Here is a 72,089-nt window from a genome sequence, read left to right on the forward strand (position 1 = left end):
TTTGCATTAAATTGTATATTTAATAAATCTGGTCAATGGAAAATAGGATCAATGGATGTCATTGCCCATGAGTGATTGATCAAACATACTATCCAATTTCGAAGATTATATAAGTTTTTATATTTTTTCATCAATAATTACGCATACGAAAGGATAAAATCCAATGGCATGAATAATTGGGAATCCAATATTATAAAACCCTATATATGATGTTATTTCATACCATTGATTTTAATCAACAATCTTTCTCCTTCCCCAAGGCTTCATCGAAACCCTAAGTAAATAGGATTTAGTTACTCATCGAAAAGGTGAAAGAAACAAATATAAATGAAAATAATGCCATCTAAAAACTTAGAAAGGGAAAAGAAACAAAAATAATTCTTCTTTAATTGGAATTATAACAAGAGTACATTGAATCCTTCTCCTTCAAGCTTGATGTCGTCTTGAGATGAATCTTGAATGGTTGGATCAAGCCTTTTGATGGAAGATGAGAGAGAGTATGATGAGATGAGATGTAAGAGTGAATGAAATATAGTGTAAGAAAGGATGTAATTGTAAATAGAATAAGGGAGAAAATTTAGGATGAAAAATTAAGAGAAGAGAAAGTGTTGGACGAAAATTAGGGGAGAAAAAGAGAGAGAGAAAAAAAAACTTAACCCTGAAGACGCAAAGAGACGAGGCGAACACAATCTCAAAAAATCAAGAATAGACGAAAATTCATGAGAGATAGATGGATGAAAATTTGGAAATATATATATATATATATATATATATATATATATATAGGATTTGGGTGAGAAAGATTGCTAAATTAGGTGATGGAAAAAGATGAAGGGATGAGATTAAAAGCTATTCTTAGGAAACAAATGAAAGAACAAGATTAAGGCTTGAATGGGCCTTGTGTGTATCTCTAAAAAAACGTGGGTTACTTTCCTATTTTTCCTCTTTCCAAAGTTGTGTCTTGTACGAAACCTTCCAATTATATCCTTAAGCAACTTTCTAAATGTTAGAAAAATAATAACAGAAAGTTTCAAGTTAAGGGATATGTGGATGCGATTGCATCTCAACCATTCAAAATAAGGGATCAATTCCAACAAACAGGGAAGAGAGAAAAATGAATTAGGAAATGTGAGGTAAAAGGGAAAATGCTAAATTGTTGGTTTATGGGAGATGAAAATATAAAGGGATGAGATAGAGATACGGTCGGTTGGGAGAATTACTATTTTGGTGGAGAATGGGGAGACGAAATAGGAAGTGTTCGTCTCCTCTCGTCGCGTCTTCAAGGAGAGAGAGTTATATCGTTTGTATCTTTCCTATTTTTTTCTCTTGCTCATTTTGTGAAACAACCAAGTTGTCCCTACTCTTTGTTTGAATTGCAACCATGCCACAATTATTTGCAAATGGCTAATCTACCCCTCCATGTAATTCACATAAACATTATATTTGCCTCCCCTCTTTATATCATCTCCAAGGAACGATCCAAGCCATCCATTTGACGGTCCACTATGTAAATTAATTGCACCACTAAACCATTCCAATGAAATGATCCGAACCATTGAAATTAATGGGCTGATGTGAGAAATTCGGCTTTAGCAATGGTTGCACCTCTTGAATCATTTTTGTGGGCTGATCTAAACCATTCAATCGATGGGCAACAATACAAAGTAGTTGCACTCTAAAAATTATTTCCCAAAGCTTATCCGAGCCAACCAATTGGTGGGCCATAAGATGATCTTATCCCTCCAAATGATGGAAAATTCTTTAATCTTCAACCTTCTTAACTCCATTTTCCATGAAAATTCAAGAATAAGCCTGAAACACCAAAAACAAACAAAATACCTTAGTAGTACCACTCTAAACATGAAATATGCATGCTTTTCCTACCTACAATTCACACATAAATGTGCTCATCAGATTTCCACATACTTAAGCTTTGCTTGTCCTCGAGCAAATATAAAGAAAATAAAAACTAAACAAAAAACTAACTCACTTTTGTAGGAATCACGATTGCACTTAGCACGTGCAACAAGCCTTTAAACCCCTAGGTTACCTTAATGGACGAGTTGTGTCTCGTGAGTGTTTGAAGTGAATATACACAAAAAATTCTAAAAATTAAAAACTTTCATTACAAATCCTTAATAGAGAATAAAGCCAAATATAACACTTCCCTTTGCCTTAATATTTTACTCAAGATAGAAACTTCTAGAATACCCCCGTACTTGATCTTTGTTATCTCATTCCAAGTTGTGAAATTTGACATATAACTTAATTAAGGAATCATCCTTTATATTTTTCATACTTTTGTCTCTATAGATAAGATTCTAGTGTCAACTACGCTACAAAAGAATTTGAATAAGAAATTTGATAGAAACTTGGACACTTATATGGTTCCACCTTTCTTTTCACTTTTTCATTATTTCTAAGAATTGACTCAAGTTTTCCTCTACTATCGTTTGCGTGAATGACTTGCAGGGCTTGCACCAGACACCCAAGTTACTAAGCAGTGTTTGAATTATTTTTGTAATTTTGCATATATCTTTAAGAAATTGATGGAATATGAGTTCAACCTTCACTTTGATCCATGCATTGTCTTGACCTCTTAAGCTTTCTAGATGACCCTTGTAACGAGCTTTTGGTCAATTACCCTCAAACTAGATAGCTTTAAGGAACTAGGTGTAAAACACCCCTCGGACTTACTTGCTCGAGTAAAAAAGGCTACAAGTCAAGATTAGATCGAAAAGTAATTTATTCTTTTTTTTTTCTTTTTTTTCTTTTTTCTTTTCTTTTCAACCTTTCTTTTCACTGTACCATATAAAATCCAGCATTCTAATCTTGTTTCCTAATCAAATCTTTTATCAACAAGATTCCAAAAGAAATCAAAACTATAAGTACAAAGTGTTCTTTTTATTTTCTCAGAATATAGAATAATTTCCTTTCTTAAAATGGGATAAAATTTTCTTTCCAAAAATATCTAGTTATTTCTTTATTTCGTAAAAATATCAAAAACAAAAGAGGAAATATTCTACTTTAAAACATAAAAAGAGCTCACAATTAAGCTTTCCAAAAAGACTAGCCCCCATACTTAAATCATGCAGTGTCCTCAATGCATACAAAAATAGAAACAAGGACTATAAAAAGAGAGGAGAGAGGCGTACCTTAGACTTTTAAGAAAGATTCAAATAGAGAGGCTCATGGAGATCCAAGACCTCTTCCAACTTAGACATTTGTAATTTCACAAAAGGTTTAATATTTGTCCATTCACTTTAAATGTCTCACCATTTTTTAGATTTAAAACTTCAATCGCACCTTGGGAGAAAACTTTGTTCACCAAATATGGACCATCCCAATGGGATCTTAACTTACCTGGAAAGATGTTCAATCTTGAAATGTATAGAAGAACCTTTTCGCCTTCTTGAAACGTTTTCCTCAAAATATGCTTGTCATGAAAGGCTTTTGTTTTCTCTTTGTAGATTTTTGCATTCTCATAAGCATCGTTATGTAACACTTCCAATTCGGTAAGTTGAAGTCTTCTTTGATTACCTGCATCAGACAAATTAAAATTTAATTTCTTAATAGCCCAAAAATCTTTATGTTCTAATTCAACTTGGAGATGACAAGCTTTTTCATACACAAGGCAGTAAGGAGACTGACCAAGATCAGTTTTGAATGCCGTCCTATGAGCTCACAAGATATCCACTAATCTAATAAACCAATCATTGTGATTAGGATTAACTGTCTTCTCCAAAATTTGCTTAATTTGTCTATTTGAAACCTCCACTTGACCACTCATTTGGGGATGATAAGGGGTAGCTAACTTATGAGTGATCACATATTTCTTCATAAGAGCGTCAAAAGGTCTATTACAAAAGTGCTTTCCCCTATCACTAATGATGGCACGAGGTGTACCAAAGCGAGAAAAGATGTTTTCTTTTAAAAACTTGACCACCACCTTGTGCTCGTTGGATTTGCAAGCAATTGTTTCAATCTACTTGGACACATAATCTACTCCTAACAAAATATACAAATTTCTAAAAGAGTTAGGAAATGGACCCATAAAATCGATACCCCACACATCAAAGATTTCTACCACTAAGATTGGGTTGAGGGGCATCATATTCCTCTTTGTAACTCTACCTAATGACTGACAAGATCTACAAGCTTTACAAAATTCAAAAGAATCTTTAAAGAGATTCGGCCAATAGAAGCCACATTGCAACACTTTGTGGGCGGATTTCTTTGCACTAAAATGGCCACCACATGCTTGATCATGGCAAAAGGATAGGATCGATTGTTGCTCATAATCAGGCACACACCGTCGGATAATTTGATCCTAACAAGTCTTGAACAAATAAGGGTAATCCCAAAAGAAATACTTTACCTGTAAGTGAAGCTGGTATTTGTCTTGGGTGGACCAATGATCCGTTGTCGCACCTGTAACTAAATAATTCACAATATCCGCATACCAAGGCTCACTAAAAATAGCCAACAACTGCTCATAAGGAAAATTCTCATTAATTGGACCTTCGTCATCCTTTGCGTTAGGTAATCTAGACAAGTGATGAGCAACCAAGTTCTTCGTACCTTTCTTATCTAGAATTTCCAAATCAAACTCTTGAAGAAGTAAAACCTACCTAATGAGGCGAGCTGTAGCATCTTTCTTTCCTACCAGGTACTTGATTGCCGAATGGTCTGTTTAAATTATCACATGCGATCCAATCAAGTAGGACCGAAACTTCTCAAGTTCAAACACAACCGCTAAAAATTCTTTTTCCGTAGTGGTGTAGTTGAGTTGTGCATCATTAAGAGTCCTACTTGCATAATAAATCACATGTGGTAATTTATTAACTCTTTGACCAAAAACAGCCCCAACTGCAAAGTCAGAAGCATCATACATAATTTCAAATGGTTCGGTTCAAATTGGTGTTTGAATGATAGGAGCCGTGGTTAGTTCCTTTTTCAAAACTCAAACAAATCCTAACATTCTTTGAAAAATTCAAATTTTTTATCCTTTGCTAATAAATTGGTTAGAGGCCTAGAAATTTTAGAAAAATCTTTTATGAATCTTTAGTAAAAGTCTGCATGACAAAAAAATGATCGGATATCCTTCACACTTTTGGGCGGTGGAAGATGAACGATGAGATCCACCTTGGCTTTATCAACCTTAATTCCTTCTTTTGAAATCACATGACCTAGAACTATGCCTTCTTTTACCATGAAATGATACTTTTCCCAATTAAGGACCAAGTTCTTTTCTCTACTCCTTTCTAAGACCAACTTCAAGTGATGAAGACATTCGGCATAGGTGGAGCCATGACTAGAAAAATCATCCATAAAGACCTCAAGGAAGGTCTCCACCATATCAGAAAAGATACTCATCATGTATCTTTGGAAAGTTGCCGGTGCGTTGCATAACCCAAAAGGCATGCGTCTATAAGCAAACGTTCCAAAGGGGCATGTGAATGTCATTTTTTCTTGATCTTCAGGAGCTATTGGAATTTGATTATAACTGGAGTATCCATCCAGAAAACAATAATACTCATGGCTCGCTAACCTTTCTAACATTTGATTAATAAAAGGCAAAGGAAGATGGTCCTTCCAAGTAGCCGCATTAAGCTCTCGGTAGTCAATACAAACCCTCCAACCCGTTTGAATATGAGTAGGTATAAGTTCATTGGTGGCGGATTGTATAACGGTGACTCCCAACTTCTTAGGCACTACTTGAACGGACTCACCCATTGGCTATCCGAGATGGGATAGATGATCCCATTATCAAGGCATTTTAAGATCTCTTTTTTGGATAGCTTCCATCATCACAGGATTAGCCCTTCTTTGAGGATCCCTTGAAGGTTTGGAACCCTCAATGATGTTGATATGGTGTTGCACAATCGAAGGGCTAATTTTTTTTATGTCGGCCATTGTCCAACCTTTGGATTCCTTATTATCTTTTAGATATTTAATGAGTTCCTCCTCTTGAGTAGAGGTTAGGTCCGCAGCAATTATTACATGCAAAGTATAATTATCACCCAAAAAGCATAACGTAAATTAGAAGGCAAAGGCTTCAACTCCAGCTGTGGGGCCTCTTCAATTGAAGGCTTTGGAAGGGATGTTGCTAGGGGTCCCACGGGCTCCACATTTTGGGTGGCCAAGACATTGGAAAAGAAATCACCACCTCCATTATCTCCTAATTCGCTCAAGCATTCTTGAAAACCTGCATAAAAATCGATTTTAAAATTAGTAATGATATCTTCAGAAATGGAGTGCAACATATTGATTTCTTCATGAAAATTGGGTTGCTTACCTAATCGAAAAATATTGAAATCTACTGATGTATTACCAAACGACAATTTCATTAGACCATTCTTACAATTAATTAAAGCGTTGCTAGTAGCAAGGAAATGCCTACTAAGAATGATAGGGATTTGATCCTTGATATTAGTAACGTACTATGTATCTTGCACAATAAAATCTACTGGAAATAAAAAGTCTCCTACTTTAACTAACACAGCCTCAACCATCTCTTTGGGTGTCTAAATTGATCTATCCGCCAATTGGAGAGTGACGGTGGTTAGTTTGAGGTCTCCTAATAATTGCTTAAAAACATAAAAAGGCAAGAGATTTACACTTGCACCCAAATCCAAAAGAGCATGATCAATCTTTGTATTACCAATAGTGCAAGAAATAGTAGGACATCCTGGGTCCTTATATGAAATTCCAAGGGTGGGCCCAAGTGTCAACCTAAAAGGAGATTAGGTTGATACAAATAAAATTTACCTTTAGAAATTTTAACCTAAAATATTCAAACTCTCCAATGAAGGATTAAGAGATCAAAAGATAAAATAATTTAAGCAAGTGAGTTAAATCTAAAGTGCAATACAAATATCAAGCATGAGACAAGAAAGAGTGCACCCGAGATTTAAAGTGGTTCGGTCGTCAAACACACAAGGCCTACTCCACTCCACCAACCAAACCCGTTGATGGCTTCACTATGTTGATCTTCTTAACCACGGCGAAGATCGGTGCCGATTACAATTGCTTTAACCTCGGTGGCAATCCTCACCACGGAGAGAGGGCTCCGCTTCTCCGAACACTTGCCCAAATACAATCAATGAAAATAGGAAATTACAACTCCCTCTTGAAGGGTAGATAGCTCTCAAGCTCACACAAATTCCACTCTTTGAAATGATGTACAAATTCAAGCCTAGGTCTTATCCCTCTAGATATCCCAAATTGAGGCACAAGGGTGATTACCACTCTCTAATATGTTTAGAACATGTTTAGTAATGAGAGAGATCTGTTCTAAGGCATACAGAACACATATATATAGAGAAAACCCAAATATGACCGTTACAGAGGCATAGTCATAATTCTGGCAAAGTTCCCAACGGTCATAATTTTGTTCCCGACATAGTGGTCTCAGAGTTCCGAGAAATTCCTCGGAGTTCCAAGAATTTCTCTCGGAGTTCCGGGAATACAAACAGAATTTGGAAAAAAGTTACTGGACCAAATCTCGGAGCCCCGAGAACTTTTTCGGAGTTCCGAGAAGCCTAAATCAGCAGATTTTCCAGATTTTTATGCTGATACTTTTTGGGCTTCAAGGGATTCCAAATTACACATAAATGGGATTGCTATTCCAATTAGGGTCAGTTGTTTGGTGACTCCATTATGCCTCAAGGTGGGGTACCTAATAAGGATTAGATGTACAATCTAATACAAGACTTAAGCCTTCAAATCTTCTACTTTTGATGTACATCATCAAGTCTTGAACTCTTGCATGGATCACCTCTATTTCTTTGGCTCTTCAAGATCTCTCCTTGAATGCTCCAAGCCTTCATCATCCTTTGGCTTCAAATGGTGTTCAAGGATGTACAAGCCTCGATCCATGCCGTTTTCCTTGATCTAAGTGTTTGAAATGTTTGAATCTTCAATACATGCATTTAAACATCAAACACATTAGAAATACAACCAACTTGTGTTTGGAATCATCAAAACATAGAAGATTGCCAATGTGAGAACCATTGGACTTACATTATACTTAGCCACCATTTGTTGAGACAAGATGAAACTTATGTTTGCGGCCAAGAAAGCTTTCTTGGGCACATTAGTTGTGCGCTTTCGAGTGCACAAATCTTTAAGCACTTTAGCATAAGTAGGAGCCTGTGAAATCGCATCTAGTAAGGGAATATTAATTTGCACTTGTTTAAACATATTTAAAATCTTTTCTGGGGCAACCACCTTCTTATTATTGTCGAGTCTCCTTGGAAAATGAGCTTTGGGCACATATTCCTTTTCAGGTGGGGAAACTGCATGCTCTTCACTTACCTTTTCCGGTTCCGTAGTTGAACCTCTGTGAGGAGAACCTTTACTTACCTCAACCGAGGCTCTTCATAATCATTAGAGGGTTTGGATCTGACCTCTTCCTTGTGGTAATCTTGGCCACTCCTTAAAGCATACACCGCATTGCATTAGTTGGAGGGCTCTTATGGCGGCGGAATTGGTTGAATGTCATTCAACTGATCTGGCAATACCTGTGGATTCACATTCACATTCATGTTCCTTGGATTAGGAACATGTTGACTTGGCATCTTCTCCTTTTCCCTCTCATGCAAAGCCGTGGCGAGTTAAGAAATTTGTTTCTCCATATTATGTTGGCTTGTAATGAAGGTACTCATGAGAAGTTCCATATTCTTTTCTAAGGAAGCTATGCGGGCCGATTTCTCTTGTTTTTGAAAACCTGGATGTTGCTGATTTGAAACATTATTTAAAATTGGGTTTTTAAAAGAGGGAGGTGTGGCTAGGGGTGGCCGAACATAAGTGGGAGGGAAGGTGGGCCTAGGTTGGCCGAATTGGCCTTGACCTTGGAAATTGGATGGCCCACCTTGGCAGCTCCCTTGGCTCCACAATAAATTGGGATGATTTCTCCATCCCAGATTGTAAGTGCTACTATAAGGATTATTTGAAAATATAGCACTTACATTTTCAGTAGAATTACCAAACTTTGACAAATTGGGGCACTCTTCCATGACATGGTCAGGAGCTTAGCACCAATTGCACATTGGGACACTTTGTGTGATTTGATTTACCTGTGCGGGTTCCTTTATAACTCTAGCCTCTAGTCTTTTGATAAGACTATGAAAATCCGATATAGGGGGTCCCAGGTTGAATTAGAAATGGCAACTATGAGGAGGGAGAATACGGTTGTTTAAGAAAACTAGATTTTACCAATTTGAAAAACTTAAACCGATTAAGAGATCAAAAACAATATTTTAAGCATACAAGTTAAATCTAATGGTGCAATGCAAATGAAAGAGCAAAGAGATAGAAAGAGTGCACCCGAGATTTAAAGTGGTTCGGTCCTCAAACCCGAGGCCTACTCCACTCCACCAACCAAACCCGTTGATGGCTTCACTATTTGATCTTCTTAACCTTGGCGAAGATCGGTGCCAATTACAATTGCTTTAACCTTGGTGGCAATCCTCACCACGGAGAAAAAGGGCTCCGCTTCTCCGAATACTCGCCCGAATACAAATCTTGAAAGATGAAATAAAGAACTAAAAGATCCCTTCACAAGGGTTACAAAAGATGTACAATTGAGAGCCTATCATCCAAATCCTAGAGTTGGTGATGAGAGGCACAATTGAAGCTTGATTCACTCTTGGGTATTCAAATGAAGTTTAAGAGTGTTAGGATTGATAGTTTGTATGTTTAGAACACCCATATTTATAGGAAAAACAAAATATGACCGTTCAGTGGCATTACGGTAATTTCAGCAAAATTCCAAACGGCTCTTTTTCAGACCGTTGGAGTGTTCTCGGAGTTCCGAGAATAATTCTCGGAGTTCCGAGAATAATTCTCAGAGTTCCGAGAATAATTCTCGGAGTTCCGAGAATTCTCGGAGTTCCGAGAAGCCACACAGAAATTGGAAAAAGTCTACTGGACCATTTCTCGGAGTTCCGAGAATAATTCTCGGAGTTCCGAGAAAAACTCTCGGAGTTCCGAGAAGCCTATGCAGAGCAGATTTTCAATTCTGTTTTTGGGCTTCCAGTTCTCAACCAAGATGGGATTGCTATGAGGGTTCCAAGGTGTTGGAACTCCACAAATACAATCACTTGTTTATTTAGGGTGTGTGAGATTACTTTAATTATGCCTCTAAAAACCTAATCTAGGTTTGGATCAATTACATTAAAAAATGGTCTTCAATATTAATTTCTTCATGTCTTCAAGTCTTCATGACTTCTTGCTTGATGACTTTGGCCTTCCAATTAGTGGTCCAATGTGGGCATCTTGGCCTTCAATCCAAGCATCCTTGATCTTACTTTATCAAGATCTACAACTTAGACAAACAAGCACATTAGTGATAAATGATCACTTGTGTATTGGAATCATCAAAACAAGATGGGAATGCCAAGGTAAAAACCATTGGGCTTACAGACTATCTAATTGGGCCTCCTTGGCCAAAGTACCCTCAATAAAGAATCCCTTGCTTGATGTGCCCCTTTCGCTTTCTTGAGTGAATTTCCACTCACAAGTCTTTTCCGCCAAATGAAGTAAGAACTTCCAAGCTTCGTCTTCATCCGTATAGGATGTGAATCCTGTAGGGCACATGGACTCTACAAGTTGTTTGGTTTGAAAATCAATGCCCTCATATATGATTTGGCACAAGTGCCACGTATCTAAACCGTGGTGAGGACATTCTTGGAGTAGATCTTTGAATCTCTCCACAAAATTTGAAAACAACTCATGAGATTTTTGCCTAAATTGAAGAATATCGTTTCTTAATTTGTTAGTTTTATGTGAAGGAAAGAACTTTTTAAGAAACGCTACTGTAAACTCCTCCCAAGTGGTGATGGAGTTCGTTGGCAAACCATAAAGCCATTTTTTGGCTCCCTCCTTGAGTGAGAAGGTAATGAACCTCAACTTTACCGCATCATCATCCGTGAGTTGTTATAATTTAATTAAAGCACATACCTCTTCAAACTCTCGTAAAAATAAATAGGCATCCTCAGAAGGGAGCCCGTGAGAGTGAGGGAACATCATTATAAACTGCAATTTGAGTTCGAAATTATTGCCCTGAGCAGCTGGCAATCTAATACAAGATGGTTGTGCCGCTCGGGCAGGGTAGAAACGATCGCGAAGGGTTTTAGGAACTTCCTCTTCCACCATGTCAATTGGAATTGGTTGAATGTCCATATCTGTTTCTGATCGAATTACTCTCTCGAAGCGGTTGACAGAGTGGCGCACTCAACCTGCACTCATACACAGAAAATCGCCAAATTAGAACAAGAAGTAACCAAAACCAAAGTAAACAAACAAATAATTGAAACTAATTAACTAACTAAAAGAAAACTAAAAAAATCACTTCGAATAACATAAGAATTAAAGTAATCCAACTCGTCCCCGGCAACGGCGCCAAAAACTTGATTGCGATATTATAAATAACCTCAAGTACACGGATCGCGTGTAGATACTGGTCGAATTGAGGGAAGAGTTTATTGTGATTTCTACCCTGATACTATTTGAAAAATAAACTTATGATATATTGTTGCCTGAAATGTACTCAGAATTTTCGTGGACTACAACCTTGGATCCAATAATATATTTAAGTTTGTAAACTAAATAGATACGGGTCAAAAACAATGAAGAAACGATTACAAATTCAATCTTTATATTTAGGCAAAGTGAACCAATATTCTAAGGATTTCTATTAATTATTTATCTATTCTAATTAGAAAACCAAAATCTAAAAGCCAAAATTCATTAGAGAATTTGATTGAAAAACTACTCGAAAGTGAATTGAAAATTAATTGCAAAAGTAATTGAAAATTAAATTGAAACCTTAATTCGATTAAAAGATTACTTAGGGATAGAATCCACCATGGTTTTGGATTGGATAATTAATTAAACCAATTTTTGCATTGAATTGTATATTTAATAAATCTGGTCAATAGGAAATAAGATCAATGGATGGCATTGCCCATGAGTGATTGATCAAACATACTATCCAATTTCAAAGATTATATAAGTTTTTTTATTTTTTCATCAACAATTGCGCATACGAAAGGATAAAATCCAATGGCATGAATAATTGGGAATCCAATATTATAAAACCCTATATATGATATTATTTCATACATTTGATTTTAATCAACAATCTTTCTCCTTCCCCATGGCTTCATCTAAACCCTAAGTAAATAGGATTTAATTACTCATGGAAAAGATGAAAGAAACCAAAGAAAAATAATGCCATCTAAAAGCTTATAAAGGAAAAAGAAACAAAAATAATTCTTCTTTAATTGGAATTATAACAAGAGTACATTGAATTGAAATTGAAAATAAATAGCAAAATAAGAAAAACTTATTCTTTTTCTCCTCCTAACAATGGTTGAATCCTTCTCCTTCAAGCCTTGCTGTCGCCTTGGGATGAATCTTGAATGGTTGGATCAAGCCTCTTGATAGAAGATGAGAGAGAGTATGATGAGATGAGATATAAGAGTGAATGAAAAATAGTGTAAGAAATGATGTAATTGTAAAGAGAACAAGGGAGAAATTTTTGGACGAAAATTTATGAGAGGAGAAAGTTTTGGACGAATGTTATGGGAGAGAAAGAAAGAAAGAAAAACTTAACCCTGAAGACGCGACGGGACGAGACGAACACAATCCCTATAATTCAAGAATAGAAGAAAATTCAAGAGAGATAGATGGGCGAAATTTTGGAGAGAGAGATATATAGGATTTGGGTTGCAAAATTAGGAGATGGAAACAGATGTAAGGATGAGATTAAAAGCTAATCTTAGGAAACAAATGAAAGAAGAAGATTAAGGCTTGAATGGGCTTGTGTGTATCTCTAAAAAAAATGTGGGTTACTTTCCTATTTTTTCTCTTTCCAAAGTTGTGTCTTGCACAAAACCTTCCAATTATATCCTCAAGCAACTTTCTAAATGTTAGAAAAATAATAACAGAAAGTTTCCAAGTTGAGGGATATGTGCGTGTGATTGCATCTCAACCATTCAAAATAAGGGATCAATTCCAACGAAATAGGGAAGAGAGAAAAACGAATTAGGAAATGTGAGATAAAAAGGAAATTGCTAAATTGTTGGTTTATGGGAGATGAAAATATAAAGGGATGAGAGAGAGATACGATCGGTTGGGAGAATTGCTATTTTGGTGGAGAATGGGGAACGAAATAGGAAGTGTTCGTCTCGTCTCGTCTCGTCACGTCTTCAAGGAGAGAGAGTTATATCGTTGGTATCTTTCCTGTTTTTTTCTCTTGCTCATTTTGTGAAACGACCAAGTTGTCCCTACTCTTCGTTTGAATTGCAACCATGCTACAATTATTTGCAAATGGCTAATCTACCCCTCCATGTAATACACATAAACAATTATATTTGCCTCCCTCTTTATTTCATCTCCAAGGAACGATTCAAGCTATCCATTTGACGGTCCACTATGTAAATTAATTACACCACTAAACCATTCAAATGAAATGATCCGAACCATTGAAATTAATGGGCTGATGTGGGAAATTCGGCTTTACTAATGGTTGCACCTCTTGAATCATTTTTTTGGGCTGATCTTAACCATTCAATCAATGGGCAACAATACAAAGTAGTTGCACTCCAAAAATTATTTCCCAAACCTTATCTGAGCCAACCAATTGGTGGGCCATAAGATGATCTTATCCCACTAAATGATAGAAAATTCTTTAATCTTCAACCTTCTTAACTCCATTTTCCATTGAAATTCAAGAATAAGCCTGAAACACCAAAAACAAACAAAATACCTTTGCAGTACCGCTCTAAACATGAAATATGCATGATTTTCCTACCTACAATTCACACATAAATGTGATCATCATTATGGTTACATTCGGAGAAGGTGTTAGGCACCCCTCATGCCCAGGATAAACCTGGTCTCTTAACTTGATTCCGCAGATTTGGAGATATTTATCAGAAATCTTTACTTTTTATCCTTTTGTTATGGTTAGGCTTAATTCCCATGCATAAAATAAAGTGGAATTTACAAAGAAAAGAAGAAAAGTCAGTTTGGCTTTATCCGGATTGAAGTCATGCACTGCATGTTTTGAGTCCATGTAGGATCTCTCAGTTGACTTCAATCAGGATAACTAAATCAAACGAAAAATGACAAGACATAAGGGAAATGAAACACTGGGTTTATAATTCCCTCTGTTTGTCAAACACCGTGGAGCACCAGGGCTCTCGTCTCTTTCTCTTTTGTCTATGGTACGACCAGAGACAGAATGGCAGGATTAGGAGAGGGAACGTAGCCCTATTTACAAAGAGAGGAGAGGGATTTGCGTTACAGGATCTAGCGAAAAAGGAGCCCTAAATCCCATAACTACCCTGCACTGGGGTTTGTAACAGAAGTGCAGAAAGTAGGGAAACAAATGTAATTTTACCAAAACTGTGAAGATGCCTTCTGAGAAATCGGCAGCGTGACGACGCTAGTTGGATGTAGTTTCGTGTTCTCCAAAAATTCAGTAGAACAACGGTGTTATTTGGACGAAGGGGGTTCGGGTTTGGCGGGATTTCGGTAGAACAAAGGTGCTATTCGAGCGAGGGGGCTTCAGGTTTGCTGAGATTTCGGCAGAACAACGGCACTATTCGGACTAAGGGGCTTCGGATTTGTCGAGATTTCGGCAAAACAACTGCGCTATTCGGACAAAGTGGCTTTGGGTTTGTCGGGATTTCGGCAGATCAACGGCACTAATAAGAAGGAGAGGCTTCGGCAGAACAATGGCGCTATTTGAAAGGTGTTGCTCAGAGCCTTCAGAAATTGAACAGAGTGCCGACACCCAGTGTGAGCTACCTATGAATTTCTCAACTTTCTTTCTTCTAAAGCAAAGAAACTAGGATTTTTTAGGCAGAACCTTCTTTTAAAAGGAGTTTGAAAAGCAGAAAACTAGGATTTCTAGAATTGAAAACCTAAATCTAAACTAGAAAGACCAGAAAACTCTAAGAGGAAAATTCTTTCTGAATTCAGTAACTTCTGAATTATCTGAATTCTAATTTTACTTCTACCCCCTCATATATAGGGGTCGAATCCCAATTTCGCAGTCTGCGAAATTGGACCAGACACTGACATGTCAGTGTCAGGTCGGCAAGGTTTTAGGAAATGTGATTTTTTTTTCTTTTCTAGGGAATTTTTTGGGCCGCCGAAACTCCTTCGTTTGGACTCCGAATCGCTCGCGGTCAGATCCGTTGGATTTCTCTTTCTGAGGAGATTCCGATGAGTCTAATATTGCTAGCTTTCAGAACACGATGTGTTTTTGGGTAAAAACGGATGTTTTCGACTCAAAGCTAACTTCTTATTTGAAATGTCGTATGAAAACGGGCTTTTTGGCTGTGCCGTAAAAGGCGGATGCTGTGAAAAGACGGGCTTTTGTTGTAGCTCTGGGACAAATTCATTTTTTGAGAAGCATTCCCTGTTTCAATAACCTAGAGATCGAGAGAGAAAGATGAAGGGCTCTGCGACTCGTCATGAGACTCTTCCTCGCGACAACCTATCACTAGTTCCACCTTGATAAAATTGGGTGTTTACATAGGCTTACAATGGTCTTTGCAGAAATCTGAGTAAGGGATATGGTTACATTCAGGTAAGGTGTTAGGCACCCCTGATGCTCGGGTAAACCCAGTCTCTTAACTTGACTTGGCAGTTTTAAAGAATTTTATCGAAAACCTTGGCTTTTATCCTTTATTGCGATTAAGCTTAGCTCCTATTCGAAAGAAAGGGGTGGATTTACAAAGAAGAAAAATCGGTTATTACCCAAAATAGGGGTGTTTACAACGTGATTTGGGCCCTAGTGGGATTTCTCCTGAATCATGAAGCGACCGCCTCAATCGGAATAACGAAAACGGGGAAAGGAAAGAATAGGTGGGCTTCGGTTCCCTCCATTTGTGGAACACCGTCAGGGCGCGGGGATCTTGCCTCCATATCTTTTGTCTATGGAAGGACCGAAGACAGGGTAGTGGGATAAGGAGAGGAAACGTAACCCTCTTTATAAAGAAAGTACGGGATTTACATTATAGGATTCGGGGCAAGCGGAACCCCAGACCCTATCACTACCATGTACCGGGTTTTATAACTGGAATACGGAAAGATGGGAAATAAATGTAATTTTACCGATGAAGCGAGAACGTCTTCCGGAAAGTCGGCAGCGTAACGATGCTATTCGAATGGTGTAGCTCTGGATTCTCAGAAAATTCGGCAGAAAACGACGCAAGTTGAGTGGTGTAGCCTCGAGTTCGCCCAAATTTGGCAAAACAACGACGCTAGTTGAGTGTTGTAGCTTCGAGTTCTCCAAAATTCGGCAAAACAAACGGCGCTAGTTGAGTGGTTTAGCTTCCAATTCACCAAAATTTGGCAGAACAACGACGCTTGTTGAATTGTGTCGCTCCGAGTCCTCAGAATTTCGACAGAATGCTGACGCTCAGTGTAAGCTCCATATGTATTTTTCTATTTTCTCACTCTTTGGAAAGAAACTAGGGTTTGCTAAGGGTATTATCTTGAAAATAACAGAAAAACAGAAGAATCAGAGTTTTTTTACTGAAAATCAACTTCTAGAGTAGTTAAAAACTGATTTTTACACTTACCCCCATCCCTACATATAGAGCTCGGACCCCAAATAGCAGAGTGCAATTTTAAAATCACAAATTGAGATTTTAAAATCGTAATGTGTGATTTGGGGGACCTTCCTAGGTCGGTTGGGGGTATTTTGGGTATTTTTGGGAGTTTTCGGGAGTTTCGGCAGGCTGTAACTCTTTCGTTTGGAATCTGAATCATGCACGTCAGATCCGTTGGACTCCTTACATCAAGGAGAATCCAATGAACCTAATTTCATGCTTTGAAGTGTTGTAGGTAATTTCATTGCATCCGAAATCAGGTTCTTAGGGTTTTCGGGAGTTTTTGAGAAAAACCATAACTCCTTCGTTTGGACTCCTTATGGAGAGAAGAATCAAAAGAACCTAGTTATGTGCTTTGAAATGGTGTACACAATTTTTGCACGCTTTTTTACTCAAAGTTAAGTTTAGGCGAATGCCGTGTGAAAACAGACTTTTTGGCGGTGCCGTAAAAGGCGGGTGCCATGTGGATTTTAACTTTGGCACAAATTTGTTTTTAATGAGTGTTTCCTGTTTTGTGAACCAGAGAGAGATCGAGAGAAAGAGAACAGGGGCCTTGGGCTCGTCATGGGACTCATCCTCACAACAGCCTATCATTAGTACAACATTGACAAAATTGGGTGTCTACACATGTTATTATGTTGTGAGCCTTTTCTGACTGTGGTTTATAAGAAATTTTCAGAGTTCGATCCTCTTGGGGTGAATGAGGAAGCAGAGGCTTGTATAAGAATGGATTTGATATTGCTTTGTTAGGCTTGTGTACTAATCAAGATTCTTTGGAGGTATACAGCGTTGTCGTGTCCTACGCCGTGTATATGGTTTGGGACATGACAAGAAGATAAATTCTTAGGATCCAATCCCAACTGAAATCCATATGGCCTTGAGTTTTCATCCAATTTACTTGAACTTGGAGAAAAGGTGAGAAGGAGAAAACGATTTTGGAAGGGATGGGCTGGACATTTTTCCTCTAGGAAATTTCCAAAGTGTGCAAGAACAAAAATCGTCCACCACATCCCTCCTTATATAAATATCCCATATTGAATACGTTTTCGATTAAGAATCCTCATGAATTTGGAAATAAAAAAGAAATAAAACAAATTAACCACTCAAAATGTTTTTCGATGTGAAGTATGTTTCGAAATTCATTTGGATTCCCACAAACTAGGAAACCTTCTCCAATTCAAACTTTTTTCTCACTTTTAGATTTCCACTAATAAGAAGAAATAAGCAAACACTAGCCAATAAGATATCACCTACCTCTCATCCAAAAAGATTTGAGTATGTAATTAGCACATGTCACTTAAGATATGTACACAATATATTATGTTATTATATCTCTTCAATAATTAAAGTGTATGCACCCTATGTATGGTACGTCTCCTCTATGTATCATCTATAGTAGATCTAATCCATTCCATGTGCATGATTAACTCTGAAACTCAGATTGTGCAGCAATATAGACAGGTTTAATGAGTTATAAGGGGATCGATGCTGGGATCCAATGTTTGATGCTAAAGGATCCAGTTAGCCCTACTACTATCTCACGCAATGTAGTCTGACTACGATCACATTAGGCAAGTGGTCCACACTAGGATAATGCCATGAAGAAGGCCATTAGATCGAATTATGCTAATCACATCCATTATGTACGTCCTTCCTGCAATCCTACATTCAATGAGTTGAGTCCTAGGAGGGGTGGACAAAAATTATCCCCGGAGCCCAGTCAATGGTATACCTTTCGAACTATTAGTTTTAGCTTGCAAAGGTATTTCTAAATACCTTTTGAAAACAACCATTGCTTTTTAGAAAACTTTTCATAAACTACTAATCTTCTTCCTTCCCTCTCCTTCTTGACCAATTTGGGAGTTTTTTTTTTTTTTTCAAATTTTCTTTCTTGTTCTACTTCTCCTATGTTTAGATTTTTTTTTTGGAATTTTTCTATTTCTATCAGTTGCTACTTCTTGCTCTATTTTAGAATCTTTTTCCTATTTTTCCGTTCTTTCCCAATTGCGGGTGTTTTTTTATTTAATTTCTTCTTCTTCAGTTTATTCTTCATGTGATTTTTACGATTTTGTTTTCTTTTTTTCATTGTCTTCTTGCCTCTATTTTAGATTCTTTTCTTCTTTTTTTTTTGGGCTTCTTCTCTTCACGGAAAAAATTACACTTAAAATGGTAAAAAAATAGAGCACAAGAATAAGAAGAGTAAAATATAGGTATCTTAATTTGATGAATGATAGATGCAAGGGCCCTCTTTATGCAAGGGCTGGAGAAGGGCTCTTGAATAGATCCAAATCATTTTTAAAGTCCGTTTAGAAACTGAATTCGGTTGCAATTAATGACATGGATCTATTCAAGGGCCCTTCTTTAGCCCTCGCATAAAGAGCCCTTCTTGACCCTCAAAACTCGGTGAGTTGTAGTATCTTAAAAGCTAGGCTGCTTGGTAGTTCGGCCAACATTGCAGTTGGTCTTTCATCAATTGATTTCCTTTGCAATAGTTGTGTTGAGTGCATTAAAGTATGGGCACACACTGTTTTAGAAGTGTTATTAACTAAGTTGGACTTTATTTTCCTAATCTCAACTTGTCGCTTAGAATGCCAAGCAATATATCACTTGGCATTACATCCAGGAGCGGAAATAGGCCTTGACTTCTGTCTGTAGTTATTTGAATCTGATGTTGTCACTCAGTTAAAGATTAGAAAATCAGAGTTTGAAAAGAGAGAGAGGGGGAAAAAGTTTGAAATATGTGGTAACTTGTAAGAAGGGCTTACTATACATTTGGACCACTTTTTTTTTTTTTAATTGATCAAATCTATTAAAAAGGGATACTATCATACTAGGCATTTGGACCACGGGACTGCGACTTGAGTTATTTGGGTGGCCCTACCAAATCGAAGTTGCTCCAACCGTAAAATCTACCACACCGACCACCGTACTCTTTCTTTATCCTTTTGTTTTTTTCCATCATCTTCACCACAAACTCGGCAACCATTTTTCAAACTCTATGCAAGTCACGAATATTTTCAACTGATATGCAAACCTGATACAAAGACGAAGCCAATAAGCAAAAATTCAATTAGACAAAGTAGTCTTTCAATATTCTTGGGATTTATGTTATCTACCCATTCAATAAAGTCTTTTAAATTGAATAGACGATCCCCAATGCCAGAGAAAAAATGAACTAAGATACGGTAGTCACCAATATCAAAGAAAAAATGAACTAAGATGTTTGTTAATGACGCCTTTGTAATGGAGTATGTACAGGATCCATATAAGGATAAAGAGACTTTTAACATACATTTAATAATCATCTTGATAAGGATGTATCAGCCTCGTATAAAGAGAATTTTATATGGTGTCCACACGTCTGCATATATTTTACAAAAAGTAAAATGGGACGCAACCTGCTTGTTCAACCGTCCAAACCATTCATTCGTCACTCTCGGGATTGGAGGGTTAGGATCATCCAATGGTGATGTTATTCAGGGTAGAACCTATTCACATTTTGGGTTCTAAGATAGAAATCGTTAATTTGTCAACTTAAATAATACCTTGCCCGTACCCCGAATATCATCTTCATAGGATCATCGTTACCCTCCAATCTGTAAAGCTTTCTAGAATGTACTGTCCCTCCCTGGATCGGAGAGTTAGGATTATCCAATGGTGATGATATTCAGTGCAGAAGCTATTTATGTTGAAGCCGGTAAATGAATGGTTCGGATCTTCCAACAAATGTCGGTCCCGCTATTTTTTTTTTCCCTGAAAAATATGTGCACCTATGTACGGACCCATATAAAAACTCAAGATAAAGATGTGTCAAAGCATAAAAAAAAGAGATGCGTCAAAATATAAAAAATTTTAGGAAAAATTCTCAAAAAATTGTGATTTTTATCTGAAAATCTCAAAAAATGGTAGAGTCGGCCAATTTCTCAAAACAGGGTGAAACGCATCCCAATGAGTGTTTAAGGACAAAAATACCCTTATGTTGCCTTTCTCTCTAAGAAAGTAAGCAACAAATCCCAATGCATTTCATCTACCATTTTGACATGTTTACCTTCTTCTGCCCATGCCAAAATCAAACTCCAATGGCTATTGTAAAAATTCCAAACGAAATTCCATTGCAGAGAGGTGAAACTCCCCTCCTAAAATGTAGATTTTATTGGATTTTTTTATTTTTCTTTGGCTATCAAACCTAAGCTTCTCAAGTAGGTCAATTGTGATACATTTGCATACATTTAACATGTTCCTTACACTGCTATGGTATATTGTCATCATCTTGTTTACTTGTTAGGGATTTGTTATGGTTGTGTTAGGCATTTGTTATTGTCATCATCATCTTTCCAATGCTATGGTGTATTGTCATAATCTCTCTATCTCTCTACTGGCCTCTATGTTTCTATTTGGAGTAAACCAGGATGAAACTCGTGTCTATACAATTACAATCACTATTTAAATGTGTAGAAGCAATATTTTGTTCTTGGAACCACTGTTGATATCTGGGAACCAATATTTAAACACTCAGAAGCAGTCATTATACCTAGGAACCACTATTTACCACTATGTAGTGGTTCCGAGGTATAAATAGTGGTTCCGAGGTCTAGATAGTGGTTCCAGAGTAGAAATATTGCTTCACACAATATACCTTGGAACCATGTAGTGGTTCCAAGGTATAAATAGTGGTTCCAGAGTAGAAATATTACTTCAGACAATCTAATATTACTTCAGTAGATGTCAAAGTTGCAATGAATTTATGAACAATGGGTTAAATAGTTGTCTAAACAGTAAGATCTTATCGTGGTTCATAGTTTAGATGGCCTAATATTTGTTCCGTTTCGAGAGTTTAAATTGTGAGATTGAAATAGTTATACAGTCAAAACTACTATAAAAAGTGAGAATGCCTTTATTTATTGGATTTTAAACACTCGGAACCACTAATTAGACCTATGAACCACTAATTATACCTGGGAACCACTAATTTTACCTAGGAACCACTATTTACCAGTATGTAGTGGTTCGAAGGTATAAATAGTGGTTCCAAGTAGAAATATTGCTTCACACAATCTAATATTACTTCAGTGGATGTCAAAGTCGTAATGAATGTATGAACAATGGGTTAAATAGTTGTCTAAATAGTCAGATCTTATCGTGGTTCATAGTTTAGATGGCCTAATACTTGTTCCGTTCCGAGACTTTAAATTGTGAGATTGAAATAGTTATGCAATCAAAACCACTATAAAAAGTGAGAATGACTGTATTTATTGGATTTTAAACAATCGAAACCACTAATTAGACCTAGGAATCACTAATTATACCTAGGAACCACTAATTTTACCTAGGAACCACTATTTACCACTATTTAGTGGTTCCAATGTATAAATAGTGGTTCTAAGGTAGAAATATTGGTTCACACAATCTAATATTACTTCAGTGGATGTCAAAGTTGTAATGAATATATGAACAATGGGTTAAATAGTTGTCTAAACAGTCAGATCTTATCGTGGTTCATAGTTTAAATGGCCTAATACTTGTTCTGTTCCGAGAGTTTAAATTGTGATATTGAAATAGTTATGCAATCAAAACCACTATGAAAAGTGAGAATGACTATATTTATTGGATTTTAAATACTCGGAACCACTAATTAGACTTAGGAACCACTAATTATACCTAGGAACCACTATTTACCAGTATTTAGTGGTTCCAATGTATAAATAGTGGTTCCAGAGTAGAAATTGGGGGGGGGGAAGGTGTGGAAGTGGTCTTTCTAGGGAGTGGTTTCCGCAAACGATGTTTGGGTTTTTTTTTTTAAATCGCATCGAACCGGTAGACCCGTTTTCACTTGTTTTACACCTATATGACGGAATGATGGAAAGGTCGACCTATAATTAGTCTTCCTACCTGTTTGGTCAAATGGTGAAAAGGTCGACCTGTAGGTCGACCCATTAAGCCAATTTGGCACTTGTTTGGGAAGAATGGAAAATGAACGACCTTCCGGCGAAAATCTCATCTTCTCCGGCCAATAGCTCGTCGTTTCAAGATGAGAGAGATTTCAGTTTAAAAAAGAGTAAAAAAAAAGAGAGATAAATGAGAAGGTAAGAAGATGGTAGGTGAAAAGTGCCCAAAGGGCATTTTCATCCAAAAACACTCCTGGGGATGCGTGTCCCCCTTTTTGAGAAATTACTAACTTAACCCTTTTTTGAGAAATTCGGATAAAAATCACAATTTTTTGAGAATTTTCCCAAAATTTTATTATTTGATTTCTTGTTTTCTCAAAACAGTCTAGTGCCTGCTTGGATTGCAAGAAAACTTTTCGGTAGATAATTTTTTTCTTGGAACTTTATTCTTTTCCAAGACGAAACACAACTTTTTGTTCAATTTAGAAGCGTATTTTTGGAGAGATTTTGTAAGGTGTAAGCCCTTATAGTCCCTTATGTTTCAAAAAGTAATGTACGGATCACACTATAGGATGATCCAAACCGTCCCTATGATGGGCCACAACGTAAATAGGTTGTGCCCAAAAAATCATTTCCATAGGATGATCTCAACCCTCCGATCTATAGATGTACTGCATATTATGAGAAACTCTATAGATCGGAGGGCTAGGATCATCCTATGGAAATGATTTTTTGGGCACAACCTAATTACGTTGTGGCCCATCATATGGACGGTTTGAATCATCCTATACTGTGGTCCGTACATTACTTTTTGAAAAATAAGGGACTATAAGGGCTTACATAGTATAAAATCTCATTTTTGGAAGCTAATTTAGTTTATTTTATTTTATTTTATTTTATTTTTAAGAGCTGTGAGGATAAAATTGTAATTTTGTGTCCCAAGGCATTTTGGTCATTTTGTTAGCCTAGCTTGCACATGTGTGAGTTACACACGTTTGCTCCATCCTTTTCTCAATCTTCTCACAAATCTCAATTCCCCCTTATTTCAAATTCAAAACTCTTCTTGGAAACTCTAAACCCACCCACAGTTTCCTAAGTCATTATGTTTCCAATTTTCCATACCCACCACCACTTACCTAAGCCATTAATTCTATTTTTCAATAACCAACTCAAGTTCCATTAATTCTATTTGTTGGAATTTTGCAAAGAGTGTTTAACTAGAACGATCTCCATTGAACTTCCATTGTGTGCAAGCTTGTGATTTGAAGTACCAACTTGCCCCGTCTTCTCTATGTTTTGAAGGTTTTATCTTCTATTGTTCCTATTTTTAATTCTTGTTCTTTTATCATCTATATTGAAGTACTTCTTGTTGGTGATTGCTCTTCTATATTGGTTGTGGATCTTTGGCTAGTGTAAACTTTGGTTTCACTATCTATGAAGTGAAATTTGTCTTTCTTTACATATTACCAGAGCCACAATAGTGGTAGTTGGCGTGTGGAAAAGATTTACGGCAGTTTGTTTGTGGTACTGCCAATGTGGCTCTGGATGATACACAATAAAATTTTGATGCATCGTAAACATGGAGGATGGTGAATTTCAAGGCTGAATTTCTTTTGAATAAGTCTATTTTACATTACTTATTCGAGCACATTATTAGGTATAAATCAGCTAGTGATATTTGGAGTACACTTGACGGATAACTCAACAAGAAAACATGACCCGTGTACAAATATTAGAAAATGATTTGACAAATATATACTACACAAGGTAATGGTAGTGACCCCGTGCGCCTCTCTCTATCACCCTCACTCTCTTTTTCTTTCTTCTAGTCCTTCTTAGAAGACTGCATCAAGATAGGATGGAAATAAAGATAGGAAGAATTTTCCCCTTCTACAATGCATGATTCATGACCAGACATTAGTATCCAGACGGCGTACTAGATCCCGTGGAGAATGGCATGTACATCTTTTTACTTCTAGGAGTCGTCACCTAGGAAATGATGTGTCATGGGCAACTATATAACTCTGCTTGGACTGTGCAATAAATTTGGGTAAGGCGCCGACTTATGGGGTCAGAAAGGATTAGGCACCAACCCTGCCCAATCGATAATCGGTCTCTACTAAGAAGGGGAACTCGATTCTAATGGCCATTGAAGGCAAAGTGTATGCTAAAAAACAAAGTTAACCTTTTAATCTTTCTATCGTATGAAAAGAGCGGAAGGAATATCGTTGGGGGTGGTCCGTCCAGATGCCATCCTATGAGGATGGTGATGTAGTGCACAAGCGAGGTTGGGGGTGGTTGACAGAGAGGACAATCTCCATTTCAAAAGTGATATCAGGTACACAACAAACAGCTCATTTGAGGCAATGTTCAATCACAAGGAAGCAAGTAGGGAATCAAACATTCCATTATGAGTTGATGGTTTATAGGCTGGTGAATCCTTCTTGAAAATAAGTGAAAATTGAACGATAAAAGACTAGCTTTAAACAAGTTCAGAGTCATGAACTTTTCTACACTTGTTTCAACCATAAACCAAGACTAACATCGAGTAGAGCTACTTGGTTCTCAAGTCTTATAGTAGCTCTTGGTTAGAGAATGTGGTAACAAGAATTGAATTAAAATTGATTTTATTCTCAAATTAAACCAATTGCCCTCTAAAAATAAGTACAATTTGAGTCAAATAAGGTAGGGAATTTGAGATTTGGATTGAAAGCTAATAGCCAAGTTCAAATCAGATTCAATCGTATGTTAAGAGTTGAAATATTATTTAAGGATTGAAACATGGGCTACTTAGTGAAAGTATTAAGGTTCGAAGTACCGACCTGTTGTGCGAGCTTTGCTTGAACGGCGACTTGTGAAACCAACGTGTGACGATGAAGAGATTTATTTGGCGATCTTAACGGGTAAAAAATTCAGTTGAGCGATTTGATGCGAATTCCAAGATGCCGATACGGTGAGCTTTGGCGAGGTTGATAACCGATTGTGGGGTGCTTTTTAGTTGCTTTAATAGGCCTTGCAATATACCTAAAATGAAAATATCACAGGGTCTAATAATACAACCAAGAGACTATCCTTCACGGGATTTAAACTTTTCAAAGAATAATAGAATTTGAGTGGTAGGAAATGCTAACTAGCGATTCAATATGGCTCTAGTCAGTAAAGCAATACCAATATTAAGTGTGTATGCATATGTGAGTGCAGTCTCGGTATAGTTTTTTTTCCATTCAAAACGAGGTGTCAATTAAACCTGGGGTCTTGTAGTATGGTAATAAGGAATATGTAGGGAATATGTGAACTTTGGACCTCTGACATGGAGACTATTTCTGGATCTGCCAGTGGGGAAATGCATGATACATTGGTATCAAGACCCAATCAGCAGGGAATGCATAATACGTTGACCTTGATGACAAGTATTTTATGGGAGCCGCTGACCGCCAACTATAGCCAGTAATGCAGTGTGTCTATTGAACTTCAGAGTTCTGCCGGCCTCTGTGGCCCTATCGAAACTTGAATCAACTCTCCATCATTCTGAATCCATCGAATTGTGTATTGCGCTTAAGAACCATTGAAATTCTGAAATATGTGACTTTCTTTTGAACCCATCAGATTTTAAATGTCACCTATGATTGATCCCTTTGAACTTCGATAGATTGCGACCATATGAACTCAGTCCCCATGCTCCCAAGACTATTGACACATGAATTTCTTATATAAAACTTTGAAATCTAAATGCTTGTGACCTTACGATTAATGATTCATTGAATTGTGTTCTAGAACCTTCGAATTCCGATATTTGACTTCTTTGGAGTAATCCCTCTTGAGTATACGATCTAATTTCAGAACTGGGAATGGTATTGAACTTTGATATATCCGGTTTGCTGTCACTAGCTTACTTTCCTGTTCTTTACCTACTTAACTATAGTTTCGCTTTATTAGTTTTCTGGGCTTCCGCTCATATGTGGTTAACAACATTTCAGATTCAGAGAATTGACTCGTTGGATCTCGTAGAGGGAGTTGCATCTTTTGGCTTGCAAGGATTAAAACAGGTTTATTTGAGTACAGTGAGTATTGAGTTGTAAGACAACATTAATATTAGCTTTGCATTTCCATATTCTGATAGGGATAGGGAATGAGTGAGATTTGAATTTATTTACCATTGATGTTTATTGAACTGAACATTTAATTTAGAGATCTAAATGCGTGGTTATCTTTTGGATTTTGATATTGAAAGCCTTGTATACTAAGGGGTTCGCCTAGTAGTGTATCGGACCGGGTATACGGTTTGGACCGTGGAACTCTCTCTCTCTCTCTCTCTCTCTCTCTCTCTCTCTCTCTCTCTCTCTCTCTCTCTCTCTCTCTCTCTCTCTCCCCTCTACCTCTCTTGTGATCTCTCATGCTCGCTTCTTCTTCTTCTTCTTCTTCTTCTTCCTTTTAGGTTGCATTCTTCTACGCTTCTCATTCATCATTCTCAAGTGAAGGAGAAACAAAACCATGTGGAGTGACTCCGCTTTGTTTTGAAACAAATAGTACTAGAAGGGCCATTTCAAGTGACATTTAGAGAAATTGGTGTTATGGACCAGTATTGCAGAATTCCACTCTCGACATCTTTTTAATTTTTCATTATCCAGAGAAAAAAAGCACAAATTTCTTAGGAGTAGGGTTAAAGAACACATTTGTCAAGCCTCGACCCGTATTCCTAGGCCGGTGCTAGTAACATTCGCCACAATGTCCATATGTTACCCCTACGGACATGTAAGGCTCAACTTCCAATAATTCATCAATTGACTCATAGTAGAATCACTTTATAATTGTACACCTTTCAAAGCTTTTACTAACTAGTGCGGAAGCTAAATTTACATAAATAAAATAGAATAATATCTCAAATACCAAAGGTCATAATAAGTCTTTAAAATACATCAACATCAAATCGCCTGGCCACACTGAATACTGAACTAGAGAATAAAAGACTGAATTAAAATCTCTCAATCAACGGTGCAAAAGATCTCAACTACTCAGTGGACCTACTGGTTATCCTCAAGGTCTAAAAAATGGTAGGTAATAATAATGAGCACAACGGCACAACGGATACGCCAAAGCCAACCAGCTAATACATAGTCACACATACACACACATATATATTTAATATGGTGCGATGCATGAAATATTTACTTATGCAGGTAAAATAACAGCACGGTTTTCATGGTTCAAATCAATGATATTTCAAGAAATCCATTTTGAAATTCTTGTGAAACTAAGTAGTTTATGAAGTTTACAAATCCATAACTTGATTAAGATTTATTAAGCAGGGGTTTTTTCAGTCTTCTCTTAGGCCAATGTCACACCTCATTGGCAAGCAAATACCCAAACGAACGAGGCCACACCACATTGACCAATGTTCACTGGACCGCAGTCACAAGTGCGTGCAAATATATAACCAATCGCCCTCAACCCAAAATCATAAATATATAACCAATCACCCTCAACCAAAAATCAATTGGTGGTGGCCTGTGAAATCCATCGTCTATGGCAAAGGACACAAACAACCCAGTGAAATCCATCACCTGGGCCCGAGCAAAGGACACAAATAACCTAGCGAAATCCATTACGTCCAGCGTACAGACCTGCTGGCAGGTAGTGGGTACCAAATCAACTAAACACAGCTCATACTGACAAATACGTACCATGACTAGGGTATAGGTCTCAGTTTGAAGATTATAATTATTTTTGGAAAATCTTTAAGTCTTAAGGTACATAGGGTATCTTTGAACCCCTTTTTCCCAATATGTCAATGGTATCTTCCAAATCTCTATAATAAAAAGGGCATCTTTCAACCCAAATGTCTATAATAACAAGGGCATCTTTCAACCCGATCATGAGATTTGCTAATGGCATCCCCAACCCAATCAAATTTAACTTTTCTATCCATTTAGAATTTGGATATTGTAATCAAGCAAAAGAAAAACATGCATTTTTGTTCTAATGTTTAATGTTCTTTTCAAGATTTTCTATCCAAATTGTACTTATCACAAAATGTGATCAACTTATTTTCTTACAAATCATTGTTTCCATGCATATACAAAACTAGGTTAATGAAATAGAATGCCCCTGCTTAAATTTTTGTCCCCCTTCTATGGGAGCAGTGTTCTTGTCATCTAGAGTTAGAGTTCGATTAGGGCTATTTTAAAAGCCTATAAATACAACCTTAAGAGATTAGGGAGACTAAAAGCAAACCCTAATCGTTTCTGCAGCCCTAGAAAGAAGTTTTTGAGGAGAACGAAAAGAGAACCAAGAACAAAGATTGGAAAACGCAAATCAAGGTAAGATCCACACTCTAAATCAATCTTTGAAGGTCAATCAAGTCCTAAAAGAGGAATAGTGAAATTAGAAGCGAGACTTTGATGCTTGAATCCTGTTAGAAACAATTTTTACGGTTGTTCTCGGATTTCTTGAGGATCGCGTAGTTTCTTGATCCGCAACGAATTCAAGATCAAGCCATTTTGGCTTCGGAAATCAAGGCTTTGTAACTTTTGACCTAGATATAAGGTTTCACTTGATCTTCGCTTCATGAGTTTCGATGCGTAAGTTTGGATTTAATGGATTCCTCTCATGGTAAAGAGTCCATCGGATCCAACCTAGCGTGAAACGAAGGTCAAACAAAGAAGATATGACTTTCCAAAGGTTTGATGAAATCGGTTGAAAAGCTGGACTTCTCGCGGAAAAACCCAACCCACGATTCGGATGCACGAACAGAAGTATTCGGACGCCCAAGTGAAGCGCCCGAACGTGTAATGATACGAAATACGAGAGTTAGATTTTCTTCGGAAGTTCTCAAGGACATTCGAAGGGTCTTCGGAAGAGACGCCCAAAGACCTGGGTCAAGCGTCTGAACCCGCTGAAATCTGAAAGTTTATTTTTGGAATCATGATTCCATAATTAGTGTTTTCGCTTACTTCTTGAAGCCCAAGAATAGTTAAATTAACCAAAGAACATCGATAGAAATTGATTAGGAAGCCCTTATATTGTGATCATAGGTGATTGAAGAACGATTGTGAGATCAACATTGAACTCCGAATGAGGTGAGTAATAGGGATTACACTAATGGGTTATTCGCAAACCCATTTGGATGCTATTTGATTCCTTGACTCCCACATGTATTATGTTATTGTTATCCATGTTTCCAATTGACCACTGAACCCAATGAGGTATCAATTTCTGAATGTTTGACGGCAACCCCTTTTATCGATTCTTTTGACTTATTATTGTATCGATTCAGTATTTCCATGTATTGAACCTACCATTGAATATTTAACCATTGAATATTGAGACCTCTTGGGATTGTTAAGTTTATTTCTGGACCCATGCCAATGAGGAATGCATAATTCATTGGCAGACTGAACAATCTGAACTATTGGCCAACTCTAGACCCTAGCCAGTGGGGAATGCATAATTCAGTGGCAAACTATCGACAATCGAAATTCTGAAAAGTAATAAACTGGACTCTTTTTGAACCCAAGATACATTGAAGTCTGATATTGATACCAGTACTGAACCATTATTTGAAATCTGACTTGAACAACTTGCTTTTGAATACCTCTGTTATTGATATTCTATCAGTTAGCATAGTTCTTATTTCTTCACAGGACCTTTAGCTCACCCGTGGTTTACAAATTTCAGATTCCGAGGCATGATTCTAGCTTGGGGTTGGAGTGGCAAGGGAAGATTACCACAAGGAGGAAGTCATTGATTTACTTATTTTAGTTTATAGATTGAGTAGTAGTAGATATGCTTTAATTCTTTTATTTTGTTAATGGGATTAAAGGCGAGAGTTTAACACTTGAGATTATTTGATTTTGATAGTTTATGGGATTATGGATGTGAAATTTAGTAATATAGTTGAGTATGGTTCTATTATAATGTTAGCCTTGCATACTTGTGGAGTTTACTTTACAGGTGTGTGGCACTATTATTTTCCAAACCATGGTGGTGGTTTGGGGCGTGATAGAAAAGTGGTATCAGAGCCTAGGCTTTAGGTCCTAGGTGAATTTGACTTAAGATAATAAGAGTGAGATTGGGATTTAGACAAGGAGCAAATAGGAATCGTTTGAAAGACTAGTGTTTACCAGGGATGCTCAGATAACACATGAGTTTGACATGCGAGCAAGGCCCTGTTACAAACTCCAGTGCACTCAGGGACGCTTGAGGATGCATTAGGGTCCATCAGAGAGGTTTTGTATTGTGTATTGTTTTGTATTGTTTGTATTGTAGTTATAATACTAATTATAGTTACCCTACTATTTCTAGAATGGAAACTCATGGTGGTCGAGAATTTTGGGCCCGATGAGGAAACCGTGGAAGACGAGGAACCCACACTCAGGCTTACACGAGATAGCAGATCGAGATCAAAATATAGCCTCGAATAATCCGGTGCAAGGGAAACCTCAGAATGTTCAGGCACTATATCGTCAACAGAATGTACAACTACAGCAAGTTGAACCTCAAAATTTAGAAGCACAGAACCCTCAGCAGGGTGTTCAACAAGAACAACGAACAACAAATCAGCCTATTAACCCTCAGCCCAGGGAAATTAATGTGGAGCAATGAGAGGTACATGATTTAATGCAAACTGTGGTGGGATTAATAAACCGTCAAGGTCAACAACCCCCACCACCACCAGTTCCACAACAGCCAGCTGTGGAGCACCACCATCAGATTCATGGAATCATGGAGTTTATGAGATTGGCACCAAAGATCTTTAGAGGTGCCACTAATGTTGAGAATGTTGAGTCATGGATTGCTGGAATTGAAAGAGAATTTAAGTCAATGAATTTGTACGCAAGATGTGGATAAGATTATATACACGACTTATATGCTTGAGGAAAATGCCCTTCACTGGTGGGGAGGGATCGAGCAGTCAAATGAAGACAGGGAAAATCCCTATACTTGGGCAGAATTTAGGCTAGATTTTCTTGCAAGATATGTTCCTCAGATCTCCGTGTATCAGATGCAGAGGGACTTCATTCTGTTATTTCAATGAGAAGGGACACTGGAGGAATATGAGACTGAGTTTGATAGATAGTCTAGGCACATCTTTGAATTTGTTCCAACAGAGGCAATTAAGATAAATAAGTTTGGACAAGGTCTCACACTTTATATTCGAAAAGGGATCGCAGAACCTCCTTTTGCTGATTATAATGATTTACTGAACCGAGATAGAAAGATGGAGATGATTCATAAAGAATCAAGAGAAATCTATTCGAAGAATTAGAAGAATAGAGGAAGGGAAAGAAATAGTCAGAGTATGCAGAATTCCGAGGTCAGCGCATCAAATCGACCCTTCGAAAAACAGTTTGTGCCATCTGGATCGGGCGCTAAGAATAAGAATCAAGGAGATTTTCGTGCTCGTAGGCCAAATTCAGAAGTTGGGCAGAAGAACAAACCGATGTGCACTCATTGTGGCGGTTTTCATCCAGATGCTTAGTGTAGATTGAACACCAGCTCTTGTTTCAGATGTGGTGAGAAAGGCCACAAAAATTCCCAATATCCGGTTCATGCAGATGAATCTTAAACTGTGCAGAGACCACAAGCCATTCGAGCTCATGCACAGACTATGCATACTATTCACATCAGGATTGCACCTGCACCACTTACCGCTCAGTAGAAGGTTGACAGACAGTGAGCCCCAGCCCGTTTATTCACCAGGATGTTCAGGAGGGTGGCACCGTAGTGGCAGGTATTTTACTTGTTGCGTCTTCTTTTGCTTGTGTTCTATTTGATTATGGTGCCACTCATTCCTTTATTTCCTCTAGTTATGTTGATGCTTGTGATATGCCATACAATCATTTGGAGTTTGCTTTGTGTGTGATTACTCCTGTTGGAGAAGAAATGGCGTCGGATAGAATATATAGATTTTGTCCGATAAGGATAGGTGACAGAGAACTGTTGGCTAGTCTGATTGTCCTTCAAATCCATGATTTTGATGTGATTCAGGGATGGACTGGTTGTCCTCCCACTATGCTACTGTTAATTGTCATGAGAAAAGAGTAATCTTTCAATCCCTGGTGAAGAAGAGTTTAGTTTTGAAGGGAGTGGCGCTAGACCAACTCCTAAACTTGTGTTTGCAATGCAAGTAGGACAATTGATGAGACAAGGGTGTTAGGCCTACTTATCGGCCGTGATTGAAATCCCAAGTATGAACTTGAGGATTGAAGATATACAGTTAAAGAATTTTCAGATGTATTTCCTGAAGACCTTTCTGGTCAACCACCTGATAGAGAGTTAGAATTTTCTGTTGATCTCCTGGAACCACCCATATCTGTAAAGCTCCTTATCATATGGCCCCTACTGAAACGAAAGAATTGAGAGAACAGTTAGAAGAATTGCTTGAAAAAGGTTTTATCCGACCTAGTGTATCCCCATGGGGAGCCCTTATCTTATTCGTGAAAAAGGACGGGAGTATGAGACTCTGGATAGACTATCGAGAATTGAACCGGGTAACTATGAAAAACAAATACCCCTCACCTAGGATTGATGACCTCTTTGACCAACTTCATGTAGCTTGTGCATTCTCCGAGATTGATTTAAGATCGGGACACCACTAATTGAAAATAAAATCTGATGATGTTCCTAAGATTGCATTATGCACCTGCTAAGGCCATTATGGATTTCTCGTATTGTCGTTTGGTTGGACTAACGCCCCTCTGGTGTTCATGGATCTGATGAACCGAGTATCTAGTCCCTTTCTGGACAAATTTGTAGTGGTATTCATCGACGACATTTTGGTAGATTCCGAAAGTCGAGAGGAACACGAGCAGCATTTGAGAACTGTGTTGTAAGTTTTGAGACAAGAGAAACTGTTTGGTTAACTAAAAAAATGCGAATTTTGGTTAGACACCGTATCTTTCCTAGGCCTTATAGTATCAAAAGATGGCATTTCTTTAGACCCAAAGAAGATTGAGGCTGTTGTACAATGCGATAGGCCCAATAATGTAGCTGAAGTTAGAAGCTTCTTGGGGTTAGTAGGGTATCATAGAAGATTTGCTGACGATTTCTCATATCTAGCTACCCCTGTAACCCGATTGACTCAAATGGAAGTATGCTTTTCATGGACAGATGATTGTGAGAAAATTTTTCAAGAACTGAAACACCGATTAGGGTCTACACACATTCTCACCCTACCAGTAGGTGGTAAGGGATTTACTGTATATAGTGATGCTTCTAAGAAGGGACTGGGATGCGTGCTAATGCAAGATGGGAAAGTGATTGCTTATACATCGCTCCAGCTTAGGCCATATGAAGAGAATTATCCCACCCATGATTTGGAAATGGCGGCCGTAGTTTTTGCATTAAAAATCTAGAGGCACTATCTCTATGGAGAGACATGCAAAATTTTCATTGACCATAAAAGTCTGAACTATATATTTACTCAAAAGGAATTGAATGAGATAGCCCAGCTGGTTGGAAATTCTTAAGGATTATGATTTGACCATTAGCTATCACCCTAGAAAAGCTAATGTCATGGCTGATGCCTTAAGCATAAAGTCTCCTGGATATATAGCCACCTTAATCACCTCCCAAGCAGACATTCTGGAGGACCTAAGAAGGTCAGATATTAGAATCTTCTATATTGATAACCATGCAATGTCGTCAACCTTACAAATATGACCGACTCTATTAGAAAGAATCCGAACTGCTCAAGCTGATGACCCGACCCCAAGTTATAGAAAATTAAAGGGAAATTGGAAACTAGGGCTGAATCGAAGTTCCGGGTTCATTCAGATGGTTCCCTTAGATGCGGCAAATGCATTTGTGTGCCCAATAATTTCGAGTTGAAACTTGAGATTTTGAAGGAGGCACATAGGTCGAACTATTCAACTCATCCTGGGAGTACAAAAAAGTATTGGGATTTGAGAGGAAATTTCTGGTGGAATAATATGAAAAGTGAGATAGCCACGTATGTGGCCCAGTGTTTGATTTGTGTAAGCCCAAGGGTTCCCATGGGTTAATCATTCACCTTACCTTTTTGTTTTGATGCTAGCAAACTAAATTGATTAGCATTTATAGACTGATGTGTTGCTTTGAGGTGTCGTGTTATACACATGATTTTCATGTCATAATCGCCACTACACAACTTTTCTCAACACATGGCTTGTGGACCAAGAGGCAAAGGAACCAAGAGCTTGTACCTACATTGGAGACATCCTCATTTGAAAATATTCAAATCAAGAAGCTCATCATGAAGATTCCATAAGTTCCCAACAAGTGTCAAGAAGGAGCTTGGAGTTGAACATGCCATTGGTGACACCTCATGTACCATGCAACATGCATTGAAGATTGGAGGAGAAGTCATAAGAACCAAACAAGTTCAAGAAGTTCACTCACAAGCCAAAGAAATCCAAGGAAGTGCAAATGAGCCTATACATTCTAAGAAGACTCAAGGTTTACATCTTTCAGATTGTATTTGGAGTCCTCTTGATTTTATGTTTAAATGCACTTTCAAAAGGTTTTCATACTTAACTTTTTATATCTTTAAAAACCATTCACACACCCAAAAATGTGTTTTGAAAACCTAGGACTTAAGCCCAAAGACCATGGCCCAAAAGTCCCTGACTTTTAAAGTTAAAATTGAATTTTACAAAGGGTCGGTCGACCGGGGTATTCCGGACGACCGCGCCAAGCTTGCTGGAATTCCAGCACTTGCGGAAAAATAGCGGGCCGGTCGATAGGGTCAAACCGGGCCACCGCGGAGATGTCCCTGGAAACCCAGGAACAATCTGTCATAGTTTTGGGCGGGCGACCGTCGTGGGTCGGTCGACCGAGATAGGTTTTTGAGCCGAATTTTTGAGCAAACAGGTAGCCCTCGCCGGGCGACTGCCATGGGGACGGTCGATCGGGACGGTAAGAAATTTGAAAATATAAAAGGGTGCCCATAAGGGCGGGTGACAGCGATAGCTCGGTCGACCGCCGCTGTTCGAGCAAACTAGCCGTTGGGGCATTTTATGCTTGACTTTTTCAAGCCAGTTATTGTAGACACCCCATTTTGACTAGACCCAAGTTCGCTGTATTTGTGCGAAACCCCATCAAATCAGCTAGGTAGGGTCCCAAACTTCATCCTAAGCTAGATTAGAGTCTCACCGAGGTCTCCTCAAAACTTCGTCGAAATCCGAGCACGTTTGCTTAGTGAACGAGCCTCGATAGCATCGTAGTATAAGTGTATAGGGGGGTTGAATTAATCAAAATAGGGGGGTGTCCATGGGGGAAAAAGAGATAAAATACCATTTTCGTATAGCAGGGGGGGCGAATTAGCTCGTCTGAGACGGAGCAGATTCGTGCGCACATTAAAATGTTCGTGCGCTCAATAATTTTGTGCGCTTATCAATTTGGGCGGTGCCGATATCAACAGCCATATTTTGATATATATATGAAGAAATCAAAGAAAATAAGAAAAAGAAAAATTTTCTCCTCTTTTAGAGAGAGAAACTCTGCGAATTTGAGAGAGAGAAAACCGATCTGAAACTCATTTTCCTCTTCTTCTTCCTTTTCCCCGATCGTTCCATGCCGGAGATTCGGTCAATTTCCGACGAGATTTTGTTTTCACTCCTTTAGTTTTTCTTCTCTTTGCTCTTATCCCTAACCTTGAACCCTAACTTCTTCTCAAGCATTAGATCCACGATTTTATTGCTTAGATCTGTGGATTGTAGCTGAGATTTGTAATATAGAAAGAGAGTGAGAGAAAGATATTATCTCCATCTTCTCCGATTGATCTTATCGGAGATCTGATCTAAATTTCCGATTTCTCCTTTTCTGATCTATTGTTTCACTCACTTTTTCAAACCTCAACTCGTTTTACTTCCGATTCTGAGAAAAAGTTGAAAATCATCTTCAACAGCTTAAAGGATCTGTGTATTGTTGCTAGCTTAGATCTGAAAATTTTGAAGCTGAAAGGACCAAGGGAAGAAGGAAAAGATCTAAAAGAAGGAGAACTTAGAGATCGGAACAGAGAAAATTAAGGTGAGAGATCATCCAAGGTCAAGGTAATTTTAATTTTATTTTATTTTTCTTTTTTTTTAGAATAATAATATGTTAATTGATTTAGAACTTGTTGTGTTGACCTTGATTTCAAGGCTCTGTGTTTATGTTAAGAATCTGAGTGTTTGCAGAATCTCAAATATCCAGGAAATTATAGAAGAGTCATTTATGTGAAAGATTGCTAGATGTTTGCTTATGTCGTGAGTATTAAGGTCATTAGAGTACTATAGTGTAAATTTTGAAATCGCATGTTGTGTATATGTTGAAATGCCTATGAAAGATCTGTAGACCTTAAAAATTTTAGGCATGAGTGTAGACTAGTGTTATTCTTACTTTATTAAGGCATTATGAAAATAAAATTCCAGTTTGAACTTATATACTACTTAAAATATTATCATTATTATTATTAGGGATTTGTTAGGGAATTTTGTGGCTGATTGTTTTATGAGAGAACAGCCACAAAGGCTCACTTCTCAGCAGATTCTGTTCTACTCATTTAATTCACTTGTTTCAGAGACAGTTCACTATGTGTTTTTTTTTATTGCTTACGGTTGGTCATTAAATCGTTATTATCGTACAGAATCATCTGTTCTTGGTATTGTATGAGTCGGGTCAATTAATTACATTAAATTAGTTTGAGGTATTGTAGCAAATGATAGTTGTATCTGTTTTTGTTTTGGGTCTAAAGAACTGATAGTCACACATTTATGTTTAAGTGAGACTTCCACTGTATAATTCCATACTCATATGTCTGATTTAGGTCGTTACAAATTTATATTATGAACTTCAGTTTCTTGTCACATAATAAATAGTAATGAAATGTGTTATTTGTTTAGAAGTAGAAGTCAATGGAGCTGATTATGCGATCATATTCTTTACTTGCTAGGTGTTTGAGCAAGATTTTTTTTTTTTTCTTTTTCAATCATTATATCCTGTACTAGTTTTTTTTTTATGTATTCATTATAGTAGAGAGCTTTCATCAAGTAATTGCTCCTAATTGATTTTATTCCAGTTTTGAGTTGTTAATTAGTATCTTTGAGTCCCACTGTTCTCTTGTGTGTGTCTCATTTCTATGTAGCTGAGAACATTTATAAATACATGGATTCATCCAATAATCGAGAGCGGATTCACTGTGCAGATTTAAGGGCAGATTTGGTGTGAGCACGGTATTTTACTTAAATGAGGGGTAAATGCTTGCATATGGTTCAGGGGGTTAGAGGTATTGGGTTGTCATTTTTAATCAATGGTATTGTGTCATATCTGTGTATGTGTATGCTTACGTGTCTGAGTTGTATGTTTGTGTGAGGCAGTCTTAGTTTTATTAGGGTCTAAGTAGCATTAGATTGCGAAAATGTTTATGTTATGTTTGAGCTTTAAAAAAAAAAAAAAAAAAAAAAAAGGTTTAAAGAGCAGTTTTTTTTTTTTTTTAACATAGATGGACATAAGTTTAGGTTGGGTTGCAGCGAATTTTGTTATGAGAAATTCTGAACTAGTTGTTTGTGGAGTCATAGCAATAGTAATTCCTTCTACTTTAAAGTGCAGTCCATATCTCAGCCTCGTTGAGCACAATACATTTCATGCTATGCCCCTTGTTTGAATATAATCTATTCCATAGATTAGCCTTGTTTGCACAATACAAGTTAGCGCAGTTCAGCCCTTTTGTTTGAGCATGTTTTTCACCCCATTGTTGCTCCTGTTTCAGCACAGATTTAGCCATTTTGCTACCCAGTTTTAGCATAGTTTTAGCCCTTAAATCTGCCCAGTTTTTTGGTACAAGATCTGCATTTTCTGCACAATTTTAGCACACAAATTCTGCCGATAAATCTGTTTTTGTTTAACACAGTGCACACACACAAATATGCCTCTGTTTAACACAGTGCACACACACAATTCTGTCCCTAGTTCACCCATGAATCTGTCCCAGTTCTATCACAATTCAGTCCATAAATCCAGCCTATGATTTGACACCGTTTCAACACAGATTCACATAGATTCAGCCCCACTGCTGCCCCTGTTTCAGCCCTTGTTTCAGCCCCCTATTTGAACCAGCCCCTATGTCAGTCCATGTTGAATCAGCCTGTGTTTATATTAGCCTTTGTGTCAGCCCCAATTTTGACACAATCCTGTCCATAGTTCCAACCTGTTTTGGTGTTAATTTGGTCCATGGCAGCCCTCATCATGGGAATCCACATTTTGTTGATTGGGATAGGGTAATGACTATAGTAGTCCTCACAATAACAGTCCTTTCATAGTTATTGAGTTAGAGAAATGTCAATAACAACCTCATTCTGTTTTCTCCCAAGGTGAAATAAAGTCAGTGATGTCAGAATTGAGGTGTAGCAATATGAGTATTGGTTAGAGGACTGAAGGCTCTTCCATCATAACTTTCAAGAGTATATCCCTTTCTTACATGAGCAATTTTGTTGCCATTATATATCCCCTGTGTCATTGTCATATTATTAGAGTCCCATACCTGAAATTAGGAAAATTTTGAGTGATAAATGATAATTCAGTGAATAGTTGAAATTATTTGGTGATCAAACTATTTTATTAAAGTAGCAGGGAATATGTACATTTATCTTGATTTTGTTTGATTATTCATGGAAATCTTTGGACATGATATTAACGTAACTGTACTTGTTTTTGGATAGACACAATCATGCACTAGTTGGATATTTTAGTTAGAAAAATTATCTTTGCTTAATGGTTGTGTCAGCTGCACCTGAACTGATGTTAATATGCAGATAGAATGTTGATCATAAAAAAAATTTATTATTATTTGTTCCTTTGTTTTGGTGCGGCAAGTGCAGGTCATAGAGCAAAGTTGGTTTAAAGTCTTTTGTATAAACATAATATAGTGCTGATTATCGCTTAAAGCATGTATGTTTCATTTAGTTAAAGGTATTTCTGCTTAATTGTTGTGAAAGCTAAGAATCTGTAGGTTTCCTTATTACCTTGATTGAGCAAGGGTATATCAGATTCTCTTGAAAGAATGAAGCTTACATGATCAGTATAACATGATATTAGATGAGGGATAATTGTGACAAAGATTTCAGCTCTATAATGAGAATTTTCTATGGAAGTGTTTCATTTATTAGGTTACTTTTTTTTATATTCCTTATTGAGATTACTATCTGGGCAGCTTGATATGTTAAATTGGTCTTTCATTTTCTTTCAGATAAATTAGAGGGGAAGATTTTCATATAAAACAAATTGATTAGAATCTCATATAAGCTTCCCTCATGAAATATAGGTTAATATGAGGATCATTTGTAGAAAATAGAGGATTTGGATGCACATGTTTGATGTTTGGGGAATAAATAGTTGCTGAAACAGGGCTGTGTTTATAATATTTTTAGATAAATAACTTAACATGATCCTACATTAGTAAAAAAATTAGTAAAAAAAAAAAACATAAACTCAATTATTTTGGCATTAGTTAGAGTGTTACTAGCTATAAAGTAAACTTTCCCATTCAAATTCTACTCGAAATTTTAACTCTATAATGAGGCATTATATTTTGAAAATGATATTGCTTTATCAATTCGTCTTTCTGCAGTTGACCTTCAAGGGTACTGCATAAATGTGGTAGTGTTCTCATCCTTGAGTTATGGTAGAACAGAAGCCATTTGCTTGCTTCGCTTTTAATTTTATAGTCGCGTAAAACCATATTTATATGGTCATAATCCTGGGACTACCGACCCTGTTATTTTGCAGCTAGGATTTATATTGGTTTAAAAGCACATGGCCTTTGTCTCATACTTCTTCTACAGTTTGTAACTATATTTTGTAGCACACAGTGGATGTCCTTGTAGAGTTTTATCTTCTCCAGTCACGATTTATCTTGCTATCTCTGTTGGCTCATTACAACATTATAATATTCCTTTTTAGTATATTGATCTGAATCATTCGTTTCATTCTAAGAGACTTCTTTTGTAGTTATACAGAAAATGTTTTGGATATCCACACTGTTAATGTTCTAAATTACTGAAAAAGTGTAAGATTGTCTTTTGTGATGAATATTGTGGTTATCATTGACTGCATTATTTTTTAAAGGATTTGTAATGGGTCCAGTTTGTTTAAACTTCTATCCATTTGGAATTTTAATGTAAGAGTATTCCTTTTTGTCCAGCCTCATTTTATAGAACCCTTTTTATAGTTGAAGACCGACTTGGTCTATTAGTTGCCTAATCTTTTTATCATTGCATGGGCAATGAAAGCGCTAGCCCAAGCTCATCCTTAGGGGACTCGTTTAGTCCAAATAGTTTTCCTTCTTTCATTTAGTAGGCTAGCCTAGCCTTTTAAGTGCGTTTGGGCGTTGGGCATTAGTAGTCCAAACCCATCTATAGGGGACTTGCTTAGTCCCAGTAGGGTTTCCCTCTCTTTTATTTAAAAACTTTTCTAATCTTTTAGATGGTAGCTTCTCCTTTTCATTGATTGAGCGATGAAAAAGTCATTTAGAGTGTATCCTTGGGAAGGTTGCCTTAGCAAAGAGTACTCATAGGAGGCATGTCTTGCCTCATTTGTTGGAGTCCCTATTTAAAGACAAGCCTTGTCTCATTTGGGATTTTTTTTTTTAGGAGGTTTGCTCAACCTCATGTTAGTGTCTCCCTCATTTCTAGAGCGAGTCTTTGACTCATTCACTCTCCTTTATAGAGCAAATAGAGAATTTTGGATTCGTTGGCTTCCCATTTAGAATTGGTTATCCTATATGTTAGGAGTTCGCCCCGTAGTCTTTTTAGTTCATCTATTAGATAGAAGTTTATCTTTTAAGTTGCTTTTACCTGCTAGGGTTCTTAAATCATTTTCATTGTTCTTGAGACTTTTGTCTACTTGTTTGTGGATTGTTACAAATTATTTTTGAAATACTAGTTTGTTGGTTTGGGGTTTCCCCTTTTACCCTAAGGGTTTTACCCTAGGGTGTTTCATTGTGTGTACCCTTTGGCCTTTGACCAAAAGGGTGAAAAACATTTAAAATTTTAAAATCCATAAAACCATTGAAATCTTAAAATCTCAAGAGCATTGAAATCATTAAAAATCACAAAAACATTAAAAATTTGAAATCCAAAAACAATTGAATATTTTAAAATTCCAAAAACATTGAAATATCTTAAAATTCAAAAACATTGAAATATCTTAAAATTCAAAAACATTGAAATATCTTAAAATTCAAAGAAACATGTTAAAACATTTAAAAATTAAAAAAAATTTAAAAAAATTGAAATATCTTAAAATTCAAAAAACAGTCGAAAAATATAAAAAATCTTAAGTCATGTTGAAATGCTTTTGAGCTTTTGAGCGTATTAGGAGAGTTCATTTTTCGAACTACGTTGGCTTGATCCTCTTTCAAGAGGTACGTAGTGCAGCTTGGGATCCACATCCCAGGTCCAGCCAAAACTTTAAAAATAAAATTTGTCAAACCTTCTAAAAATGCAAAACCTTCTTCAAAATCTTTTTTTTTCAAAGAGATCTTCCCCTAGAGTTAGGAGTCTGTCATAGCCGTTTGGTTTGTTTTAGAGTTAGGGGGCTGTCTTGATTTGTTTGATATGGTGTGTCCTGTCGTGTGAGTGTCCCTAGAGTTAGGAGGCCTCGAGTCGATCGGTTAGACATCTAGTCGACCCGATGGCTAGACTATGAAGCATATAGTCAGCCTATGGTTTTCATTAGGTTGCATAGCCTAGATACACGTAGGATATAGGGTTCACCTGCATTAGCTTAAGGCTAATCAACTTGCATTAGTTAGGGCATATAGAGAGTCCTAAAAATTACAATTCACATGAATTTAAGCAATTGTGTAAAAAAAAGCTATAAAATCAGTCGAGTCTAGTGGATCGAGTTTAGGATAGCGGTTTTAGATGGTTAGGCATCGTAGTTTAGAATAGGTCATTCGAACTACGTTGACTCCGATTCTTCCCGAGGCCGGGATACGTAGTGCAGCTGGGATGGACGGCCATCTTGGTCCGAGTCAAGTCGCATTAGAGTTAGGATTTGTCTTGTCCTGTCATATATATGATTGATTTGTGTTTTATGTTTTGATGTGTTTTCTTACTTTCTTGTACTGATACTATACCTTTAGCTATAGTTTGCATGTGTTTGCACATCAGAACTTAGACTCCCATTAGGCATGTCACTTATAACCTAGCTTTGCTTAGGTGACACATTTTTTTCATTTCGTTTTGTGTATGTTTGTTTCTTTATCCTCAGGAAATGCATGCTTAGGTAGACGATTCCTGAGAATTGTTCCTATTTCATATGATTTTTGCCCGAAATTCTTTAAATTTAATAATAAATGGCATAAGAGACCAAGTGCTTGCACTCGGACGAATTGGGGGTGCTCTCAGACCTTCTCCATTCGTAATCAGGCACAAACCCATATATATTTCTGGTTATCCATGGTATACAGAGCATATTTTTGTTTAAAGGTTCCATGGCCGTATACCGTGGATGGCGACTCTGAGTTTGTTTAGATACGTTTCGAATCCGGACTTGTTCCCGAATCAAAAGGTATCTCTTTTATATCGCCACTCGTGCTATGCTATGAGGGTGGCATCTATTTCGAGAGTTCCTTGGTAGAGCTCTCCATTCACGTGGATGATCCAAGAGGCCGCTGGGGGCTTGTCCCCCACCTCTCTCCCGAATCGGGGTCCACAGTTATTTACAGTTTTACCCCAAACGGTCATATTTTTAAATACACTACATATACATCATTAAAACCTATCTAAACAAGCTTTTGAACATTTTTACAAATATCAAATTCCATTTTCCTTGAGCAAAAACTTTCTCATTAAAAGCTAAACCTCTTTGAACTTGATTTTTATATTCTATCAAGAGGAACTCCATAGGCTTTACATTTTATCTTCCATGGAGTGTTTGTGACCTACCAAATTTGTAATCCGCCTATCTAAAGAGGCATTGAGAGTTTTTCATTTTATTTTCTTCATTGTATTTGAGGGTCTTCTCTTCGGCCTGATAAAAGGTGAAGACACTGTGAGGGTCTACTCTTCGGCCAGTTAAGAAAGGTGAAGACATTGCAAGATGGCGTGATCCCTCGGCAAGGCTTTGTGTGAAAAAGGTGTGTCTCCTTTGGAGTTTGAGAAGTCGGGTGTACAGCTTGGAGATTCGCCCGTTGAAGAATCTCATCATTTTAGTTGAGATCCCAAGGAGGTAAACTTGGAAGAGTGGAGTAGGTCTTGTGATAGACCGAACCACTATAAATCTTGTGCCTTGTGGATTGATTCTTCTTCTCCTTCTCATTTGCACATTGGTGATTGGTAAACTCTACCATTTCTTGGATTTATGTTTTATTAAAACATGGGTTAGGGCAAATAGGCTTAAAGTAATATCTAAACCCTAAATTTCATTATCTTGAATATTTGAACAAGAGTTAGATTAATAAGTGCTTAATTAGTAAATTAATTTTAATAATCCATTTAATTAAGCCCAAAATTTTTAATTGACCAATTCACCCCCTCTCTTGGGTTGTCACACCCGTATTTCAATTGTCATCAAGTGAAAGGAAAACATCAGAGACTACATGAGACGTTGAAGCCTTTGGTCATTCTGAAATGGAAGTGGGAGAGGATTAGCATGGATTTTGTTTACGGACTTCCAAAAATGCCAGGTGGCAATGATACCGTGTGGGTAATTCTGGACCACTAAATCAGCTCATTTCCTACCCATTACGGGTACAAACCTCGATGAGTTTGCCAAGTTGTATGTTAAGGAAATTGTTAAGTTACATGGAACACCAGCATCCATTGCATCAGATAGAGACAGCTGTTTTGTATCTCAATTTTGGTGAAGTTTGTACCAATCAATGGGAACTACACTTGATTTAAGTACAACATTACAGTCAGAAAGAACGATACAAATTCTAGAAGGTATGCTTCGGGCATGTGCTCTTGATATGAAGGGTTCTTGGAATCGCCACTTACCCTTGGTAGAATTTTCATATAGTAACATTTACGAAGCCAGTATCCAAATGGGAACGTCTAAAAACTGCACAAAGTCGGCAGAAGAGTTACGCCGATGTTAGAAGAACAAAATTGGAGTTTCAGGTTGGAAACAAAGTCTTTTTCTTAAAGTATCACCCACTAGAGGGGTGATGCGATGTTGCATTTGAGGGAAACTAATCCAAAGGTATATTGGACCTTACCAAATTATAAATAAAGTGGGGACATTGGCTTACCGGCTCGTTTTGCCCCCTTCTTTGGCAAATGTTCACAATGATTTTCACATATAAATGTTACGGAAATACGTGCCAGATCCTAACCATATTGCTGTGCTACCGATTGTTCAGTTACAAGAAGATCTGTCTCTTGAGGAACAACCTGTTCGTAATGTTAACCAAATAGATCAGATTCTCAGACAGCGTCCCATTCCTTACGTCAAAGTCCAATGGCCAAATCACCTAGAACGTGAGGCCACCTAGGAACTGGAGGAAAAAATGAGAACCAAATATCCTTTTTTGTTCGACGACTCAGGTACGTGATAGATCATTTTCGAGGACGAAATTTTTTGTAAGGGGGTAGAATGAAATGGCCCTTCTTAAATTTCCGTCCCCCCTTCTATGGTAGGGGATTTTTGTCATTTAGAGTGACAGTTCGATTAGGGTTCTTTTAAAATCCTATAACTAACACCTTATGAGATTAGGGAGACTAAAAAGAAACCCTAATCATTTCTGCAGCCCTAGAAAGTGGTTTTCGAGGAGAATGAGAAGAGAACCAAGAACAACGATTTGAAAATGCGAATCGAGGTAAGATCCGCACTCTAAATCAATTTTTGACGGTTAATCGAATCCTAAAAGATGAATAGTGAAATTAGAAGGGAGACTTTGATGATTGAATCCTATTAGAAACGATTTTTATGGTTGTTCTTAGATTTCTTGAGGATCCCTTAGTTTCTTGATCCCCGATGAAATCAAGATCAAGCAATTTCGGCTTTGGAAATTAAGGTTTTGTAACTTTTGACCTAGATATAAGGTTTCACTTAGATCTTTTCTACATGGGTTTCAATGCATAAGTCTGGGTTTAATGGATTCCTCTCGTTGTAAAGAGTTCATCGTATACGACATCTTGCGAAGCGAAGGTCATACAAAGAAGATATGACTTTTCAAAGATTTGATGAAATCGGTTGAAAAGCTGGACTTCTTGCGGAAAAACCCAGCCCACGATTCAAACGCACGAATAGAAGTATTCAAACGCTTGAGGCATGCGCTCGAACGCTTAATGATAAGAAATGCGAGAGTTGGATTTTCTTCAGAAGTTCTTAGGGACGTCTGAAGGGTCTTCCAAAGAGACTCTCGGACTTCTGAAGACCTGGGTTGGGCGTCCAAATCCGCTGAAATCCGAAGGTTTATTTTTGGAATCTAGATTTTGTAATTGGTGTTTTGGCCTACTTCTTGAAGCCCAATAATAGCTGAATTAACCAAAGAACATTGATAGATATTGATAATGAAACCCTTATATTGTGATCATAAGTGATTGAAGAATAATTGTGAGATCGACATCGGACCTCGAACTAGGTGAGTAATAGGGATTACTCTAATGGGTTATTCGCAAACCCTTTTGGATGCTATTTGGTTCCTTGATTCCCGCATGTATTATGTTATTGCTATCCATGTTTCCAATTGAACTCCGAAGCCAATGAGGTATTGATTTATGAATATTTGAGGGCAATCCCTTTTATCGATTCTTTTGACTTATTATTGTATCGATTCAGTATTTCCATCTATTGAAACCTCTATTGAATATTGAACCATTGAATATTGACACCTCTTGGGAAGCTTAGGTTTATTTATGGACCCATACGAATATGGAATTCATAATTCATTGCAGACTGAACAATCTAAACTATTGGCCAATTCTGGACCCTAGTCAGCGGGGAATGCATAATTCATTGACAAACTGTCGACAATCAAAATTCTGAAAAATAATAAACTAAGCTCTTTTTGAACCGAAGTAGCATTGAATTCTGATATTGATACCAGTACTGAACCATTATCTGAAATCTGACTTGAACAACTTGCTTTAGATTACCTCTGTTATTGATATTCTATCTATTAGCATAGTTCTTATTACTTTACATGAGCTTAATTTGGCTCACCCGTGGTTTACAAATTTCAAATCCCAGCCGTGATTCCATCTTGAGGTTGGAACAAAAAGAGAATATTACCACGGGGAGGAAGACTTTGATTTACTTATTTTAGTTTACAGAGTGAGTAGTAGTACTACTAGTAATAGACATGCTTTAATTCTTTTAATTTGTTAATAGGATTTAAGGGTCAGAGTTTGACACTATATTATTTGATTTAAACAATTTATGGATGATTATGCATATTATGAAATTAAGTAATATAGTTGTAGCCTTGCATGCTTGTGGAGTTTACTTTATAGGTTTGTGGCGCTGTTATGTTCCAAGCAATGGTAGTGGTTTCGGGTGTGATAGTTATTTTCCAATTTGAAAAGTAAAATAATGTTCAAGTGGTTGAATTTCCAACAGTATATGCATCAATATTCATGAACCATGTATATAAATCAATTTCTAAAATTTGTAAATTATGCATGAAGTATGCAAATAATTCACATCATATATCTAATTGCATTTGCAAAGGTCTCCATAGAGTATTTACCATTTAAAAGCATCCAAAAAGACAAAACTATCCAAGAGGGAGGTCCCTTTGGTCGGACGTTCGGGTGCAAAATTCATTTGGAATCAATACTATCAAAATAAACTATTTCTCATCTAGATTCAACAATGATGGTAAAAAGTAAGGGATTTACATAATCAATCATAACTTTATACGTATCTAAGGGGTTAGATTAATTTCTTGTAAAATTTATCATAGGGAGAAATAATACACCGGAATAGTTACAATCTACCTACCTCAATTTTCACTCCCTCCAAGATGATTCTGACAGGTCCGAGACAATTTCTAAACTACTGAATCCTTTCCTACTTCTCCCTTGGATTAACAAGCTCTTCCTCCGAACAGTTATTCCTCTCCCCAAAATCTCTCTCTCTTTCTCTTCATAACCTCTCAATCTCTCTGTCATCAGAGCTACGGTGGGAAGTATGGGTTGGTCGGATTCCTTAAATAGGTATGAGGGAGGAGTCGAGTTACACCACTTCATACGGTTTTTGCGAAAGCGTAAACCCATTCTTCCCCCTTTAAAGCAAAACACACGTACCCATTCATACACTGCCCCCTCCCCCTTCAATGCAAAACACAAATCCCATATTAAATCATTTTTTCTCTCTACTTAAGCTTTTTCATTTAAATTCTCCCCCATGAACTTCCAAGTATTTACACCATTGCCAGGAATTTTTGCAAATCTCTAAAATGCCCCTACTTAAACATGTACCTCATTGTAGGGGTGTAAACGAGCCGAGCCGAGCTTGGCCAGGCTCGGCTCGGCTCGTTAAGCTCAAATACTAGGCTCGGGCTCGGCTCGGGCTCGAACCAGGCTCGGGCTCGGCTCGGGCAGGCTCGGCCAGGCTCGCGAGCCGCTCACGAGCTTGGGTTTATCGAGTTTCGCATATGGCAAATGGTGGTAGCAAAGTAAAGGTTCGTAGCAAAAGTCAAAAAGTCAAAAAAAAGTAATCATTAGTTTGAAAAATGTAAAATAGCTGATTTATATTGTTTGAAATGAAAAATTACGAAGAACAGGTACTATGTTATGACAATTAATAAATAAATACCAAAAAATGTTAAAAATTATGACAATTACGAAAAAAAATTAATTTTGAACCGTTTGATTTGCGTTGACGTTGACGTTGACAGAACATACCTACCCTCACCTACCATCACTCACCTACCATCAGTACGTTATTTTTGCTTTTGCATATTATATTGACTTTACGAGCTTTAACGAGCCGAGCCGAGCCGGGCCTGGCCTAACTCGGGCTCGGCTCGTTAAGCTTAACGAGCCGGCTCGGCTCGGCTCGTTAAGAATTCGAGCCGAGCTCGAGCCGAGCTTTTTTCGAGCCGAGCTCGAGCTAGCCTCCGAGCCCGAGCCAAAATTGACACCCCTACCTCATTGATTGATTTTTAACCAATCAAATTAAAGATACACCCATATTAACAAAATAAAGGGAATATAGTTTAAGAAAAAAATAATCATAAAAGAGAGGAGTGGGGCCGGGGGTTACAACATCTTTATTCTCCATCTTCTTCTTGTCTCTCTCTTATTTTTTTTGCTTCTATCTTCTTCTCATTACCCTCCATCTTTCTTCTTCTTTCTGTTCTTAAACAAAATGAATGAATCTTCATAGTGAGGACATATCATACTTCGTTAGAAGGAAAGAAAATATTGAGAAGCAATGCCTACAAAATATCGTCGATGACAGAGCGAGAAGAAGAAAAACTGAAACAAAAATAGATAAAACCTTAACAAAATAACGTGCAAAAAGATGACGAATAAGAAGAATAGAGAAGAACAGGAAAAAGACAAAGATATTTCCTTTATGAGAAATTATATGATGAATGGGTTGACAAACTTTACATACCACGGAAGTACCACCCTTGATATTTGATCATCTTAAAAAGTTGCTGTTGGATCAAATATCAAGGGTGGGATGATGAGTACGAGTTTGTATGCCCATTCATCAAATAATTTTTCCTTCCTTTATACACCTTTTGAGGCTCTTAAAAACAATGAATATGCAATGTCGTGAAAAAAGTAAATTTACAGATCCAAATTAACATTTTACCACTCTAAATTATTTTTCCACACTAAAAAGCAAATTTATGCAGTAAAGTATTTAGAGGTTAGGACCATCCTTTAGAGATAATTTTGGGCCAAGGCCTCTTTATTGTGACCCAACATATAAACGGTTTCAATCTTAAAACAATGTGAGTCCAAGTAATTATTTTTTAAAGATACCTGTACCTATATGGACACCATAAAATACATATTTATCAGAAAATTCATTGGGCTCAACCTAATCGAATATCCAAGCAATTCACATGTTGGGCCCCAATGTAAATAGGCCTTTTCCAAATCATCTCCGTAGGATGATACACACCCTCCGATATAAAGAGATTCTCGTAAAAGAGATGGTGTGAAATTAAGTTTGACTGGATTTGCTGGTATGCAATTAAATATAGGGATAATTACATTTACACCCCCTCTAGTTTCTGACACATCCACTTCCACCCCTATAGTTTAAAACGTGACAAATACACCCCTGTAGTTTCAATTTGTTTAAGGTTTGCCCCCTCAGCTGAAGGTTCGTCCATAGATTGAAGGGTTAGGATGATCCGTTGGAGCTGATTTTTTGGGCACACCCTATCTATGTCAGGACCCATCAAATGAACGCTTTGGATCATCCAAATAATGTGGGCCCATACCCAAATCCAAACACTACCAAAAAATCATCCAAATATTGTTTGGATGATCCAAAGCGTTCATTTGATGGGTCTTGACATAGATAGGGTGTGCCCAAAAAATCAGCTCCATCGGATCATCCTAACCCTTCAATCTATGGACGAACCTTCAGGTGAGGGGGCCTACCTTAAACAAATTGAAACTACAGGGGTGTATTTGTCACGTTTTAAACTATAGGGGTGGAAGTGGATGTGTCAGAAACTAGAGGGGGGGGGGGGTAAATGTAATTATCCCTTAAATATATACATTAAGCATGATGCAATCAAATTTTGAATTTCCGTATATGTGATAAAGTACACGAGCGTTGGAATGTCGAGAATTGAGCATCATCCAGATGTGATGCATTTATGGGATTTATTATTTTGTCAAAGTCACCGTGAGCATCTTGAAATAGGATTAATTGTAAAATACCCAAATGATAAATAAATAGACCTATTATATTGAAGCAATCTCGATATACAAAAGTAATCTATTTAAAAGTCCAATAATGAATAAATATCATCTACGGGTGGAAGTTATTTGTGTATGAGAGGCCAATATGGCCCGTCACATATTACCTCAACAGTGAAAAACTATCAAACTCATAGCAAATTCGTGTCCACAACTCCATAACAAACAATCTCCACTTGACCTCACATGAGATGCATCCATTGACCATGAACACTTGATCAATCTTTAAAGATTATCAAACAATGGACGACAACACGAATCTCTCTTGTTTCTGACACCGACCCATGGATTGTCTAGTTGTGCTCCATCAAATCACTAAAAGCGTATACTATGTGTACGCTGCAGTATGGCCCTTTTCCTTGAGAAACTTGTCATTCTCAAAATAGTATGGAATTATTCTATTTAGTTTTACTTTCTTCGACGGTGAGAGATTCGTCGGCACGGGAAGGAGTCTTGCTTCATGACCACAGTTGAAAATAAAATAAAAACTTTAAAAAATAAAGCTCAGGAGCATGAATCTAATTTCAAGGACTAGAGAGATTGCTTTTGTTTACATGGAAATATACAATGACTTTGTTTCCTCTTCTGTAGGTAAGCTCGAAATTGACGTGACATTAAAAAAAGAGAAAACGGTTCCTAGACATATGTGTAGAGAGTTCTCTACACACTAGCTTAAAACACAGTGGGGCCCCACATTGTTTGGGTGATCCAAGCCATCCATTTTAAAGGCCCTCAAATAGATAGGGTGTCTACAAAAAATCAGATACATAGGATCATCCAAACCTTACGATTTGTGGAGGTAAAATGGATGTCTTTAAACCTTCACAAATTAATCCATTTTTGCCTCCACAGTTCGAATCATTAGGATGATCCTATGGATCTGATTTTTTGTGGACACCACATTGAGAGGGCCTTAAAAATGAATTGTTTCGATCACCCAAATAATGTGGCCCCCACTGTATTTTAAGCTAGTGTGGAGATAACTTATCTACACATGTATGTAGGAACCGTTCTCTCTTAAAAAAAAAATCAGGAGTGATAAATCAACTCCCATATATCTTAAATGGACCCCCCCATGTGTCTATCTCTCTCCTCTTTCTCTCTCTAACCCAGAGGAGACAGAAAGACACATAGGGAGTCGATTAAGATATTTGGGGGTTGATTTATCACTGCCCAATATAGATGGAGATAAATCCTGTTAGAGTTTAATATATCTTAAACGTTTGTCTTTATGTGAAACAAATTTCAGTCAATTACATTATCACTTTAATCTTTTTTATAAACTTTTATATACATTTGAATGCCTCAAGCGTTTTGCACTTAATTTTGCTTAGTTTTTAGTTTCATTATTTTTTTAAAAAAATAAGAGGAACGTGATATGGGACAGAGGGGATATTCACTCCACGGGAGACATTCCTACCTCTTATTTGTTGGCCCCAGTTGGATGGATTGATTATGCAGTGTTGTGATATATAAAAGAGCAAGGCAAGGGGACTTGGGAGATAAACAACCAATGGGCCATTGATGTTGTCCAAAAAGTCTCTGAGGTTCTTTGTTGGGCAGCAACGGAGGCAAAAAGATAAAATAAAGGATAAAAATGATGCTTCGATCATTGGCGCTGGGAATAACATACTTTGTTCACTGTCGAAGGGGATGAGATTTACCTTGTTTCCGTCGAAGTCGTGTTTCTCAGAGCGAAATTAAAAAATACTCAAAAGTTCTCAAAGAACTCAAAAGCCTTGTTGAGAGAGAAAGAAGAGAGGAGAATGAAGTAGAATTACGAGTTGAGAGTAGCTCCCCCTCACTCTTGTATTTATATAATGAGAAAGAGGTACATATACTAAAATACCCTTAGGCATACTACACATATATTACACACTTTTAACATTCCCCCTCAAGCTGGAATGTATCATTTGTGAATTCCTAACTTGTTACAAATATCACTTAGTTTAGCCTTGCTCAAGGGCTTGGTGAAAGCAACAACAAGCTGATCTACTGACCGAGTGAAAGTAGTGTATATCTTTCCCTGTTGGATTTCATGTCATATGAAATGGAAGTCCACCTCTATGTGCTTAGTACGCTCATGAAAGACCGGATTGGTAGCAATGTAAATCTTGTTGTCGTAGGACAATTGAGCTGGTGATGATGATGAGAATCCAATTTTAGATAAAAGGGAATGCATCCAAATAAGCTCACTGGTAGTATGTGACATGACTTGGTTTTCGTGTTCAGCTCTCTACTTAGCTACAACATTTTGCTTCTTACTTCGCAAGGACACTAAGTTACATCTCACAAAGGTACAATAGCAGGTCGTTAATCATCTATCTCGTGGTGAACCTGCCCAGTCAGCATCACAAAAATCAACTAACTTCTGATGCCCATGTCTTTTGAAAAGCAATCCTTTCCCTATAGCGCTTTTTCAAATATTGAAGAATTTGAATTACAGCTGTCCAGTGGGATGTACGAGGGCACTCATGAACTGGCTAACAACTCCCACTGCATAAGAAATTTCTAGGCGAGTAACTGTGAGGTAGATGAGCTTCCCAACTAGCCTTCGTTATCTACCAGGGTCATGTAACAAGTTACCCTCTTCTGCAAGGAGCTTTGTATTTGGGTCCATGGGATTAGCAGTTGCTTTCATACCCAGAGACCCTTTCTCAACTAGTAGATCTAATACCTACTTCCACTGTGAGAGGGAGAGACTAGTACCCGAGTAAGCTACGTCATTTCTCAAAAAATATCGAAGATGTTCAAGGTCCTTTTGGTAGAGAATTCTTTTTTGCAGAAAAACCTTCAACCTCTGCATTCCAACTGTGTCACTCCCTCTGATGATAATGTCATCCACATAGACTATAAGAAAGGGATTGCCAGCACCAATCTACTGACTAAACACTGAGTGGCCAACATCATATTGCTTCATGACATATCACATGATAGCATCAGTGAACTTCACAAACTAAGCTCAAGGAGATTGTTTCAGACCATATAATGATTTTTGACTTTGGCATACCGAGGAGCACATCTCCCTGAGCAACATACCTAGAAGGTTGCTCCATATACACCTCCCTAGCTAAGTCACCATGTAGGAAGGCATTTTTGACATCCAGCTGATATAATAGCCACCCATTATTGACGGCGAGAGAGATAACCACACAGACAGAGGGGATCTTGGCAACAGGAAAAAAGGTTTAGCGTAGTCAACCTCGAATGCCTGAGTATACCCTTTGGCAACTAGGCACGCCTTAAGGCACTAAACTGTACCATCCAAAAATATTTGATGGCATAGACCCATAGATAGCCCACAGGCTGAGCACCAGGAGGAGGACCAACTATGTCCCAAGAATGATTTGCCTGAAGAGCGGCCATCTCACTGTCCATAGCAACACACCAATCCGGTTGAGTAAAAGCTTCTTGCACAGACTTAAGAAAGGAAATAGAAGACAAAGAGGATGCAAAATTACGAAAGGAAGGGGTGAGATGATCATAAGAAACATAAGATGCGATAGGATGAGAAGTGGTGCATGAATGAGTGCGCGAGGCAATAAGACCATCTACATGAACATCAGAACTAGGGCGAGATACTTGAGACGTGGTAGTCGGGATCTCAGGAGGAGAAGGTATGGCCTCGGGAGGAGTTAGAGGAGTACCAGGCCTTGGTCACCGCTGATAGACCTATAAAGGAGCGGATGGAGGAACTGCCGTCACCTGCAAGGGTGTAGAAGGGGACTGAACTGGATCGGGAAGAATCAGAAGGGGAAGAGGAACATGAGGTAGGGACAGCAATCCAAGACTCAGTGGAAGTAGCAAAGAAGGAAAGTGAGTCAAAGAAGGTAACAACGGCGGAAACAAAGAACCCACGAAGCCTAGGGTTCTAACACTTACAAACTTTCTGGGTATGAGAGTAACCTAGAAAGACACAACACTCTGCTTAGGTGTCTAATTTATCCAGACCAGGTGTAACGTTGTGAACAATGCAAACACATTCCAAGACCCGTGGGGTAAGGGGAAAGGGGTCTCCTTGAGGATGTAAAATAGAGAAGGGGGATTGATCACTTAAAAAGGAAGAGGGAAGGCGGTTAGCAAGAAATAGGAGGTAAGAAAGGCATCACATCAATATGCTTTAGGGACCTGGATCTAAAAGAGGAGCATGCGGGCCATATCAAGGAGATATCTCAACTTCCTCTCAGCGACACCATTTTATTGGGAGTTGTAAGTACACAAGGGTTGATAGATGATGCCATGGGTAGCTAAGAACTCCTGAAAACCATGTGAGGTAGAAAAGTACTCCCTGGCATTATCAGTGTGTAATCATTTAAGAGGGAAATCATATTGATTTTTAATTCCAGTATAAAATATGCGAAAAGCATTAAAGACTTCAGAGCGATCCTTAAGTAAAAATAGCCATGTCAAACGAGAGAAATCATCTACAAAACAATAAAGTATCTATGTCCAAAAGTGATTTGGTTCTCGAGTGACTCCATACATCAGACTGAACCAACTCAAAAGGTCTCGAGACCCGACCAACAACTCGAGAGCGGAAGTACACACTGAGTTCATATGACTCGCACTAAAATGGATGAGGTGGGAAAGAGACAATAGAGGTCTACTTGAGCCTCTAAAGAGGTGGATGACCAAGACGACAATGCTATTGGTAGGCTTCGACTGAAGTATGCAAAATGGTAGGTGACAATGGACAATGAAGATGGTAAAGTCTATCCACCTCACGGTCCGAGCCAATCGTCTTCCCAGTTGAGAGATCCTGAAAGAGATAACAAGAGTAAAATGAGACAGAGCAGTTAAGAGATTTGACAAGCTGACTAACAGAAAGCAAACAAGATTGGAACCCCTTAGTGTCCCTTAATATACATTAGGCCCTTCATTGGTGCCTCAAAATCAATAGGGACCCTTCAGAAACATTGTTGCATGATTCTAAATGTCCTTTTAAAGCATGTACAAATATTCCTTAAGTAATCCAAAAAATCCAAATACATCAAACAAAGTTGGATACTTAAAAGACCTTAAAAAACACATCCCAATGTCAGATTTAAGCTCAAAATAAATTCCAAGCACGGCCCATCACAAATCCACTATAAGAAACCAAGAATCGGAACTTAAAAGGGTCCAAAAGCCATTCAAAAAGGGGCCACACACCACTTTTTTACTTGAACAGTAAGATCCAAGTTTGGCTTCAAAACCTCCACCAATGGATCCAGAATGCCAGAAACCCTTGGAGCTGGTCTTATCATACAGAAATTTCCCCAAAAATGGGCCAAAAAGGGTTAAAGAAGGGTGGCCTACATATGACTTAAAGTTCAGATTTCCTAAACACTGAAATGTGGGGCCTCCAAGTTTCTCACTAAAGATAGAGGATGCCGTGAGGGTCCCGGAACCAGTTCGAACCGGCCGGCAAAAATCTGTCTGGTTCATTGTTTTTGAAACAAAAACCTTCCTTTCAGACGTGAAGCGCGCGACAACGTCACGATGATGCCATTGCCAATTTTTTTAGAAAAAAGTTTTATTTCACACCTTCCACTGTGACACGCGTGATGTCACCTTGACACCGCACTAGAGACTTCCTTTTGTTTTTGTTTTTTTAAATCACCGGCGGATCTTCTAATCTTGCTGGGCATCTGGAACCAACCTGATTTGGTGGTCATCTATTCCACCCAACATATTTCAAAAACTTCAACTTTCCAAATATTCACAAAATCTGTCATCAAATCAGAATGCACTGTTCTCCCTCTCCGACCGTCGGATCGTAATGAACCTTTGGAGGATGGATCGTCGGTCAGAGAGGAACACATTCGTGCCAGCCGATCGCCAGAAAAGCTCACTAGTCGTCAGAGGCAATGGATTTTCTGGCATCCTCCCAAATATTTGTTTCTTGGTCAAAAACTTGAATTCTCTTCAAATTTGAATGCTTAAAACCATAGTTCTAATACCAAATGCTCTTTAAACATCAACGAAAAATAATATCTATAGATCTTGAGCAATCAAATCAAAGAAAAATTATATTTCTAACGAGATGGGTTAGAAGTACCTTCCACCATGGCCACAACTTTTATAAACTGGAATTCGTCAATGCTTGCAAACTTTCCTGACCAGAAAGACGACTCGAAAATACTCTTTGTTCTTCACTTACATCTACTTACCACAAGGCATATGGAAAACCTCTCCTTTGAACGTGAGAACTCTCAAGAAAGAATTGGAACTTGCGGTGAAAGGAAGAGGGACCAAGAACCTCTATATCTAGGCAAAGAAGCACCCATAAAGCTTGCAAACTTAGTAAATTGGTTTGTCTCCTTTAGGCACAAGAATAGCAAGCCTTAATGCTAATCTTGGTGCCCAATAACCTTTCTGAATAAGTGTGATTAGAACCTTTAACCCAAAGGCTGCTTAATGCAAGGCCACAAACTAAGTGACTTAGATAAGTTAATGAGTCGGATCAATTAATCTATTTAGTGGTTCACATTAATAGATTCATGATAGCCATGACTCTTTGTGAGCAACTCTCCATGTTCCATGACTCTTTAATTAACCCATTAATGGTGACTCTTGGTTTTGTGTCCTTTCATTAGTGATGACTCTTGGGATTAATTAAAGATTCAAGACTCTTAGAATTCTATGATTCCATGAATAGTCACATTGAATGGTTGTATTTCTTCAAGGAGTCTCTTAGTTTTCCAAGGACACCTTTGGGTTGCTATTTGAACTCTATAAATAGAGTTATCGTTCTACCATCCAAAGATACGAAAAAGAGACTACTCTAAAGTTTCTAAAATAATAGAAAGTGTCCGATTTCAAAGAGAGCTTGCCTGATTGGATTGTTGAGAAGTACATTACAACAATCTATTCTCCTGTTGTTCCTAGAGGTGGTTCAGTCGTGTGATCCTTGCACTGGAGTTGGGCCGAATAGCACTTTAAGGTGGGCGTTCGAGGACGTATGGGTCTAATTTCAATGCTTATCGCCGAAAGGTTTTTCTGGCATGCAATTGCTTAAAATTTATTATGCCGTGACCGACGCCAAACTTATGTTTAGGGAGGTTGATGCTGCTGAAAATGCTCAATGGGAGTGTGACAATGACTTCTGCAAGAGCTATTTGCTAAATAGCCTTTCTAACAACCTAGTGTAGACACCCCATTTTGACCGGACCCAAGTTCGTGTTGCTCATGCAAAACCTTGTCAAATCTGTGAATTAAGACCTCAAATTGTATCCCAAGCTGGGTTAGGGTTTTACTTGGGTCCCTGCAAAAGTTCGTCGGATCTGAGCGCGTTTGTTTAACGGGCGAGCCGAGAAAGAAGTGTAATATAAATGAGCAAGGGGTGTGTTAATATCAATCCATTGTGCAATGAAGAAGAGATAGAATGCTATCCCATCTGCTTTGCCCGAGCCGCTCCCTCGGTGAGTAAAGATAGTCATAAATATGTATATATAGAGAGGGCTGTCCGGATGAAATGGAGGGGGGGTTAAAATATCATTTTTGCACATAAGCCATGATGGGGGGGGAGGGGGGTGGATTAGCCCGCCTAAAATCGAGCCAATTTCGCGCGCCCAACACATTTGGTGCGCTCATCAAAATGGTGAGTGCTAATATCAATAGCCACCTCTTGTGTATTTAAGCCTGGAAAAAAAAGGGAGGTTCTTCTCATTTTCGCCCAAACGCACAGAGAGAGAGAAAGATGAGGAAGGGGATTTTTTTCTTCATTTCGGTTAGAGAAGCTTCGAGAGATCTGAGAGAGAGAAAGTTGCAGGCGGCTTCCAACCTCCTTCTCCGACGGATCTACCGGCCGGAATCCAAGCTCCGGTTGCAAGATCAAGCTGGTTTGAACCATTTTCTTCTGTTCTATGTTTGTTTAAAATTCTAAATCTTTCTGGTTACGAACCCTAGCCTTATTCTTTTCTTCTTAGACCTTAATTCCGATTAAGATCCATAGATTCCAGCCATACTCCGACCAGTTGTTTGGCTAGATCTTGATCTTCACCGTCCAATTCGAGATCAGATCTAGCAATTCTAAATCTTCAAATCTTAGATCTATCCCCTTTTCTTGTTTAAAACCCTAGATATATCCTTCTGTTAGCATCAAATTTCAGATCTAAATGCCTTTGAGCTTAAATTTGTTTGTGAGCTTAAATTTGTTTGTGATGGCCTAAATTTATCATTCTCGTTCAAGATTTGATCGTTTATTCAGTGTTCATAGCAATTTTAGTCTCAGTAGGGTGAATAGGCAAAAGGAGGTAATTACTTCGCTTCTCGTTTAGAATATCATTTGATCTTGTTATTTTCCCAAGTTTTTGTTCAATGATTATTGTTTGATGGTTTGAGTTTGTGATTTTGCATAGAATTGATGATCCTTATCTTTGATTGTCACAATTTCAGCACAGATAGGTTTATTTGAACTTCACAGTTATGATCAAGATATTTTTTTTTAGAATCTGTAGTAACTTTGCTTTGATGATCACTTGGCAGTTTGGAGTTACGATTTTCACTTGAAATTGGTTTTAATTTTTCCATGATCTGTAATAATTTCTCTTTAATGGTCATTAAATGAAGTTTGGTTATAGTTCTCTCTGATGTTTGGGTAACCATTCCATGACCTAAGAAATTGTTATTCTCTTGGGTACTGATTTAAGACTAGAAAGCTCGGGGCTGATTCAAACACCCTCGTTTATGCAATATTTTGGCTTAAATAAAATCTCGACTGATTTGTGAATAATTTCTGAAGACACTAATGCTCATGCTATGGATCATTTTTAATGTTTTGATGCTCACAAGAATTTCATGATTTCATATCTTTTGCCTATGTTGTTTTGCAAAATAGAATTAGACAAAACTTGTTTTTCTTGTGTAAGTGCTTATTCCAGCTGATTGAGAATTGTTATCAAGTTTCAACTTTAAAACGTTGAATTTGTCTAACTGATTATCTAATGGTATGAACTCATTTTGCATTAATCATTGAACGGCCTAGAATTCAACCTGTTTTGGGCCTTTCACTGCTTTCTTAGAATAAGCTGAAATTTTGTTTTGTTTACCTCAATTCAGATTTTAACTTCTTTAATATGATGGTACCAGCACAATTTCCCTCACAAACCCTCATCACAGGATAAGAAATATATTTCATCCTCTTGTATTTTGATGCTTATCTCATGAATATTTGAATTTTGAAAATGGAAATGTTTGCTTTGGATCCTTGACATTCGCATAAATAGTTTCAAATACATGTAGTGTATTTACATCATTTCTTGACTTGTCCTAATGAACATTAATGCTAAGAAATGCTTCATGAAATGGTGTACAAGTTGTGTATATTTCTCTTTTGGTCAACTTCGGTTCAGTTGTGCTCATATTATCATATATATGCTTGTTGATTAATGATTATCTCATTTAGTTCAGGTCTGGACTCAAGGAAAGGCTGTTTTTATTCATTGCTAGGGCGATGAAGGAGTCATCCCAAGCCCATCATTAGGGGACTAGCTTAGTCCGTATAGTGTTCATCTCTATTTTCTTTTCTTTTAGAAGATTCTCTAAATCTTTTAGAAAATCCTCTATCATAATATAGGGCTCTCTCAGTCTCATTATCTTGCTCGTCTTTCTCTTTTGGGGAAAGGTTTTGTCTCATTTGTTTTAGGGATGTCATTTCTTTTAGACATGTTTTATCTTATTGACGTTTCACTTGTTTGTGATCACATTAGTTTACTTGTTTGTGGATCACGTTGGTGTACCTGTTTGTGAGCACGCTAGTTTACTTGTTTGTGAATCACACCTGTTTACTTGTTTAACATCTTCATCTCGGAATATGTTTCGAACTACGTTGGCTTGATCCTCTTCCACGAGGTACGTAGTGCAGCTTGGGATCCATATCCCAAGTCCAGCCAAACTTTTTGTAAATAATGTTTTAAACCTTCTTCAAAAACCTTTTAAACCTTGTTTTCAAAAGATCTTCCTCTAGAGTTAGGATTTTCTTTTTGATAGGGTGTTTGATTGTTTGTTTGTTGTGTGCTTGTTTTAGAGTTAGGGGTCTGTCCTAGAGTTATAGGAACGCCTCCGTCCGGTCAGTTGGCGATTCACATCGCCGACTGATGACTAAGTCTTGGATACGTTAGTGATCCCATTGTTTTCCTTAGGAAACACAGCCTAGTTACACATAGGTTGTAGGAACCACCTGCATTAGCTTAGGGCTAATCTGCATTTAGTTAGGGCATATAGGGTGTCCTAAAATCCACAATCCACTGTAATTTAAATAATCGCATAAAAAGATGTAATAACTAGTCCGGTCTTTTAGGTCGTGTCTAGGATAGAGGTTTAGATGTCCTAGGGATCATAGCTTAGAATAGGTAAGATCGGTTCAGGATCATGGGATCCTTTTCTATCAGATAGGAAGGGCTGTTGCACAAAATGTACTTCTAAGTAATTGCCCCATAGATCCTATATCTACGAATAACTACGTTGCCTTGATTCTCGTGGAGGCGGGGATACGTAGGCTTCTTTAGATGAACATCAGATCATCTAAGGACTCGGGCTGAAACATTAGAGTCTTAGGGTCTGTTGTTAGCACTTAGGGCTTGTGTTTGTATATCGATTCTTACATAGGATCATGATAGTTTGTGTTCATCTCCTTGCTTACTTACGTACTTAGCTATAACATTTACCTGCTTATGTGTTTTACCTAGTTGCTTAGCTGTAGTTCTTACCTGCTTAGCTGTAGTTCTCACGTGCTTAGCTGTAATTCTCTATCGTTATTAGGTTATTAATTATTATATTTTTACTATCATCGACTGACGTTTGCTCATTGTGCAGGTTTATCTTCTTAGTTGTGACACTTTACGGTATTACTGCATTTCCTATCTGTCATTTACTGCTTTCTAGATGGGATGTGTTAAGATTTTATATTAGGCGCTATGTATTCGCCCCATTGTAGATAGGCGCTATGTGCACGCCATAGGTTTTTATTATTGCAATTGCTATCTGTCATTTACTGCTTTCTAGATGGGATGTGTTAGGATTTTATATTAGGCGCTATGTATTCGCCCCATTGTAGATAGGCGCTATGTGCACGCCATAGGTTTTTATTATTGCAATTGCTATCTATCATTTACTGCTTTCTAGATGAGATGTGTTAGGATTTTATATTAGGCGCTATGTATTCGCCCCATTGTAGATAGGCACTATGTGCACGCCGTAGGTTTTTATTTCATTATTCTGCTATTTGCCTGGCATTTTATTTATTCCTTATTTCATTTACTATTCATGATTAACTGTTAATTTTAGATTTACTTTCATGTACAGATCATATACCTTTAGCTGTAGCTTGCATGTGTATGCCCACTATGTGTATGCCCACTAGAACTTAGACACCAGTTAGGCATGTCACTCACAACCTAGTTGTCATTAGGTGACACATTTTTTATCTTACTTTATGTGTGCTTATTATTTCATCCCCGAGTCATGCATGATTAGGTAGACGTTCACTCGGGGATATTTGTTCCCATTTCATATGATTTTATCTAAAATTCTTTGGAGCTAATAATAAATGGCATAAGAGACCAAGTGCTTGCACTCGGACGAATTGGGGGTGCTCTTCAGACCTTCTCCATTCGTAATCAGACACGAACCCATTCATTTTTGGTTATCCATGGTATACAAAGCATATTTTTTTAGGATCCATGGCCGTATACCATGGATGGCGACTCTGAGTTTTGTTTTGTTTCGAGAGATCCTTGGTAGAGCTCTCCTTCACGTGTGGATGATCCAAAAGGACTGATGGGGGAACTCGTTTCCTCGGCGTCTCCTTCGGATCGGGGTCCACACCTAGCAACTGTCTACACCCAAAAGGAGTCCGCTAAGGAGATTTGGGATAATTTGGACCAACAATATCGAGATGAGGAGAAGCTCTCCAAAACCCACAACTTTTATAAACTGCAATTCGTTGATGCTTGCAAACTTTCCTGACCAGAAAGACGACTCGAAAATACTCTTTGTTCTTCACTTACATCTACTTACCACAAGGCATATGGAAAACCTCTCCTTTGAACGTGAGAACTCTCAAGAAAGAATTGGAACTTGCGGTGAAAGGAAGAGGGACCAAGAACCTCTATATATAGGCAAAGAAGCACCCATAAAGCTTGCAAACTTAGTAAATTTGTTTGTCTCCTTTAGGCACAAGAATAGCAAGCCTTAATGCTAATCTTGGTGCCCAATAACCTTTCTGAATAAGTGTGATTAGAACCTTTAACCCAAAGGCTGCTTAATGCAAGGCCACAAACTAAGTGACTTAGATAAGTTAATGAGTCGGATCAATTAATCTATTTAGTGGTTCACATTAATAGATTCAGGATAGCCATGACTCTTTGTGAGCAACTCTCCATGTTCCATGACTCTTTAATTAACCCATTAATGGTGACTCTTGGTTTTGTGCCCTTTCATTAGTGATGACTCTTGGGATTAATTAAAGATTCAAGACTCTTAGAATTCTATGATTCCATGAATAGTCACATTGATGGTTGTATTTCTTCAAGCAGTCTCTTAGTTTTCCAAGAGCACCTTTGGGTTGCTATTTGAACTCTATAAATAGAGTTATTGTTCTACCATCCAAAGATACGAAAAAGAGACTACTCTAAAGTTTCTAAAATAATAGAAAGTGTCTGATTTCAAAGAGAGCTTGCCTGATTGGATTGTTGAGAAGTACATTACAACAATCTATTCTCCTGTTGTTCCTAGAGGTGGTTCAATCGTGTGATCCTTGCACTGGAGTTGGGCCGAATAACACTTTAAGGTGGGCGTTCGAGGACGTATGGGTCTAATTTCAATGCTTAGGGCCGAAAGGTTTTTCTGGCATGCAATTGCTTAAAATTTATTATGCCGTGACCGACGCCAAACTTATGTTTGGTGAGGTTGATGCTGCTGAAAATGCTCAGTGGGAGTGTGACAATGACTTCTGCAAGAGCTATTTGCTAAATAGCCTTTCTAACAGCCTAGCAGCTATCTACACCCAAAAGGAGTCCGCTAAGGAGATTTGGGATAGTTTGGACCAGCAATATCGAGATGAGGAGAAGCTCTTCAAAACCCACCTAATCGACAAATTTCTTAACATGAAATTGGAAGATGACAAGGAGGTTCCACCTCAAGTTAAGGAATTGAAGAAACTCGTTGAGAAATTTAAGGAAGAGAAGGTGGAGCTCGACAACGTCTTTGTTGCTGGAGCAATTGTAAATAAATTGCCTCCATCTTGGATGTCCTTTTCCACCGAAATGCATCATAGAAAGAAGCAAGTTCCACTTTCTGATTTGAAGTGGTTCATTAGAATTGAGGATGAAGTAAGAATTCATTCCAAAAATGTATTACTTGCTAATCAAAAGGCAACTATGAACATGGTCGTTCAAAATACTAGTGAAAGCTTAAAGAAGAAGGAAACCAAGTTCCAGTAGAAAAAGGTGGTAAACCAGAAGTCTATCCTAAATATTGATAAGAAGGCTATCAAGAAGAAAATTACTACAACTGTGGAAAAACTTGACACTATGCTAGTGATTGTAAGGCACCAAAGAAAGAATCTGTAGCTGTAGTGCAGAACTTTGTGGCAATGGTCTCGAAGGAAGTAGATCCCTCTAGTGTTACTGAATGGAGGCTATACACAGCGACTACATGTCACTTATGTGCCAATAAGTCCCTATTCTCCACCTACACCGCATGACAAGAATCAGTGGCTATGGAAGACCGATCTTCAGTTGTTGTACTCGGGGTCAAAACTGTGGTAGTGAAGCTCACATCTGGCAAAACTCTTACACTGAAATATGTGAAACATGTCCCTTCAATTGCCAAGAATCTAATATCTGGGGGTCTGCTTGTGATGTTGGAATGCACCTGGAGTTTGAAGGGGGTAAGGCAGTTCTATCCTTTAAGAATTTGTACTTTGGCAATGCGTACAAGACTAATGGAATGTTTAAGATGAGTGTTGTAACTCATGCCCTTGAATCAATAAATGAAGTTTATGCTTACTCCTCTGAATTGTGGCACAATAGGCTTGGTCATGTTAATTACAGAAAGTTACATGACATGTATAAGCTAGGTCTTCTATCCAACTGTGTGGGTGAGAAACCAGGCAACTGTGAGGTCTGTGCGCAGGCCAAGATCACGAGGAAGCCTTTCCTTAAGGTTACGAGGACTACAGAAGTGTTGGACCTAATCCACTCTGACACATGTGACTGCAAGAATTTTGTTACGAGAGGTGGCATAAAGTACTTTATTACCTTCATCGACGACCGGACGAGGTTCTATCATGTCTATCTACTGAAGTCCAAAGATGAGGCTTTCGACAAGTTAATCGAGTTTCAAACTCGAGTCGTGAAACAATTGGGACATTCAGTCAAGAGTCTTTGGAGTGACAAAGGAGGTGAATATCCCTCTGAAGAAGCTAATGCATATTTCAAAGAACATGGGATTGTCTTTGAAATGATTGCTTCTGATTCTCCTAAGCCAAATGGGATAGCAAAAAGGAAGAATCGGACTTTGACCGAGATGCTGAATTATATGCTCTTGACGTCTGGACTTCCAACTTGTTATTGGGGTGAGGCGCTTCTTACGGCCAACTTCATCTTAAATAGAGTTCTTTATGCTAAGACGAAGGTCTCTCCGCATAAACTCTGGTTCAGGTATCCACCATCTTTGGGAATGCTCAAAGTGTGAGGGTGTCTGACTTATGTTTGAGTGCCAGATGTTAGAAGGCCAAAGCTTGGTACCAAGGCGAACAAATGTGTTTTTTTTAATATGCTGTAGACTATGATGCTTTCATATTTCTTGATAACAACACTAACTTTATCATTGAAGCTCGAGATGTTGGATTCTTTGGAGACAAGTTCATCAAGGACCAATCAATCTCTTTAAAGGACTCATATGAGAATGTTAGAGAAGAGGTTCGTGTTCAAACTAACCTTGATGCTCCTCCTCCCTCTACCTCTCAAGATATTGAAGTCTATGATGAACCTGTTGATGTTCCAGTATAGGAAGTTGATGAGCCAAGACCTAAGAGACAAAGGAAGCCCACGTCCTTTGGCGATGACTTTATGGCTTATAAAGTTGAGAGTGATCCTCAAACAATTGAAGAAGCTATGAAATCTAGAGATGCTCTGCTCTGGAAAGAAGTCGTGGAAGACAAAATGAGTTCTTTGATGGAGAACAATACTTCGAAGCTCATGGATCTTCATGAAGGTGCTCGACCAATTATCTGTAAGTGGATTTTCAAGAGAAAGGTGCGTGCGGATGGTACTATTGAGAAGTATAAGGCAATACTCTTCAAAAAGAAGGAATTGACTTCTTCGACACCTACTTAATAGTCTGTCGGATTGCAACCATTTGAGTTCTTATAGCGATAGCTGCAATTGAGAAGATAGTGATTCATAGATGGATGTAAAAATAGCCTTTCTAAATGGTGACCTACCTGAAGAAATCTACATGAAGTAGCCAGAGGGGTTTGTGGTCAAAGGTCTTGACAACAAAGTCTGCAAACTTATCAGGTCTAATTATGGTTTGAAGCAAACTCCGAAGATGTAGCACGGGAAGTTTGATAATGTTGCCCATGGGTATCGCTTTCGAGTCAGTGGATCTGACAAGTGTCTTTATAGCAAAGATGACAAAGACAAGATGGGGATCATCTACCTGTATGTTGATGATATGCTCATAGTTGGGAGTGACTTACAGATTGTGATATCTATAAAGAAGTTTCTATGAACACAGTTCAACATGAAGGATCTTGGAGCTGCTGACACAATCCTTGAGATCAAGATCTTAAGGACTGAGTCTAGGATTGCTCTATCATAATCTCATTACATAGAGAAAATATTGAAGAAGTATGGCTACTTCGATTTACAGTACCAGAGCTAGGATTGCTCTATCATAATCTCTGAACACAGTACTGTAGACACCCCATTTTGACCGTACCCTAAACCTCCCATGTTTGAGCAAAATCTAACCAAACCAATGTTTTAAAACTCCAAATTTCACCTCAAGGTAGGTTAGGGTCCCAGCAAGGTCCCTGCAAAATTTCATCAAAATCCGAGCGCGTTTGCCATTCTGCCGAAGATCCGACCGTCGGAGCTTCTCCGCATCGTCCTCTTTACATCCTCTTCACTCCTACATTTATCAAAGCTCAAGATCCACACCCTAAATCTATTTCTCCAAACCCTAGAGAAAATCTTCTTCCTCTTCTCCGGCGGATCTCTATCATCCCCTTCTTCTTCTTCCCCAGCAAGCTCCGGTGAGTTTCCATTTTTTCCGACATCTGAAGTTCCGGTGAGAAAATCTCAAAATCTGGTGGAAACACAGAGCAAAATCGAGATTTGAAAAATCATAAGTTCAAAATCCATGCCGGATTTCTGTATTTCCGGCCTCTGAACATTTTTTACGGCATCTGAAGTTTCCAAAACATCGCCTCGAGAATCACTCCATTTCCAAGGAAAATAAAAATGACGATCTTCGGTCACTCCGGTGGCGGTTTTTCTCGCCGGAAAACAGGTTTTTCCGATCGATTACGAGTTGGAAGTCTCTCAGCGCCTGATCGAAGCCTCACACATCGGAGATCTGAAATCCGCCTTTGAATGCATCTCCGATCCGTTCGTAGACGTGAACTTCATCGGAGCCGTGTGTTTGGAATCGAGGAAAACAGAGGTTTTGCTCCACAGAGAATCTCCTTGCGAGGTTCGGATCGACTACGAGGAGTTCAAGACCGATGTATCCGCTCTCTTCCATTGTCCAACCTTGCTGGAACTCAGGTAATCTTCTCAGATTACGATCTAAATAGAAATTTTATTAACTATAAGGGCCCATTTGGATACGTTTGTTGTGTATTTGGGTTTGAAATTGAGTTGTGGACACAAAGTGATCAGATCCACCAGCTCCTGTTGAGGGAAGACAAAGAAGGAAAATGCTGGATCTGTGGGTTTCTGATCACTTGTTTACAAGGCACATTTGGAAATCCAAGTATTCGATCCAAATCGAAATTGCAACATAAAAGGGCTATGAATGTGAGAAATCAAAATCAAAATCCTTTCGGCAACCGAATGGACCCTAGTGATGTTAAGTCTGTGATTTGCTTTAATGCCATCCATTTGGGTTGCTTGTATTAAAATGGAGTTACAAAATTTGTTTAGAGATTAGTTCCCCTGTTTGCTCTTTATCTCTGAATTTTGTCTCTTTCTTGGTTGATTTTTGGTATTTTCTCATCTATTTGGTTATGAGTACTGACCGTATTCCAAAGCTTGATTTGAGTTTTGATTTTGTTTGTCCAAACGTTTGTGACCTTGAATTGTGGTTATCTTTTATGAGAAATAGTGCCATGATTGTTACATAGCATCAATTGGATTTGTCTGATATTTTTCTTTAATTAATTAGATGGCTGCCCATGTTTAAATGTTAGTTGTTTTGTAATCCAATTTGCCTTCTTCCAATTCAATTGATATGTTTTCAGCAAATGTTTGAAAAGAATGATCATTTTCTTTAATTCCAGAATGACTAAAAGTGAATGACCATAGCGTATATGTGGGTGCGTCATTATCAGTGCAGTGGCTCAAGTACTTGCTTCTTGTACTTGATTCATTCAAATATTTGTCCATGTTCCCGTCCCAATCACTAGGATACATAGATCACCCGTCTTTCATGCAGTTGGGTAGCTTATGTTATTATTGAGAACCATGGCAATCTAAATATCTCAAGCTATTAACCATAAGCTGGATCAGTACCCTTGTAGGAGCATGTTTGTAATGACACTCCTCTTTGGTTGGGTAGTAGTGTAATTAGTTTCGTTTTTTTTAAACGATCATTTCAAATGCACAATACCTTTATATCCATGTCAAAGGCATCTAGAACTGTGAGAATTGACATTACCATATTGCGATGGTAGCATTACCCTTCATATAAGGTTTGAGAATGAGGAATCTGACTTATGTGCTTGATGTGTTCCAATATTGATAAGATCAATTCTATGAGATTCATATTGTGTTATTTTTTACTTGGGTTGGGTTTAGCTTCTGTTGCTATTCCTGTTGGCCATTTACTTCTCTAAGTTTTAGAATAGCGTGTCTTTCTTTCTTCAATTCAGTAGATGTGTGTCTATAGGAAAGAAAGTTATATAGTCATTTTACTTGATTGGAAGTCAAATACTTGTCTTTTGTTGGCTATGTGTCTCCATATTGCTCTTTTGGTCTTGCATAGAAATTATTTTTACATGGTCATGTATCCGAGTTGTGTAATCCTTACTAAATTTATCTGCTTGTGAATATTATGTTAGCTTGGTGGAGCTTGTATAATAATACGGATGTGCTAGCTGGAGTTTCCCTTTTAGGAGACGAGCTGTGTCTCGGTACAAAGTCATACCCCTTTTAGTAGACTTTCTTAGTCTTTTAGGCATGCCTTAAACCTTAGGTCCCTCTCATTGCAAGGGAGATGAAGGTGCTAGCCCAAGTCCATCATTGGGGGACTTGCTCAGTCCAAGTAGCAATCCCCTCTTCTTTTCAAACGACTTGACCAGTCTTTTATATGTGTATCCCTTAGACATTAGAAACCCATTCATTGCAAGGGCAATGAAAGAGCTATCTAGAGCCCTATTTTAGGAGACAAGCTGTGTCTCAGAAAAATGAAACCTCTTTTAGGAGACAGGCCGTGTCTCATTTATCCTACTGGTCATCCATTTTGAGACAGGCTTTGTCTTATTGGTCATAATATTCTCTGTGTTTAGGAGACTTGCCTAGTCTCGATGGCACCCTTATTTGTTCTCCCAGAGTTTATGAGACAGGCCGTGTCTCATAAGCATCAGCTCTCAGTTTTTCTTTTAGGAGACTAACCTAGTCTCATTAGCACTCCCCTCTTAGGGTTATGCACTAGGAGTCAGTCCTTTCGTATTTGAGTTTGTCCTTAGCTCAAGAGTCTATTTTTAGTTAGAGAGTCAGTCTTTCAGGAGTCAGTCCTATCATCATAGAGGTTAGGATTCTTTCCAACCTCTCTCGTCAAGTCATGCAATTTTATCCACTCTTGCAAGGTATAGGATGCTGTCCAACCCTTGCAGAGTTGTGATTCTGTCATTTTCCCCCGCAAAGCATAGGATGCTGTCCAACCTTTGCGGGATATAAGGAGTCCATCCTACCCTTATGATGATTGGATTCTGTCCTCTTCTGTCAAAAATTCAAAAACATCTAAAAATCAAAAATTCTCAAAAGTCTTGAGTCTTACAGTAGTTAGGAAATTCTGTTTCCGAACTACGTTGGCTTGATCCCTTTCCAATGCGTACGTAGTGCAGCTTGGGATCCACATCCCAAGTCCAGCCAAATCTTTAAAAATAAATATTTCAAATCTTTCAAAATTACAAAAATATTCAAACCCTTTTTAAAAAGATCTTCCTCTAGAGTTAGGAGTCTGTCCTAGCTATTTGGGATGTTTTAAAGTTAGGAGTCTGTCCTGATTTGTATTGATATGGTGTGTTCTGTCGTGTGAGTGTCCCTAGAGTTAGGAGGCCTCGAGTCGATCGGTTAGACATTTAGTCGAACCGATGGCTAGACTAGGAAGCATATAGTGAGCCCATGATTTTCATTGGGTTGCACAACCTAGATACACATAGGATGTAGGGCCCACCTACATTAGCTTAAGGCTAAACAATTTGCATTTAGTTAGGGCATATAGAGAGTCCTAAAAATTACAATTCACCTGAACTTAAACAATTGTGCAAAAAGCTTTAAAAATCAGTCGAGTCTAGTGGATCGAGTCTAGGATAGCGGTTCTAGATGGTTAGGCATCGTAGTTTAGAATAGGTCATTGAACTACATTGACTCTGATTCTTCCCGAGGCCGGGATACGTAGAGCAGCTGGGATGGACGGCCATCTTGGTCCGAGTCAAGTCCTGCATTAGAGTTTAGGATTTGTCTTGTCCAGTCATGTATAGAGTTGATTTGTGATTGTGTGTTTTGCTGTGTTTTCTTACTTTCATGTACAGATCCTATACCTTTAGCTGTAGCATGCTTGTGTTTCCACACCAGAACTCAGACACCAATTAGGTATGACACTCATAACCTAGCTATTCTTAGGCGCCACTTCTTTCATTTATTTTGTGTGTGCTTATTAATCATCTCCGAGGCATGCATGATTAGATAGACGTCTTCTCGGAGATCTTCGTTCCCATTTCAGATGACTTTTGCCCAAAACTCTTCAAAATCAATAATAAATGGCATAAGAGACCAGGTGCTTGCACTTGGGCGGACGAGGTGCTCTTCGGACCTTCCAAATACGTAACCAGGCACGAACCTTCTTTTATATCTCTGGTTATCCGTTGCAACAGAGCATAGTATGGGATCCAGGGCCTACTTCCTTGGATGGCGACTCTTCTTTGTTTAAGGTACGCCTCGAATCTGGGTTAGTCCCCGAATCGAGAGGTATCTCACCTTATATCGCCACTCATGCTGTGAGGGGCACATTCTTTCGAAAGTTCCTTGGTAGAGCTCTCCATTCACGTGGATGATCCTGAGAGACTTCGCGCGTGGGGCTCGTCCCCCGCCCCTCTCTTGGATCGGGGCCCACAGGCTGGCGACTCTGCTGGGGATATTCTTTTGAGATATTGCCTAACTCTGTTAAAATATCTCTTTTACTAATTTTGAAGAATTTTGGGCGAAAATCATGTGAAATGAGAATTTAATCGATTAGAATCGAGGGGCACCAAATAGGTGTTTAAAACAAGGGATTCACACACTGCACAGCATACATCATTTTAGTTTTTTATTTTTCTTTTATTGATTTTATTATTATTGGCTCCATGGGATAGATACAGTACATGCCAGATGGGATGTCATTACCCTGATGGGATTGTTGTATCTATTTCCAAGCTATGCGTCGGTGCTACAGCCGTAAACACTAGGCGTACTTGTGTTTACAGCAGCCGATGAGCAATGAAGCATACTATGTATAATACTAGGCGTACTTGTGTCATACATTTTAAGTGTGGATCATAAGCATAATACCCGTTATATTGAGTCCGGAGCCCTACTTTCATTTTACATATATTATGTATATGGATATATTTGCTGACTTAGTGAAACCCAATTAGGATCTGCATGTGATTATATATATATTGCATTCATATAAGGACGAACATGTGTTGCTTATACATGTTGGAGCCCAGATTTAGGGGCCTTATCCTATTTTTTTAGACTAGGGTAGCTCACTTTATGTGGCTACAGACGCAGTCCTAGTACACTCACATGTCTGTCATGAGTCGAGACTCTCTCGACTCCACTAGATTAGAATTAGGGCTGGTGCCTCTGGTTAGGGTGTATATATGTATATATACCTATTTATTGATTATTAGATTAAGGCTTACTCCTTTGTAATGTTTCCTATCTAATCCAATCAGTCATTTTCTTTGAGATTTAGATTTGGTCGGTGACTTCTACTTGTCATCGTTATGACTATGGTCCTTTTTCTGATCTTTTGATCATAGATCTGATTCATACCTTGTATCATTGATCCATATTCCATATATTTAGATTAGGGTCTATTTCTTAGTTAGGTTTTCCTTCTTAATCTAATCAATTCTTTCTATTTATCCATTATGTGGATAATCATTAGATTATTGGCTCTTTATCAATAATCTATCCCGTGATCTATTGTTCATAAAATTGATCCATGTTTTTCATTGTGGATTTACATTATTAGATTAGGGTTTACCTCTTAGTTAG

General features: G+C 38.0%; 1 long non-coding RNA gene across 1 annotated transcript; it reads right to left on the reverse strand.

Annotated features, from left to right (window-relative positions):
• Positions 1-19,362: 19,362 nt before the first annotated feature.
• On the reverse strand, positions 19,363-47,751 carry LOC143862297 (uncharacterized). The gene is made up of 3 exons (XR_013240254.1): positions 47,432-47,751; positions 25,345-25,546; positions 19,363-19,671 (listed from the first exon to the last, which is right to left on the reverse strand). It is a non-coding gene; the product is annotated as an uncharacterized LOC143862297 (long non-coding RNA).
• Positions 47,752-72,089: the final 24,338 nt, after the last annotated feature.

This window comes from Tasmannia lanceolata, unplaced genomic scaffold, assembly GCF_043159265.1.
Source record: "Tasmannia lanceolata isolate RefF3 unplaced genomic scaffold, GAP_Taslan_0.1 ptg000003l, whole genome shotgun sequence".
NCBI lineage: Eukaryota > Viridiplantae > Streptophyta > Magnoliopsida > Canellales > Winteraceae > Tasmannia > Tasmannia lanceolata.